The 72,089-nt window shown below is 39.4% G+C and overlaps 1 protein-coding gene across 1 annotated transcript; it reads right to left on the minus strand.

The window, feature by feature from the left end:
• Positions 1-5,919: 5,919 nt before the first annotated feature.
• Positions 5,920-56,877, minus strand: LOC6529128 (cytochrome P450 307a1). Its single transcript, XM_002090103.3, has 2 exons — positions 56,439-56,877; positions 5,920-7,252 (listed from the first exon to the last, which is right to left on the minus strand). The coding sequence occupies exons 1-2, from the start codon at positions 56,845-56,847 to the stop codon at positions 5,979-5,981; spliced, it is 1,683 nt and encodes a 560-aa protein (XP_002090139.2). The 5' UTR covers positions 56,848-56,877; the 3' UTR covers positions 5,920-5,978.
• Between the last annotated feature and the right edge of the window lie 15,212 nt (positions 56,878-72,089).

Genomic DNA, 72,089 nt, shown 5'->3' on the forward strand with positions numbered 1-72,089 from the left:
GGGAATAATCAGGGTCCCTCCTAGCTCCTAGCGGGGCTGGTCGAGGGGTAGCCGTATTTCTATTCTGGGATTCAGTCTCTAGATTAATGATTCTATTCGCAAAGTCTCTATTATCTTCCCGGTAAGTTGACATTTGGGCAATCATTGCATTAACAGTCTCCGTTAGTGTGGTCAGAGTTTCTTTGATTTCCTCCATTTTGTAGTTAATTTCTTACAATTGAGAGTAATAGATGGTAATGGGTGATGCACAATAAAAGGAACAAATTAGGAAAAATAATAGAAGAAATTTGTTTATCTTTTCGTAAATCGTATATATTAATATTTGATTTTGTTTAAAAAAGATTTTTATCAGAATACTTAACTTTTTTATTTTTGTGCAGAACAATATTGTTTTTTTTTTCAGTGCGTTTCACTCACCCTTGGCTGATTCTTCAGTATAATTTTTTGTGATTCATTTGGTTAAGGTAAGGGTTCTCCTTACAATAAAATCATTTAAATTAAGGGTTTAATCTGGGCAGCGCGTGTTGTATCTTGGGCATATTTTTAAACCCGTTACTCGTAGAATAAAAGAATATACCAGATTCGTTGAAAAGTATGTAACAGGCAAAAGGAAGCGTTTCCGACCATATAAAGTATATATATTCTTGATCGGGATCAATATCCGAGTGGATCTGGCCATGTCCGGCCAGATCTCAGGAACTATATGAGAATATTGAGATTAGGCTATAGCCTTCAGAAAAATAATCGCAGCGCAAGTTTGTTGACCCATTATCCCAGGCCCACTCTAACGCCCACAAACCGCCCAAAACTGCTACGCCCACATTTTTGAAAAATGTTTTTTTAATATATTTTAATTTTTTTCATTGGTATTGTAAATGTCTATCGATTTGCAGAAAAACTTTTTTCCACGCCCACCCTAACGCCCGAAAAACCGCCTAAAACTGTCAATGTGGAGTAGCGGGTATCATATAGATGGGAACTCGACTAAAGCGTTCTCTGTTGTTTTTATTTATTTATATTATTTTTATATTGAAATTTCCCCTTCGCACTTCCACTAGCTGATTCTCCGTAAGACAACTTGCGCTTGTTTATGCTGGATACTGTTAAGTATGACACAAAGCCTGCATCCTCGCAGTTCTAACAGTAATACATTATAACGGTAATACATTATAACGGTAATACACCAAAATTGATTGAAACCCAAATTTTTTACAAATTGTTAAATCGGTATTCCGCTAAATAGAGCTCTAAATCACAGACAGAATGGATATGTAGACTTGTTTTTGAAGAACCGGGGGTGCCTTATACTTCCCTCTCCCCCATGAAGGACGGTTCTTCGACTTGCCAAGCCACTTCTGGACTTCTGCCTTCCGCAGCATTCGCCATCGCCGTTTCCCTTGAGGTTTTCTTCTGTGCCCATGTAGGATCTGGTCCGTCGCCGGGTCCCTGACCGTTTCCAGTCTCCACCTTCTCCCTCCCTCTCGTCTCTCCGTTAAGATCGTGTGGGCCGGCGAATAGGAAACCCTATATCCTCCGACCACCCTCACTTCACGGCGGGCACTTCTGGACGTAGACAAAGAGCGGCCTCGACTGTTGTCTTGTAAAGCGTGTGCTCATATTGGTTGCTCTATCTCTCGCCTTTGCAGTCCGGGGTCTCTGCTAAGGTCTGTTTCTGTGTACATTTGGTTCCAGTCGTCTAACTGCACGGTATTGTTTCTTTACGCCTTACAGTCTATTCCTCTTCTTCGCGATATTTCTGGGTGGCAGACCATGTTCACTCTGGAGGTAGCTAGACGCAGAAACAATTGTATTGCTTCCTTTGCTTTTCCTTTAGCAGTATCTCCAATGAATGAATCTTTGTCGTGTTCGTGTTCTCGCTATTGTTGTCCACATGATCCTGTTGTTTTAGGTCGCTGATGTGAACCATGTGTTCTTTTCTGTCTTTCCGGTGGTGGATGTTACAGATAACTGGCGATACTAAATCTATAAACTGGTACGGTTCATCAAACCTCGGTGCCAGCTTTGCGGCAAATCCCTTTCGACAGCTTTCGACAAAGCTGGACAAACAACGTGTGGCTCAAAAGAACGTCACCGATCCTTGGCTTTCTCGCAGATTGTAATGTCAGGTTTGGCCTTGGAAAACTGTTTCCAGATTCTTTCTCACTATTTCAATAATTTCTTTAAATTGTTTGTCATTTCCTTCTGGAAATTCTGGCTGCCTATCAACATTTCCTCCGTCGCCTGATTCCGCTTAAACCTTGCGTAGTCTTCGCAGTTCCGCATGTATGTCCCTTTGCATTCCTGCCCAGTAGTACCGCACTGTTAGTCGTGCTTATCAAGAAGTCGTGATTCTCCCGGTTTCTCTTAGTTGGCGCGGAACGCATACCTTCCAGGACACTGCATTAATTACGATAGTATTATCCTGGTACACAAAGGCATGTGGTGGCATTTGAATTGCGGCCGGTGCCGATGTGGCATCATTTGTCGCTGGAATAGCCCTATTCTTAAAACCAAAAACAAGAGAGAACGCTATAGTCGAGTTCCCCGACTATCTGATACCCGTACTCAGCTAGTAGAAGTGCGAAGGAGAGTCTTCAACACTGACAGCTTCGGGCGGTTTGTGGGCGTTAGAGTGGGCGTGGCAAAAAGTTTTTTTGAAAATCGATAGAAATTTACAAGACTAATACAAAAATGAAAAAATATTAAAACATTTTTCAAAAGTGTGTGCGTGGAAGCTTTGGGCGGTTTGTGGGCGTTGGAGTGGGCGTAGCGAAAAGTTTTTTGGCAAATCGATAGAAATTTACAAGACTTATACAAAAATGAAAAAATATCAAAACATTTTTCAAAAGTGTGGGCGTGGAAGCTTTGGGCGGTTTGTGGGCGTTAGAGTGGGCGTGGCAACATGAATCGACAAACTTGCGCTGCGTCTATGTCTCTGCAGTCTGTATGCCTAATCTAAACTTTCTAGCTTTTGTAGTTCCTGAGATCTCAGCGTTCATACGGACGGACAGACAGACAGACGGACAGACAGACGGACGGACAGACGGACATGGCCAGATCGACTCGACTATTGATCCTGATCAAGAATATATATACTTTATATGGTCGGAAACTATTCCTTCTGCCTGTTACATACTTTTCAACGAATCTAGTATACCCTTTTACTCCACGAGTAACGGGTATAATGACGGTATCCACCCTTTACTGCTGGAAAGGCACACATCTCTTAGTTTGCCATTTCGCGTTTATCTGCCTGAAGTTCATATACACGTTTCTAATCCACCATGACTATGGGTGAGCTGTATTCAAAAGTTCGCCTGCCTTCGCATTTATCTTCCCTTAATATCTTACTTGGAGAGGTAGCACCTCGCGACCCCTACCCGTCCCGCCGGATCTGAGATCGCTGGTGTGGACGTACCTGGTACTGTTGATTGACGGCCCCGTTTTAGCTGTTCAGCCTGTCTCGACATCCTGGAAACAGTCGTCTTGGTATTCACCACAAATATATGTATACTAGTAAGATCTAAGAATTTGTTAAATACGTTAGTATTGATTTCTTGAGGAACAGCAGAGAGTCAGAACATAGGATAGAATCAGTTATCATAGGATAGAATCTATCAGAGTCAGAACATAATACTCTGTAGGGATCATGCAACTCATAGTTACATCTACCTTGATTTAAAATTAGGGGTACCTAATTTCCAGGGAATCTGCTTGGAACAGTGAAGTTTAGCCGACGAACCAAGTCGGGACTATCAGCCTCACCACGAATAAGGTTAAAATTATAGACTGTTCCAAGCATCGTTCTACGGTTAGCTAAGGAGGGTAAGTTAATTAACATTAGTCTACTGGAATAAGGAGGTAATCTAAGGTTTGCATCCCAATTAAGGCGCCGTAAGGCAAAAAGTAAGTACTTCTTTTGAACCGATTCAATGCGGTCCGAGTATACTTCGTATTGTGGACTCCAAACCCCTGGCCTTATTGACAATAGACGAAATGTAGGCTGAAAATTTAAGTTTATGGTCCAAAAGAACACCAAGATCATCAACATGTGTTATTCTGTCCAAAGAGCACCTACTTGGAGTGTAAGTCGCGTGTTTTGAGCTGGCACGACAAAAAGTCATAACCTTACACTTAGAGCCATTTATGTTTATGTTTATGCAGGCATAATTTTACATCATCAGCGTAAATAAGTACACGTGAATGCTTTTTTATTAAGGGAGGGTCGTTAATAAATAAGGTAAAAAGGAGCAGACCTAGGTGGCTTGTGGGACACCGGATGTGACTCGGAGAATACAAGAAAGAGAATTTTTAATAAGGACCCGTTGCGTCCGTCCATTCGGTTAACTTAGAATCCAATTTAGATCAACAGTGAAATCCTAATAAATCAAGTTTTTGTTAATAAAAGTGAATGATTAACAGAGTCAAATGCTTTACTAAAATCCGTATAGATGACATCTGTTTGAAGATCATTTTTGAAGCCCTGTACTACGAAGCAGGTTAGCTTCAGAAGGTTAGTAGTTGTTGATCTGCGTTTCATGAACCCATGAACACATGGTCCAAAGTCCAGCTTGGTACCGTTCCTTCCTTGAAATCGGCATGCACACATTCTCTGTTCTTCCGTATAGATGACATCTGTTTGAAGATCATTTTTGAAGCCCCGTACTACGAAGCAGGTTAGCTCCAGAAGGTTTGTAGTTGTTGATCTGCGTTTCATGAACCCATGAGCCCATGGTCCAAAGTCCAGCTTGGTACCGTTCCTTCCTTGAAATCGGCATGCACACATTCTCTGTTCTTCCGTATAGATGACATCTGTTTGAAGATCATTTTTGAAGCCCTGTACTACGAAGCAGGTAAGCTCCAGAAGGTTTGTAGTTGTTGATCTGCGTTTCATGAACCCATGAACCCATGGTCCAAAGTCCAGCTTGGTACCGTTCCTTCCTTGAAATCGGCATGCACACATTCTCTGCTCTTCTGTTGTCCTGCTCAAATTCGTGCAGCCTCACTGTCTCCTTCGTTCCCCAAATTCTTTTTTCCCAAACTCTGTTCCTCCAGACTCTCGTTTTCCAATTAATAGTCAGACTCTGTTCTCTCCAAACTCTCCTTCTCCAAACGTTCCTTCTCGGACTGCCCTTACTACTTACTAGTTTGTGCATAATTGGCCACTGGCAGGACAGTTCCCCCGCAGTTTACATCTGCATTAGTTCGGTGTTTTAACTCCTGACAATCTAAAATGTCTTATTTTTACTTACGTCTTTGAGACACAATAGGAGTTAGGTCATGCAAATCCCTTATATAATTGCACAGTATATATGTTTTCCCTCTACTTATTTCACTTCATCCGAGCTGCAGTTTTTTATGTGCTGCCCGTTAGGCAGAATTTAACAAAATGAGCGAACAGTTGAAAGGTGTAGGTGCGAGAATAACAAAAAAGATAGTGAGCGAAGACAGTGAGGGAAGAGCTAGATGCTCACGCCGCTGATCGATAACAAAGATAATGCTGTTGAACTGTGTCTCCAATGTTGGCATATCAACAAATAAGAAATATCGGAATTTCTGGCACCCCGCAAACATTCTATGTTATTGGTAAACATTCAGTAATCCTCACCCTCCTCTGCATGGGCAATTACTTACCTTTTTTATCATTCTTTTTGAAGTAACCGAATGATTTACTTATAACCGCCGCAATAGGTATTTGAGAAAAAATTTAAAAAGAATTTAATTATTTTGCTGGTTAATTATTGAAATTTCATAAATAAGGGTTGTTCTAAATTGTAGGTTAATAATTAAATTTAAATATTTTATATATTTTTATATTAATTATTGAAATTCTATAAATAAATATGCAGTATATATTAAATAATAATCTTTAAAAATCGTTAAATATTTATTTGGGTTACTTAAAACATGTTTTTTTATTAGTGCTAATTGGAAAAATGTATTTAACAGGAATAGTACTCTTTAAAATTAAACAAAAATTATGCTCTTGTCCGCAATGAAAGCTTAAAGCATTTTGTTGGCAGGGCCACGGTTGATCTTTCTATCTTAATTTTTGAAAAGTCAGCACTGTTAACGTTATAATTTTGTATGATGTTAGCAAGTAAAAGAAATCCAAATCCTCTAACCAGATTTTGTCCGATGCATGTACGTTTACCGACACTGAAAGGTAAGAAATGGGGAATACTCTTTTTGACCTGTCTAATATGCGAATTCTGTGGAGAATTGTTGTTTTTTAAGCTTCCATTCTTGTCCATTTCTTTATTGAACTCTAACCTGAAGTCTGACCCGTCTAAGGTCGTTTTATTGTAATCACAATTTGGACCATTTTCTTTGTTATTTGTATATTTATTCTCCAAAAACCGTCCAGGGTCAAATTGTTCAGGATGATTCCAATAGCTTTCGCTCATATTTAAAACATAATTATTTATAAAAACGATTGTACCCTTTGTAACGCCATATCCTTTTATTACTAAGTCTTCCATTGCTACATGAGGAACAATAGGAGACGAAGAGTATCGTAAAACCTCTAAAATAGTTGCCATCGTGTATGGCATTACATTCATATCATAAAGGCTGATTTTCCTTGTACCCTTTGTGGAAACTGCGTCTACCTCATTCCTGATGTGTTCCCCAATCGTTGGATTTTTGGCTATATATGCCAGTGCCAACATTACCAAATTTCCAACTGCTGAGTGTCCTCCAATAAAATCTTCTAGCATAAAAATGATTGTATTGCGTGAAACATTCTTGTCTTCCTTTAGACTTTTTAGCAAAGCATCAGTAAAATCTTGGTCAGGATGATTTAAATTGATGTTTGATTCTCGATGATTCACTATTCTCTCTAAAATAAATTTACGTATACTAGTTGACCAGTGCACAATTTGATTTATATGATTACAATAAAATGGTAATAGCCAAGGTATGTAATCAAAAGAATACCCTTGATTAATTTCCCAGAAGATTTCATCAAAGTATTCAACTACCTTTTTAAAACCCGTATCGGTGTAATTAAACCGAACTGAACACATATATTGACAAAACATATTGGCACTAGCTGCAAGTATTAAAGGTTTTATGTCACATGAATTTCCTGAAGAAATGTTAATAAACTGCTCCAATAAATGATTAACTTCAAGGTTTCCAATCTCGGACATCTTTGAAAAATAAGAGGATGATTCCCGAGGAGAGCAGTGTCGCCGAGCTAGATTTCTCCGCTTTTGTTGTAATTGAGACCAGTCGCAAAGAGCCAGTGCTATTTGAAAGGTATATACAAATTTGTTATTAAATTTGTGTTAGTTAAAAAAGTTCATTGTTTATTTTTTAAATTTGATTGACCTGGAAAATTAGTTTAATTTAAATACATTAACTTTAAATTAAATTTTTAGTTTAACATTATCTGTACACAATGCATCTTAAGTTTTTGAGTCGTATAGCGCTTGCCAAGAACAGAACATATAAACGTCCACAAGACTAACAGACCACTAAAAAAGGAATGCAAGGTACATATGTTATATTTACAAAATATGTTGGCACTAGCTGCAAGTGTTAAAGGTTTTAGGTCACATGGATTTTCTAAAGAAATGTTAATAATATAATCCAATAATTGATTATAAAAAAAATATTATTCAGAAGTGTAGCCGTGACAGTTTTGGGTGGTTTGTTGTTGATAGATTGGGCGTGTCGAAAGATTTTCTATAAAAATTTAGAAGACAAATAAAGCAAGACAGAATGTTATAGTCAAGTTCTATCCGACTATCTGATAGTGGAAGTGTGAAGAAGAAATTTCAACAATAACAGTTTTTGGCGGCTTGGCGTATAGAGTGGGTGGCAAAGAGAGTGGCAAAAAAAGATTTTTTCGCAAATCGAGAAAAAATTTACAAAACTAACAAAAATGTGAAAAAACTGCAACACCTTTCCAGCTTAGGTAAAGGTGCTTGAACGGACGGACAGACATGGCCAGTTCGACTCGGCTGTTAATCCTGATCAAGAAATTATATTTTTTATATGTATATCATATCATATTATCATGTTGCCACGCCCACTCTAACACCCACAAACCGCCAAAAATTGCCACGGCCACACTTTTAAAAATGTTTTGATGTTTTTTCATTTTTGTATTAGTCTTGTAAATTTTTATCCTACAACAAGGGAAAGTATGTATATATATATAATTGTGCACAAATTGAATTTTAATTAGTAAATAAATAAGTAGAGGAAATTTTTCAATACAAAATTATACGTTTTTAAATTTAACTTTATTCTTTAAGAGAACCTTAAAGAGTAAAACTATCAAACTAAAATGGATCCTAAACAAATGGAGGTCTTCTTGATGCATTTTTTTGTACAATTTTTTTTTAAATTTATATTTTTTTAAAAATGTTAATTATATGAAAGTAATTTTTTCTAAAATTTTGTAAGAAATTATGTTTCCTTATTACATCTAAAAAGACCGTACAGCATGCAATAATTACCACACGTACTAGAAAAATAACTTTGTAGTTATTGCTTATTATAAAAATATTTATAAACGCAAAATTTTAAATTTGTCACGTATTCCTTTTTTTTTAAATAGGAAGCAATCCAATGACTTCCGGGCTGATCTGAAGTATCGGTGTTTTAAATAATTAAAGCCTGATACTTTAAAATAGTTTTTGGCCCCACGGGAAACTCTTTTAAAAATTGTTTGTGTTTTCATACGTTTACAATATGCTTAGTAAATTTGTAAAGTATTTATTTTAGGGTCCATAGGCATAAGAAACATTCGAATAAAGTAACTCTAACTGAGCAGACGCTCTGACTCTAAAAATACTGAACCTTCTTTGGGATCCTTGCGAACTTTATATGGCAACCGTGACAGCACGTCAGGTCCTCAGGACGTCAGGACCTCAGGTTGTCAGGACATCAGGACATGAGACTAAGTCTCGCCTCCGCCTGACAACAAATGCCTTGCCACCTTGCCAACCAAATCACCGATAAAATTTGTGCAAAAATAATAACAATAACACGCAACAATTGATGGCAGAGGAGGCACAATTTTTGAACGCGCAGCCCACGATACAAAGGGACTTGCCAACGTTAGAAGAAGCTCTGCAGCAAAACCCTGCAGATGGACCACGCCCACTCACAATAGCTGAGTACCGGGCAAGGCAGGCAAGGAAGGAACCAATGAAGCACAAACGCTCCGGAAAAAGGGTAAAGCTACTACAACAACGCCGACTGGTCAAGAAATTGGCCCAGTTGGCCAGAAACGAGACATCCCGGTAACGCTACAAAGAGCGTCTGGAAAACATTGAAAACAAGCTTTCGCAAGGTGCGAAACAACGCAAACGGGCTGCATAAATAAATGCCAATGACCCAATTTGCCTTAGTTTTAATTTCTAAATCCAAGCCGATGCGGGAAACCGCTGCTTGAAAAACACTAATATCTGTTAGGCTTTTTACTAACAATGCGGTTGGACAATTTTTTTTATTATTGAAAACAAATATGTGAGCCAACCTAGTGAGGCAAAAGACAATACTGCCAAGATAGTTAATAACGTAAAAATTATAGATCAGACAGACGATATAAATGCGTTGTGGAACTTATTGCTGATCATTACAATAGTGCTAATTCTACAATTTCTGCTTACAATTTATGTTAAGCATAACAAAATCATCAAAAAACGTTATATGAATAGGGCAAATCGTTTAGACCAGATTTAAAAAATATATAGAGTAAAAGAAAGCTTCATAAAAACCTTTTTTTACGACAAGAATGGAATGGAGCGAAATGGCGATACAAATAGACGAATTTCGCTATAGGTTTGACAAGTCTTATAAGTGTATCAATAGAGATGCAGTAATAAAATCCGAAACTTTGAAAAATCATATAGGGATAGTTGTAGGAGAATATAATAATATAGTTACATTAGTAAATAAATATGCAAATAGACTCACATCTGAACATAATAACAAATGTTTGAGGGTTATAAAATCCCTAAACACAAGATTAAATAATATCAGAAAAAGAAGGCATATTCTAATAGATGTACCAGAAAGTCTAAGTCAATTGGTTGAATTCAACCCAGACCAGTTCAAAGATCTAAACGAATATGTACAATCAGGCGGCGCTGAGTCCGATAGGGAAATTGAAACACTAGAAACAAGCGACCGAATTGAATTAAAATCTGAAACAATAACAATTTCTGAAATGGCACAGAAATTGACAGACTTTATCAGCCGAGCCACATCTCTGATACCAGAGTTTGATGGTAAACCAAAAAATCTACAAAGTTTTTTGGATGTTCTCAGTCTACTAGACAGCTTAAAGAGCACACATGAAACGACTGCGATAAGCCTAATAAAAACTAAACTTAAAGGCCATGTAAGAAACCTTATAAGTAATGAGCAGACAATTGCTGCAATCATTACACAACTGTCAAGTGCAGTAAAAGGAGAATCGGTAGAAGTGGTATCTGCCAAGCTTCTCAATCTACAACAGAGAAATAAAACGGCTAGCCAATACACCCAAGAGATGGAGAAACTGACGAAGGCCTATATCAGTGAAGGTCTCAGCCAGTCTTTAGCGAATAAATACAGCACTACAACAGCTGTAAAAGCAATGACACAGAATTGCTCCGTTGATAAGGTAAAACTTATCATGCAAGCAGGCACATTCACAAAAAATTAATGATGCCATCTCCAAATTTGTAAACAGTTGCACAGAGATAACAGGTCAGAGTAACACTGTACTCTATTATCGACGAGGTGCAAATAATAATAATAGAGGAGGCCGAGGTTATAATCGCGGAAGAAATAACTACCACAACAATTGCAACCGAGGCAGCAATAACAACAACAATAATAACTTTAATAACCGTGGAGGTAGAAGAGGCCAAAACCAAGGGAGAGCCGGCGGAAACTACTACCAGGGTAATAATAATAATAACAGCAATGTGAGAATCACGCAAAATACGTCGGAAAACTCACAGAACCCTTTGGATACAACCAATAAATGTTAAAGTTCATTCCACCAATTATAGAATTAATATATTCGTAACTTTCCATAATCATTCAACTGAAAATAAACTAACATTTCTCGTTGATACTGGTGCAGATATCTCACTTCTGAAGGTAAATTCTGATAACTTCCAAATTCAAACAGAAAAAATAATAAACATCGAAGGCATAGGCCAAGGTGTGATGAAGTCTCGAGGAACAACCTCAATAGAACTCCAATCAACCAAATATATTATTCCACATGAAATTCACTTGGTAGACCCACATTTTGCAATACCATGTGATGGAATAATAGGCATTGATTTTATAAAGAAATTCAATTGTCAACTAGATTTCAAACCAAGTGAAGACTGATTTATAATTAGACCCCAAAATTTAAATTATCCAATATATGTTCCGATAATATATAGCGCTGGCAACAATACAGTTCTTCTGCCAGCCAGATCACAAGTTATTTGTGATTATTTGTGCCTAATCAGGAAATACACAATGGGATTTATGTTGCAAATACAATAGCAGCATCCAAACATTTATACATTCGACTTCTGAATACAACTAATTTCGATCAATTGGTCAAAGTAAACAAAATCCAATATGAAAATTTAAAAGATTATGACATTCATAATACCAACACTAAAAATAGAAGCGAACAAGTACTTCCAGTACTAAAGAAAAATTTTCCAGACCAATTCAAAAATCAATTAACTGAACTATGCACACAGTATAGTGATGTGTTCGGACTGGAAACCGAACCAATATCAACAAACAACTTTTATAAACAAACATTAAGACGTAAAGATGATGAACCCATATATATAAAAAACTACAGAAGCCCGCATAGCCATATTGTAGAAATTCAAAAACAAGTAGGGAAATTAATTGGGGACAAAATCGTCGAACCGTCTGTATCCGAGTATAACAGCCCACTCTTGTTAGTTCCGAAAAAATCATTACCAAATCCACAAGAGAAGAAATGGCTATTAGTAATTAACTATCGTCAAATAAATAAAAAACAAGAGAGAAGGATATAGTCAAGTTCCCCGACTATCTGATACCCGTTACTCAGCTAATGGAAGGGAAAAGGAAAGTCTTAAACACAGTTTTTGGCGGTTTGTAGGCGTTATAGTGGGCGTGGCAGAACGTTTCTTGGCAAATCGATAGAAATTCACAAGACCAATATAAAAATGAAAAAATATCAAAACATTTTTCAAAAGTGTGGGCGTATCAGCTTTGGGCGATTTGAGGGCGTTAGAGTGGGCGTGGCAAAAAGTTTTTGGTAAATCGATAGAAAATTACAAGACTAATACAAAAGTGAAAAAATTTCAAAACATTTTTCAAAAGTGTGGGCGTGGCAGTTTTGGGCGGTTTGTGGGCGTTAGAGTGGGCGTGGCAACATGAATCGACAAACTTGCGCTTCTTCTATGTCCCTGGAGTTTGTATGCTTAATCTCAACTTTCTAGCTTTAGTAGTTCCTGAGATCTCGACGTTCATACGGACGGACAGACGGACGGACAGACGGACATGGCCAGATCGACTCGGCTATTGATTCTGATCAAGAATATATATACTTTATATGGTCGGAAACGCTTCCTTCTGCCTGTTACATACTTTTCAACGAATCTAGTATAATCCCCTATTACTCTACGAGTAACGGGTATAACTACTTTCTGACAAATTTCCACTCCCTAGAATGGATGACATTTTAGATCAACTAGGTTGAGCTAAATACTTTTCATGCCTTGACTTGATGTCAGGTTTCCACCAAATAGAACTTTAGGAAAATTCAAGGAATATAACATCTTTTTCAACGAGCAATGGCTCATATCGCTTCACGCGATTACCATTTGGTCTTAAAATAGCACCAAATTCATTTCAGAGGATGATGACTATATGATTCTCGGGTTTAGAACCCTCTCAGGCTTTCCTTTATATGGATAACTTAATGGTGATAGGAAGTTTAGAAAAACACATGATTAAAAACTTAACTGACGTTTTTAATGTATGTAGGAAATATAACCTTAAGTTGCATCCAGAAAAATGTTCATTTTTCATGCACGAAGTGACATTCCTAGGCCACAAATGCACAGACAAAGAAGTATTGCCAGATGACAAGAAATATAACGTCATCAAAAATTATCCTGTCCCTCATGATGCGGGACCATTTGTGGGGCCTCGTGTTGTAGTGGATAGCGCAACTACCTGCTAACCACGGGGTCGTGGGCTCAAACCCCACCCATGACGAGAGCATGGCCACACAAAAAAACTTCCTCTCTGAAATGCTTTTCTAACTTTTAGAAAGTATTCTTCCACATAATAAATGACTATTACAACAATTGTCGGCAACTTTCACTTGCCCCAACGCCCCACCCCCTCCTCAATACATGGGAGAAAAAACGGGGGCACCCACATAGTACCAAGCGCACCCTGTGTTTTTCTGCGAACAGCAACAACACCCAGCAGGGCAAGCGCGTTACCAGACTGATCGCTTTTCTACGAATAACAACACAACACCGTAGACGCCAATCCCCGATGGCGACAGGTGGCAGCCCCACCACTGGGATAAGCCGCATCTGGCCAATCACCAGATCGGTCGAAAAACACAACGATTACTGAAACTAATACGAGACGTTTAAACATAAAACGGCTTTAGAAGGAAAGCTCTCGTAGAAGCCCTAAGTTCCCGAGAGGAATAAAAAAAAGGAATTAAAAAACAAGAGAGAACGCTATAGTCGAGTTCCCCGACTATCTGATACCCGTTACTCAGCTAGTGGAAGGGAGAAGGAGAGTCTTAAACACAGTTTTTGCCGGTTTGTAGGCGTTATAGTGGGCGTGGCAGAAAGTTTTTTGGCAAATCGATAGAAGTTTACAAGACCAATACAAAAATGAAAAAATATCAAAACATTTTTCAAAAGTGTGGGCGTAGCAGCTTTGGGCGGTTTGTGGGCGTTAGAGTGGGCGTGGCAAAAAGTTTGTTGGCAAATCGATAGAAATTTACAAGACCAATACAAAAATGAAAAAATATCAAAACATTTTTCAAAAGTGTGGGCGTGACAGCTTTGGGCGGTTTGTGGGCGTTAGAGTGGGCGTGGCAAAAAGTTTTTTTGCAAATCGATAGAAATTTACAAGACCAATACAAAAATGAAAAAATATTAAAACATTTTTCAAAAATGTGGGCGTGGCAGTTTTGGGCGGTTTGTGGGCGTTAGAGTGGGCGTGGCAACCTGAATCGACAAACTTGCGCTGCGTCTATGTCCCTGGAGTCTGTATACTTAATCTCAACTTTCTAGCTTTTGTAGTTCCTGAGATCTCGACGTTCATACGGACAGACGGACAGACGGACAGACGGACAGACGGACGGACAGACGGACATGGCCAGATCGACTCGGCTACTGATCCTGATCAAGAATATATATACTTTTTATGGTCGGAAACGCTTCCTTCTGCCTGTTACATACTTTTCAACGAATCTAGTATACCCTTTTACTCTACGAGTAACGGGTATAAAAATGATGCGGACAGCGCAAGACGATTTGTAGCATTCTGCAACTATTATCGTCGATTTATAAGGAACTTCGCCGACTATTCACGGCACATAACTAGATTATGTAAAAAGAATGTCCCTTTTGAATGGTTAAGCGAATGCCAGAACGCATTCGAATACCTTAAAGAAAATCTTATGCACCCCACATTATTACAATATCCCGATTTTCGCAAAGAATTTTGCATTATAACGGATGCTAGTAAACAAGCTTGCGGAGCAGTTCTAACTTATAACCGTAACGGGATTCAGCTCCCAATAGCTTATGCATCACGTTCATTTACAAAAGGAGAAAGCAATAAGAGTACAACGGAACAAGAACTAGCGGCAATTCATTGGGCAATTACCCATTTTAGACCATATATTTATGGCAAACATTTCACCATTAAAATTGACCTTTAACGTACCTATTTTCTGTGACTAATCCCAGTTCTAAATTAACTCGCATGCATGAAGAATACGACTTCACTGTAGAATACCTAAAGGGGAAAGATAATTTTGTAGCAGACGCACTCTCGCGTATAAATATAACAGAACTCAAAGACATGCAACATAAAGTCCTGAAAGTCACTACCAGGCAACAAGGTAGACAAGATAAAAACTGTACAGTAACAAATAAAGAACTATTGCCTAGGCAAAGTATCCAAAATGTATCTAAGCCCAACGTACACGAAGTCATAACAAATGAGGAAGTACGAAAAGTAGTGACCTTGCGAATAACTGAATCTATTTGTTTACTAAAACGAGGAAATAAAGTTATTGCAAGAATTGATGTTGACGATTCATATACCAATGGAATTTTTGATTTAGGTCAGTTCTTCCAAAGGCTTGAAATGCAAGCCGGTATACTAAAAATCAGCCAACTCAAATTGGCACCGAGTGAAAAAATCTTTGAAACCATTTCAATAGATAATTTCAAAAATACGGGCAATATAAAATTAAAACAAGAGAGAACGCTATAGTCGAGTTACCCGACTATCTGATACCCGTTACTCAGCTAGTGGAAGGGAGAAGGAGAGTCTTAAAGACAGTTTTTGGCGGTTTGTAGGCGTTAGAGTGGGCGTGGCAAAAAGTTTTTTTGCAAATCGATAGAAATTTACAAGACCAATACAAAAATGAAAAAATATCAAAACATTTTTCAAAAGTGTGGGCGTAGCAGCTTTGGGCGGTTTGTGGGCGTTAGAGTGGGCGTGGCAAAAAGTTTTTTGGCAAATCGATAGAAATTTACAAGACCAATACAAAAATGAAAAAATATCAAAACATTTTTCAAAAGTGTGGGCGTGGCAGTTTTGGGCGGTTTGTGGGCGTTAGAGTGGGCGTGGCAACATGAATCGACAAACTTGCGCTGCGTCTATGTCTATGGAGTCTGTATGCTTAATCTCAACTTTCTAGCTTTTGTAGTTCCTGAGATCTCGACGTTCATACGGACAGACGGACAGACGGACAGACGGACAGACGGACAGACAGACGGACGGACAGACGGACATGGCCAGATCGACTCGGCTACTGATCCTGATCAAGAATATATATACTTTATATGGTCGGAAACGCTTCCTTCTGCCTGTTACATACTTTTCAACGAATCTAGTATACCCTTTTACTCTACGAGTAACGGGTATAATCATTAAGAGTAGCGCTACTCCAGCCGGTGACCATTATAAAAACTGAAAAAGAGATACAATCAATACTGTCTACATATCATGACGATCCAATTCAAGGAGGTCATGCAGGCATTACAAGAACGCTAGCGAAAAACAAAAGGACACTATTATTGGAAAAATATGACTCGTCATATATAAGAGTACATACGTAGATATCATAAATGCCAAATGTCGAATACAACGACACATACAAAGACCCCAATGACTCACACAGAAACCCCAACAAATGCTTTTGATATAGTGATAGTGGACACAGTAGGTCCACTACCGAAATCAGAATATGGCAACGAATACATCGTCACACTTATATGTGATTTAACGAAGTATCTAGTAACCATACCGGTTGCAAACAAAAGCGCAAATACTGTCGCAAGAGCTATATTCGAAAATTGTATACTAAAGTACGTTCATTTCGGACATGGGTACCGAGTATAAAAATAAAGTAATTTTAGATATGTGCAAATACATGAAGATAGAAAACCTAACATCTACCGCATATCATCACCAAACTTTAGGGACAATAGAACGATGTCATAGAACATTCAATGAATACATTCGTTTATACATCTCTGCAGATAAAACTGATCGGGACGTTTGGATACAATATTTTACATATTGTTTCAACACAACACCATCAGTCATGCATGATTACTGTCCATATGAACTAGTCATTGGAAGATTACCAAGGCAGTCCGCAAATTTTAATAAAACAGATAGAATAGAACTACTGTATAATGTAGAAGATTACTCTAAGGAAATAAAATTTAGATTAGAAATAGCATATAAAAGAGCTAGACTTATGTTAGAAAAAGCGAAGTCTTATAGAAAACAACTTTTTGATAAGAAAACTTCAGATTTTCAATTAAAAATAGGAGATAAAGTTATACTAAGGAACGAAACGGGTCATAAGTTAGATCCAGTATATTTAGGTCCTTATACTGTAGAAACCATAGAAGACAGAGATAACATAGTAATTAGGTAGAGATACAAAGCTAAAGAAACAAAAAGTACATAAGGATAGACTAAAAATATATAATCAATGAAACGATTCATTTCACTTAAGAAAAGGTCTGATCAAAACAAAAAAAATCAAAAAAAAAAAGTCTTTTTCCTTCTTCAACATAAGTTTTTTTTATTATATTGTCATTACACAAAAATGCTTTGAGACAAAACATTGCTAATAATTAATAAGAAAAATCAATATCATTTTAAAAAAAAATGTTAAATAATTTTTAAAAATATTAATATGTATTACGTGTATAATATTACATGTACTACGTCATTTCTTTTAAAATGGAGGTGTAACATATCTACCCTATAAATATACTAAATTAATGGGTACAACTTATCTTCAAAACATTGTGACACTTTGTCATAATAAACATAACGTTTAAGTACCCAAAAGACCACCAACAATTACACAAGTGTTCCAGCGCTCAAGTAATATGATCTAACGCTTATACATAAGCCGATCGCGGAGCGTGGGAATGCTGAGCAGGCACTTTGCAGCTCAAGTGGTCAGACCATACATGACATATGCATGCCTTCTGCATACATATGTATATGTATATGGAACTATATGTATATAATAATAAGTACTATATATACGGGTCATCTCAGCCCAAGTTGAGCGCATAAGAAACATTCGAATAAAGTAACTCTAACTGAGCAGACGCCTTGACTCTAAAAATACTAAACCTTCTTTGGGATCCTTGCGAACATTATATAATTAGACGATCGCGTTATAGGATGGCTTAAATTAGATTGATTATAAATAAAGATACGTTTTGGTTAAAGCGTAATAAACTTTCGCCCGCATGGCCTTGTTCTGCAGGAAGTCACGCGGCTTCAATCCAAATAAAAGTTGCTTGGGGGTACATCATATAGTTATACCCTTTACTCGTAGAGTAAAAGGGTATATTAGATTCGTTGAAAAGTATGTAACAGGCAGAAGGAAGCGTTTCCGACCATATAAAGTGTATATATTCTTGATCAGGATCAATAGCCGAGTCGATCTGGCCATCTCCGTTTGTCCGTCCGTCCGTCTGTCTGTCTGTCCGTCCGTATGAACGCTGAGATCTCAGGAACTACAAAAGCTAGAAAGTTGAGATTAAGCACACAGACTAGACGCGGCGCTAGTTTGTCGATTCATTTTGCCACGCCCACTTCAACAAACCGCCCAAAATTACCACGCCCACACTTTTGTAAAATGTTTTTATTTTTTTTCAGTTTTGTATTGGTCTTGTAAATTTCTATCGATTTTCCATAAAACTTTTCGCCACGCCCACTCTAACGCCCACAAACCGCCCAAAGCTGGCACGCCCACACTTTTGAAAAATGTTTTGATATTTTTTGCATAAGCTCGTTCCGCTATATACATTTGCGCTGTTCGTGCCCACGTCTCCAGTTTTATCATGACATTAGTTAAGGATGTGAAATATGAGTTAACTTGACACAACCCACAAAAAAGCTTATCGCTGTATAGGATATAAACGTCCCCCTTCGATTACATAGTCGTCGATTTCCATCCTGCTTGCATAATGTTGATATCAAAGTCCTGGATGCGTAGCCACCACCAAGCTGTTCTTGCGATGAGTTCGAGTTTTTCCATCATTGTATGTAAATCGCTGCAATCTGTAATAACTGTGTAATGCCCGCCATATACATAATTTTAAAATTTTTCCAACGACTCGCTGACCGGCTTAGGTATGAAGTTCGTCTACATGATAACGATAACTTACGAGGATCGGCTTAAAGCTGAGTTTCTGTTTTAATTTATTGGCAGCGTCTTTCTCCTGCTGCTTCCATCCGAACATGACCTTTGCGGAGTAGTTTTCGTAGCGGTTCGGCGAAAAGCCAGGAACGAATTTTCGAAAATAGCCGCTAAAGCCAAGGAATTTGCGGACTTCGTCGATGTTCTCTGGGTTCGGAAATTTTACTATGGTGTTTGTGATTATTTCTCATGGTCTAAGGCCACTGGCGTGTAACTGTGTAAATGTGCTAGAAAATTGATGATGTCACTAAAAGTAATTTTTGCATTTATCGCTTATCACGCTTAACAACCTTGACCACGTGGCAATCATTTCATGGAATGGGTTGCTGCGAACGAGGATGTCTTCCATGTAGTGCAACATATCGCCTTTCTTCAGCTACTTTTGTATTTTAGCCATAAGTCTGTAGAATGCTGCTGGGGTATTTTTATTTCCAAGGGGCATTCTTTATAATTTGTGATGAATGCGGTGAATCTTCTGTTTTCCGGAGTTACTCCATTTTGATGCCCGCTACTTAGATCAAACGAAATATCAAAATTTTATTGCCTCGCTTGTCTTTACAGAGTCGATCGCTTTCGTTTTGCTTTTTGATCAGTAGTAGAAAACTGGCTTAATCAGATGTCGACTTTTGAATAATATCATGACCATTTCATTTACCGTTTCACGTTTTGGGTTGAGATTGAAAAAAAACTTGATTACCTTCAATTTCGATGCTAGTTTCAACGATGGCGCGGTTTATCTGTTCTCCACTTTAAGCAGGATGTACAGCAGGATGAACGATGACATCTTATCCCAATAAGATTTTATGTTGCATATGCTCGTCGTCCGCTATATACATTTGCGCTGTAAAAATTATTCCGTCAATCGGCAAACTTCGTATAGCTTGCGTTTCCCCCTGAGACATCATACTATGGTCATAATATGGTGTTGGGAACGATACGACTTAACCACTCTTGGTTCAATATATTCTATAACCGACATCCCATCTTTATCAAAATACATCATCCCTAGACCACACCCAAACTAACATCCAAGTCTTGTAAATTTCTATCGATTTGCCAAAAAACTTTTTGCCACGCCCACTCTAACGTCCACAAACCGCCCAAAGCTGTCATGCCCACACTTTTGAAAAATGTTTTGATATTTTTTTATTTTTGTATTAGTCTTTTAAATTTCTATCGATTTGCCAAAAAACTTTTTGCCACCCCCACTCTAACGCCCACAAACCGCCCAAGGCTGCCACGCTCACACTTTTGAAAAATGTTTTGAAATTTTTTATTTTTTGTTTTAGTCTTATAAATTTCTATCTATTTGCCAAAAAACTTTTTGCCACGCCCACTCTTACGCCCACAAACCGCCAAAAACTGTCAGTGTTGAAGACTCTCCTTCGCACTTCCACTAGCTGAGTAACGGGTATCAGATAGTCGGGGAACTCGACTATACCGTTTTCTCTTGTTTTGTTTTGCATTCAACAGTAATACGTTTTGCTCTCCCAACGTGACCGTTCGCTCGTGGCGCTCTGACTGCTTTTAGAACGTGCTTCATATTATTATCTCGATAGAATTCAAGGACTGCGTCAATAACGTGTGTTGTTATTGTTTAACTTCTATTGTATAACTGCTCCTAAATTTCGTAAAGCGTCATGTTTTTATGTAGCCGTTTAGATATTTGCGCTCTGACTGCTTTTAGAACGTGCTTCATATTATTATCTCGATAGAATTCAAGGACTGCGTCTATAACGTGTGTTGTTATTATTTAACTTCTATTGTTTAACTGCTCCTAAATTTCGTAAAGCGTAATGTTTTTATGTAGCCGTTTAGATATTTGCGCACGAGAGAAACCAGAACAAATTGGAAATGCGTTCAATCGTTTTGTTCGTGCCCACGTCTCCAGTTTTATCATGACATTAGTTAAGGATGTGAAATATAAGTTGACACAACACACAAAAATGCTTATCGTTGTATAGGATATAAACGTCCACCTTCGATTACATAGATTACATCGTAATGTCCGCCATATACATCATTTTAAAATTTTTCCAACGACTCGCTGACCGGCTTAAGTATGAAGTTCGTCTACATGATAACGATAACTTACGAGGATCGGCTTAAAGCTGAGTTTCTGTTTTAATTTATTGACAGCGTCTTTCCCCTGCTGCTTCCATCCGAACATGACCTTTGCGGAGTAGTTTTCGTAGCGGTTCGGCGAAAAGCCAGGGACGAATTTCGAAAATAGCCGCTAAAGCCAAGGAATTTTCGGACTTCGTCGATGTTCTCTGGGTTCGCAAATTTTACTATGGTGTTTCTGATTATTTCTAATGGTCGTAATCGTAAGATTTTTTCGATTTCGATTTGGGCCAAATCGTACCATTTTGTTTTTAGGTGCTCTGGTTTTCTCAAAATTTTTGCTTGAGTAAAATCTTGAGTTGCCACCTTTTTCAGTGTTTATTCCGATGTTCGCAATTTTTTTTTTACCGCACTTTGACCATTTAAGTAATTAAATTATATAGCATTATTTACAAAGAACACGTGTGGCCCTCCTTTTATTTAATTAATGAATTCTTTTATATTTTATAAGTACTTTTATCTGCCTGTCCACCAACAGTATGGCAACCTTCGGGATAGCTTTTGCGACGTACTTCGACCCGTTACCAAATCGTAAATTGTTGTTGCCGACGGCAACATTTTGTTTGTCAAATCTGAGGTGAGGTCAGAAATATATTTTTTATAAAATAACTAACAATTTGTGGTATCTTCCCAGATATCTATATCTAACGTTCAAGCGTTAATTTCTGGCGATCTGGCCATGTCCGTCTGTCCGTCTTTTCGTCCGTCTGTCCGTCCGTATGAACGTCGAGATCTCAGGAACTACAAAAGCTAGAAAGTTGAGATTAAGCATACAGACTCCAGAGACATAGAAGCAGCGCAAGTTTGTCGATTCATGTTGCCACGCCAACAAACCGCCCAAAACTGCCACGCCCACACATTTGAAAAATGTTTTGATATTTGTTCATTTTTGTATTAGTCTTGTAAATTTCTATCAATTTGCCAAAAAACTTTTTGCCACGCCCACTCTAACGCCCACAAACCACCAAAAACTGTCAGTGTTGAAATTTCTTCTTAGCACATCCACTAGCTGAGTAACGGGTATCAGATAGTCGGGGAACTCGACTATAGCGTTCTCTCTTCTTTTTTTTATAAACCTAGTTTTTAACACCTTTCACTTTTTAATACATTTTGTATCGTTTCCTTCCTTACCAACTAAGCAGGAGTTTGCCTTAGCCTTAAGACCTTAAAACGAAATCCTATCGAAGAATTCTAGATTTTATTTTATAAGTGGATAAAATTCTCCAGAGGATAAAAAAAAATGCTGCTGTATCCATGTATAAAATTTTCATAGAAAGACTTTTAGATAATACAAAATTAGAATAAAATTCGTACATAAACCACTTTGATTACTCGAAAACCGCTACTCCTATGTAAATTGGCTTATCATACGAAATTTCCGATTGTGTTGAGTCATTTGCAGCTAAATATTACCAGAAATGGCATTATTTATCAACTTAAGTTTTTTTCAATGTAATTTTCGGCAAACTTTCTCTAATTAGTACCTTAGTCCAAACAAATACTGAAGACAAGTACAGATAGCTCACGACGTATCTAAACGACAAAAAAAAGTTTTACGCACTCCAGCTTAAAAGCAGCAAGGGTTTAAAAGTTGTTTTGAAGGGCATTGAGCCCGCGGTGTCGCCCGAGGAAATTGCGGAGGCGCTACAGGAAAAGGGATGTTCTGCTAAATAAGTTTTTCACATTCTGAACAAACCAAGAAGCCGCACCCACTTTTTTAAGTTGAGCTTCAACCTAAAACCAAGCACCTAAAAAGATACGACATTCATCCAATCTACAAGCTACAGTTTCTTTTGCATCGTAAAATCACATTTAATGAGCCACATAGGCGAAAGACTCCTGTGCAATGTACGAACTTTCAAGAATACGACCACACCCGCACTGTATGCGTAATTTGTGGAGATCTCCACGCCTCTGCACATTGACCATCAAACAAGAACATACCCAGGGAGAAAAGGAGAGGAAACTTTGGGGCAATCACACAGCAAACTACACAGGCTGCCAATTTACAAGGAGGTGAAGAGTAGTTTCCAGCTACGAAACACTACATTAAGAACACAACAAGGAATGCCCACACTCGCCCCATCAAACACAAACTCAGAAATCTTCATACTCAAAGCTTTAAGAAATGCCTCCGGGTCCGTCCCCTTCAACACTGAAGTAACGTTTGCAAATGCCTTAAATGAGCACATTAATCCAAAGAAATTTCCCGGCTGTGACCTCATAACTCAAAAAAAAATAATTCAGCTGCCTTGCTGCGCCATTTGCTATATAACCCAGCTCAACGCCATAACTAGAGTTGGTTACTTCCCAGGCAGATAGAAAAAATCAATCACCATACATAATGATTCCTGAACCCGAAAAGGATCCGATATCTTCTTCGTCGTGCACACCCATAAGCTTACTTTCATGTCTCTCTAAGCTTGGATCTATAGAACAGGTTAACTGAAAAACAACAGAAATAAGAACCGCATTGAAGAACCGACAATACTGCACAGCAGTTTTTCCGGATGTATCCCAAGCATTCGACAGAGTTTAGCTAGACCGATTTATCCACAAGATCAAGCTAAAAAAAGACAGAATGCTATAGTCGAGTTCTCCGACTATTTACTATCCGTTACTAGCTAGTGAAAGCGCAAAGGACAAATGTGAAAAAATATCAAAACCTTTTTCAAAAGTGTTGGGTGGGGCTGCTTTGGGCGGCTTGTGCGCGTTAGGATGGCAAACCCGTTTTCTGCAAATCGATAGAAATTTACAAAACTAATACAAAAACAAGAGAGAACGCTATAGTCGAGTTCTTTGACTATCTGATACCCGTTACTCAGCTAGTGGAAGTGCGAAGGAAAGTGGTTTGTGGGCGTTAGAGGGATCGTGGCAAAAAGTTTTTTGGCTAATCGCTAGAAATTTACAAGACCAATACAAAAATGAAAAAATATCAAAACATTTTTCAAAAGTGTAGGCATGGCAGTTTTGTGCGGTTTGTTGGCGTAGCTTTTGTAGTTCCTCAGATCTCGACGTTCATACGGACGGACAGACGGACATGGCCAGATCGACTCGGCTATTGATACTGATTAAGAATATATATACTTTATATGGTCGGAAACGCTTCCTTCTGCCTGTTACATACTTTTCAACGAACCTTATATACCCTTTTACTTTACGAGTAACGGTTAACATGAACGATTTTTCAAAAATCACCCTTTATTGCAAAAAAATATTTCAGAAAATTAGGTCCTAGTTTAAAGTCACTAAAAGGAAAAAAGACCCTAGAATATAAAAACCCTCGCTCTATATTTAGAATTAATCACCATAGAATTAAGAACATTTTTTTTAATTCAAGAAAATTTGTTCTAAACTAAGCAAAACAAGAGAGAACGCTATATTCGAGTTCCCCGACTCTCTGATACTTGTTACTCAACTAGCGGAAGGGAGGAGAGTCTTAAACACAGTTTTTGGCGATTTGTAGGCGTTATAGTGGCCGTGGGAAATGGGCGTTTTTTGGCAAATCGATAGAAATTTACAAGACTAATAGAAAAAGAAACAAGAGAGAACGCTATAGTCGAGTTCCCCGACTATCTGATACCCGTTACTCAGCTAGTGTAAGTGCGAAGGACAGTTTTTGGCGGTTTGTGGGCGTTAGAGTGGGCGTGGCCAAAAGTTTTTTGGCAAATAGATAGAAATTTACAAGACTAATACAAAAATGAAAAAATATCAAAACAATTTTCAAAAGTGTGGGCGTGGCAGCTTTGGGCGGTTTGTGGGCGTTAGAGTGGGCGTGGCAAAAAGTTTTTTTGCAAATCGATAGAAATTTACAAGACTAATACAAAAATGAAAAAATATCAAAACAATTTTCAAAAGTGTGGGCGTGGCAGCTTTGGGCGGTTTGTGGGCGTTAGAGTGGGCGTGGCAAAAAGTTTTTTGGCAAATCGATAGAAATTTACAAGACCAATACAAAAATGAAAAAATTTCAAAACATTTTTCAAAAGTGTGGGCGTAGCAATTTTTATGCGGTTTGTGGGCGTTAGAGTGGGCGTGGCCAAAAGTTTTTTGGCAAATAGATAGAAATTTACAAGACCAATACAAAAATGAAAAAATATTAAAACATTTTTCAAAAATGTGGGCGGTGCAGTTTTGGGCGGTTTGTGGGCGTTAGAGTGGGCATGGCAACCTGAATCGACAAACTTGCGCTGCGTCTATGTCCCTGGAGTCTGTATACTTAATCTCAACTTTCTAGCTTTTGTAGTTCCTGAGATCTCGACGTTCATACGGACAGACGGACAGACAGACGGACGGACAGACGTCCTTCTGCCTGTTACATACTTTTCAACGAATCTAGTATACCCTTTTACTCTACGAGTAACGGGTATAAATATCAACGTATTTTTCAAAAGTGTGGGCGTGGCAATAGGTTGTATTGTATTATGTATTTTCTTTAGCCACCAAGAAATATAGAATATATAATATATTATTTTCAGTCCAGTTTCTGTTCGCCATCGTACTGGGTCTAACTAAAAAACTTTATTGCTACTTTTAAACTAAGTATCGGATTTGTTTATTAGAATAAATGTTTTCATTTATTTTTAGGCGTTCCAGCCATGGCAGGTAGCGCAATCATCGGGGGCGTACTCTTAGCTCTGATCGAAGGTGTTGGAATACTGTTTACAAGAATATCCGCTGACCAATTAAAAAATCCGATACCACCTGCAGAAGACCCTCTAGCCCTTGGAGACTCTGGAAGTCATTTTTCATTTGAATCCGCTTCGAAGCAAACGCAATATCAATAAACTAGTAACCATTGAAAACGAAAAATTAATTTTTTTTGCTGTGATGCAAAGTTGGAAAGGGGTGGAATATATTTAATGTACCCTCGTCTAACCTGTTCACTTTAATCATGTAATAATGTTTTCTCTCCGAGTTTTTCAATAATAAAAAAAAATTTTTTTATATTCTTTGAACTCAATATAGCGGACTCCAAAGGTGATCTATACTCAAGAATCGGATGTACTAGCGAAATTAATAATGCATTAGTCAATTAAGGATCATCAAATTCCTTATGCCACCTTTTTATAAAACCAAGCCCACCCCTGGCCTTATTGACTATAGAAAAAACAAGAGAGAACGCTATAGTCGAGTTCCCCGACTATCTGATACCCGTTACTCAGCTAGTGTAAGTGCGAAGGACAGTTTTTGGCGGTTTGTGGGCGTTAGAGTGGGCGTGGCAAAAAGTTTTTTCGCGAAAAGATAGAAATTTACAAGACTAATACAAAAATGAAAAAATATCAAAACATTTTTCAAAAGTGTGGTCGTGGCAGCTTTGGGCGGTTTGTGGGCGTAAGAGTGGGCGTGGCAAAAAGATTTTTTGCAAGTCGATAGAAATTTTCAAGACCAATACAAAAATGAAAAAATATTAAAACATTTTTCAAAAGTGTGGGCGTGGCAGTTTTGGGCGGTTTGTGGGCGTTAGAGTGGGCGTGGCAAAAAGTTTTTTTGCAAATCGATAGAAATTTACCATACCAATACAAAAATGAAAAAATATCAAAACATTTTTCAAAAGTGTGGGCGTCGCAGTTTTGGGCGGTTTGTGGGCGTTAGAGTGGGCGTGGCAACATGAATCGACAAACTTGCGCTGCGTCTATGTCTCTGGAGTCTGTGTGCTTAGTCTCAACTTTCTAGCTTTTGTAGTTCCTGAGATCTCGACGTTCATACGGACAGACAGACGGACAGACGGACAGACGGACAGACGGACAGACGGACGGACAGACGGACATGGCCAAATCGACTCGGCTATTGATCCTGATCAAGAATATATATACTTTATATGGTCGGAAACGCTTCCTTCTGCCTGTTACATACTTTTCAACGAATCTAGTATACCCTTTTACTCTACGAGTAACGGGTATAAAAATGGTATAAAAATTTAAGTTTACAGTGCAGAAGAGCACTAAGATCATCAACCCTTGTTATACTGTTCAAAGAGCACCCACTTATAGTGTAAGTCGCGGCGTGTCTTGTAGTGACACGAAAGAAGGTCATAGCTTTTCACTTCGAGCCATTTAAGTTTAGTTTCATTGCACCATATTTAAAAGCTTTTTAGATGGGATTGTAAGTCCAAATGAAAAGAAATGTCCTTATACCATATAACTTAACATTGTCTGCATACATAAGTACACGCGAATATTGTATTACTAAAGAAGGTCAGTAATAAATGTGGTAAAAAGGAGCGGGCCAATGTGGCTCAGCTCCCTCATTGGATATGACTCGGAGAATACAAGACAACAATGCTTAAAAAAAAACCTATGCGTCCCTTCTAAATCCTTAAAATCCAATTTAGAAGGTCAACAGGGAAATCTAATAAATCAAGTTTCCTTAATAGGTATGATTATTGAATGATTATGATTATAAAAAATAGGAAAAAATAGATGAAAAATTAAGAGAAAAAAAATATTTTTTATTTTTATATTTATTTATTTTTTCTTTTTAAGACATTAAATATGTACCATATTAGCATTTTCAGAGCAATGTTCCATCAAACTTTGAACGTACTGCCAACAGAGTACTTGGTGATCATCATGTACATTCTGCGAAATCCGCCGCCTACTGGAAGGTATGAAGCAATTAAGGCCAAAATTATTGCCGAACACATGCCTTCAACTCAGTCTCAGTTCGCACAGTTGTTTCGGTCGCTGGAGCTTGGAGACAACAAGCCTTCTGTATTGCTGCGCCGCATGCGCGAACTGCTTAGGGACGGCATTGGAGAAGACGCCCTGAAAGCCATGTGGCTTGAGCGGTTACCCGAGAGTTTGCGACTTGTAGTGGCGATGGCGCAAAGCGATCTTGACAATATCGTGTCAGCCATCAGACAGGACCTGGGAGTCAGCACGGCACGGATCTGTGGAGCAGCAATTGACGGAGTTGAGAGCCATGATAGCCGAGCTCGGAAGGCGGAACATCAAAGCCGTAGTCAAACCAGAAGCAACAAACCCGGCTCTCGTGGAAATAGCAGCAGTCGATCAAAGTCCCGTGACGATCGCTTTTGTTTCTACCACAATCGGTTCGGTGAAAAAGCGAGGAAATGCAGATCGCCTTGCAAGTGGCCAGCGGGAAACTAACCGCCACTTCGCAAGAGGCAGCATGCGAAGTGGACGCGATCCAGTCCAGACGTCTATTTATATTCGACAGAAATTCGAACACTGAATATTTGATAGACACTGGCGCGGACATATCAGTTCTGTCCGCCAACGCATTCCCTCAACTAAAACCATCGTCAACGCATCAATTATACGCAGCCAACGGCACACCAATTAGCACATACGGGACGAGAACCCTACCACTCACACTTGGACTCCAACGACGTTACAACTAGACGTTAATAGTGGCCAATGTGTCAAAAGCTATCATCGGCGCGGATTTCATCTCGCGCTACGGTCTTATCATCGACATCAAGGGACGCAAAATAATCGATGAAGCCACCTCACTGTTTACAGTCTGTAAACTTCGTCATGTCCAGTACTCACCCATCGGCGATTGGCGAGCTTTCGGTGACTATCGTCGGTTGAACGCGATCACGGTTCCTGACCGATATCCGCTCCCACACATTCGCGACATTAACCAGGTGTTGGCCGGCAAGTCCATATTCTCCACCATCGATCTGGTCAGTGCCTATTATCAGATCCCGCTCGCGCCGGAAGATCGGGAGAAGACCGCCATCATCACACCATTCGGACTCTTCGAGTCCTGCGGCAAGTCAACCTACATATTAACGTGGCTAAGAGTGTGTTCGGAAAGACTGACGTAACATTTCTGGGATACTCTATCACGGCATCCGGTATATCCCCAACGGTCGAACGAGTTAATGCGATCAACGAGTTCCCGAAGCCGACCAAGATATGCGAGTTGCTCCGGTTCATTGCCATGCTCAACTATTACCGTCGTTTCCTGCCGCAAGCAGCCGTTGTTCAAGGCATTCTCCAAGCTCTCATCCCGGGCAACAAGAAGAACGACCAGTCATTGATAGTTTGGTCCGAGGACCGAAATGGTATTTTTGCGCTGCAAAACCGACTTGCCCAGCGTAGCACGGTTGGCGCACCCAATAGCCAACGCACCCCTTGCTCTCCATGTTGACGCCAGCAATTACGCGGTCGGAGCAGCGCTTAACCAGGTCAACGACAAATAACTGCAGCCCCTGAGTTTCTACTTTAAGCTCATGACGGAAACACAAAACCGCTACATTACGTACGATCGGGAGCTATTAGCGATTTTCCAAGCCGTCAAGTTCAATCGTTTCATGATCGAGGGACGCAACTGCACTATTTACACCGACCACAAGCCATTAGTTTATGCGTTTCGACAGGATCACGTGAAAGCATCACCACGATAAACGAGACAGTTGTCGTTTATCGCCGAATTCTGCACGAAAGCATATTAGTGGTGCGTCCAATACTGTGGCAGACGCCCTATCACGCATTGCTGGAATCGAACAAATCGACATGGACGAGTGCGCACGCCTACAAGAGGCGGACGGCGAACTGCAGCAACTGTTAAGAGACATCGAGACGGGCAAATCTTCGTTGCAATTGCGTAAACTTCAGCTGCCGAGCTCCAACATCAGCGTATATTGTGATGTATCATCGTCCCGTATTCGTCGATACATTCTATCGTCGATAAGCAGAATCGTATTCGACGTGCTGCATGGTATGGCTCATTCCGGCAAACGCGCTACTGTCAAACTGGTCAACGAACGTTTTGTGTGGCCCAGCATCAACAAGGACACTGCCTCATGATCGTCGTCTTGTGTCGAGTGCCAGCAATTTTGATGTGCCTGATGTCCGTTTCCAGCACATCAACATAGACCTGATTGGTCCGTTACCACCATCCAATGGCTATCGCTACTGCTTGACGATAATCGATCGGTTCAGCAGATGGCCATCACCCGCCGAAATTTTGTATGGCACCACCATACGCCTGCCTGGTGATCTCTTTAAGTCTAGCCGGATTGAGGACTGCAACTCGCACTTTGTCAAGAGCCTGCGGAACATCATGACGCAGCTTCAGCCGACTCAGCCGAGTAATGTGGGGCCACCCACTAAACTTCCACACCGTGCCTGCATCCTTCGGTGATTGGCAAACAGCAAAGACCGCGAATGGCACTTTTCGATAGTTAGCTTTCTCGATAGTTTTTGGAGGAAGATCTCTCTCTTCCACCAGCAGCTGCCGCGTGCAGAACATACGCACTCTGATCTCAACTTTATAATTCAGCAAATAAAGGAATACTTGTTCATACTCCCACACATATTTTAATTTTTCTTTTCATTTATGCCTGCAAAATTTTATAAATTTATGCAATTTCTTAATATAAATGCATTAATGTTTACTATTTGCTTATATCCGCTTATATGTATATGTATTTGCTATATGTGCTATTTATTAAGTTGCTGAGTTCTCGAAAATATTTTATGTGATGTGTTTTTTGTGATTCCTAACCAAATCTGAATATAACTGCCCCTCAAAATAGTCTTTGAAAATAAAAACAATAGCGAACGCTATAGACAAGTTCCCCGACTATCTGATACCCGTTACTCAGCTATTGGAAGTGCGCAGGAGAGTCTTCAACACTAACAGTTTTTGGCGGTTTGTGGGCGTGACAAAAAGTTTTTTGGCAAATCGATAGAAATTTACAAGACTAATACAAAAATGAAAAAATATCAAAACATTTTTCAAAGGTGTGGACGTGGCAGTTTTGGGTGGTTTGTGGGCGTTAGAGTGGGCGTGGCAACATGAATCGACAAACTTGCGCTGCGTCTATGTCTCTGGAGTCTGTATGCTTAATCTCAACTTTGTAGCTTTTGTAGTTCCTGAGATCACAACGTTCATACGGACGGACAGACAGACGGACAGACGGGCATGGTCATATCGACTCGGCTATTGGTCCTGATCAAGAATATATATACTTTATATGGTCGGAAACGCTTCCTTCTGCCTGTTACATACTTTTCAACGAATCTAGTATACCCTTTTACTCTACGAGTAACGGGTATAAAAATATGAAAACATTTTTGAAAAGTGTGGGCGTGGCAGTTTTGGGCGGTTTGTGGGCGTTAGAGTGGGCGTGGCAAAAAGTTTTTTGGAAAATCGATAGAAATTTACAAGACCTATACAAAAATGAAAAAATATCAAAACATTTTTCAAAAGTGTGGGCGTAGCAGCTTTGGGCGGTTTGTGGGCGTTAGAGTGGGCGTGGCAAAAAGTTTTTTGGCAAATCGATAGAAATTTACGAGACCAATACAAAAATGAAAAAATATGAAAACATTTTTCAAAAGGTTTTCGGTTTTCAAAAGGTTGGGCGGTTGATTCGATAAACTTGCACTGCGTCTATGTCTCTGGAGTCTGTATACTTAATCTCAACTTTCTAGCTTTTGTAGTTCCTGAGATCACAGCGTTCATACGGACGGACAAACAGACGGACATGGTCATATCGACTCGGCTATTGGTCCTGATCAAGAATATATATACTTTATATGGTCGGAAACCCTTCCATCTGCCTGTTATATACTTTTCAGCAAATCTAGTATACCCTTTTACTCTACGAGTAACGGATATAACAATAGATGCAAAATTTGTGCGTGAAAGCACCACAAGTTTTATTATAAAATTGTACCATCACTGAGTCTCTAGCCCAGCAGGTTATAAATGGCAGTTACCCTTCTAACATACTTTTTGTAAATTAAGGTAAAGTAAATAATGTAAGGTAAATTGTTTTAAAACATTTTCGTATACATCATATTATTATTTTTATTTTAGGGTTTGTTGAAAATGTCTCATTTTCCAAAGCAACTAAAACGAAGCTGGCCCAAATTCCGTGGGAAAAGAAGACAAACAAGACTCCGCAATTTTATAGATAATTGTGTAAGGACTATGGCCGAGGGAGGGGCATCCGATGTTCAGTCACCAGGTTGCCAGGCTCGTCGATTTTGGGTCGTGGGATCTTGGTAAGCTCCTCACCTCTCCATCATAACAAGAATAAATATTAGAGGTGCCTGTAAAAGTTCGTTTGTCAGTCAGCAGTGCTCACTGCCCACAAGCTAAGCTAAACATTCGGGCAATGTTTCGTCCACATTTCCTCCCCTTCATGTGTCCGCATACCTGATGGATCCTCGCGGGCCGCGCAATATGATCCCCTTTTGTCAAGGTTGTCCGTCAAACGTTATGTCATTGTTTCTGACCTACTCCACTTCTCGCGTCAGCACCCCTTTTGAAAATGTTTACCTACTCATTTGGTTGTGGTTTAATTAATAGCATAGCTTTATTGATTAATATATTGTTGGCTAGTGCCATGTATAATAAAAAAATTTAAAGCTCGCATACAAAGAGGCATGAGATGTTGACTATCATTGTTTTTAGCGGGGAGTATCGAATTCATCACCGGACAACGGTGCGCACGTCAACAATTCACGACTACAAACGACGCTCTGACGGCTCCTGTGTTTGCAAATCAAAAACAAGGCTAATACTCGCCGCTGGAAAGTTATTTTTATTTAAACAAGATTGAAAATTGAACATTTAATGTCTATTAATGAAATATATTGCCTGGAAGAGGCTAACCATAAAATATCTTCTTTTATTCCGGACACCCTTCGGCTATTACTTTTACAAAAATAGACAGTAGAACAGTAACGTAATATACACAAACAAAAAAATGAGTATACACTAAGTGAAGGTCGTCTATCTAGATATATTTACATATATATGTACGTTTGTATTAATGTTTTCGGAGGCATGCTTCGGCCGCTACCCGATTCTCAGATTACTTGAATTGTGCACTTCTTTTCGAGTGTCGCGGCTAATACTTTGTCTTTGTTGATATCCACAAAAAAAAAAAATGCACCGGTTCACCTATTCTTTGTTTGCCCGGCTTTTATGTTATGTTCGGTAGTAGGCAAGTGACGGATTGTTTTGCCCGATACACTGCTCATATCTGTTTCTCGCGCTATGTACTATTGCAGTTGCGGAATACTGGATACGATCCTTTCCAGGGTATGGTAATGATCCCGACGCCGCTGCACTGATCGCTTGTAGATCCTTACTACTCGTATCTTCAATAGTGCCAGCAACACCAACATCGCGGCGATGAACTCAAGTGTATGTTACACACCTAACTTCTCATCTTTGTGGTCGATGACTTCCGCAGTGTTGATCACGTTGGTGGTTTTGTCGGATGTCTTGGACTCCTTGCCGCCCATCTTGAGACTTTTTTTCAATCCTTTTGGTCGGTACGATTGTTGTTTTTCTTCAAGAGTATTCCTGGTCCTGGATCCTTTCAGTCTAAGTCATGTTATCCTGGGGGTGGTGTAGGATTGAGTCCTCGCTCCTCTCGGCACTTTTTTTGGACCTTGGCGTTTAAGACAGTCTTCACTTGAGTATGAGTATGAGAAGGGAGTCTTGACAATTGAATCTCGAGTATTAAGTCCGGTCTACTGACTCTCGAGTATTGGCTTTCGAGAGCTGATTCTCGAGAACTGATTCCCGACCATTGACAACTTTATCGGTGGACCACGGTCTTTTTATACCTACTTAGAGCTTTTTCTGAGCTATTCCGGGCATCGGCCTTCTATGCCAAGTGTTCCCACCTGGGAGTCATATTTCTAGATGTCCCCTATTTTGGGAGTCTATACCCCCTCGGTGAACTGTGCCCGTAACTGGAGTAAATTTTTTCTGTGACCTATTGCGGCCGATGACTACTTATCGGACACACGTTTATTGTCGACTGGCATTTTTATTGCCGCGTTCCGTTTGACTCAACCCGATGGTATTACCCCTTTCCCTACTTTAGATTCTGGTTGTGAATCTTCAAAGTCTTATGATCTTACAAAAAGGGTTTACGCAACATAATTTATATATACGTATTATTGCTTACTTTTATATCCTATGCAAAATTTAAATAATAAGCAAAATTAAAAAAATTGTATTAATAAAATATTCGATAAAATAAGTTTGATGTTTAATTGTTGAAATGTAGAAATGTAGATGAAAGTAGGACAAGAAAAATCCCTAAAGAACTAATGAAATGTTAATGTAAATATGTTCTAAAAAATGTGGTGAATCTTTGATGAATAAAGCAGTGAAATTACACGTTGAATTGCGCATAAAAAATGGTGATTAAAATCAATGATTTTGCGCTCTTTTAGCGGTGTTTATGTGATATTTTTCATAGCGATGATTTCCTGGGACATGCCAATGGTGAAATCGTTGCTTGTTTTTCTTCAAATTGAGCGGTAATTAAGCGTTGGAAATTTTTATTGAGTAGTGACTCATCTGTGGAAAGTCAGTGGATAGAACTGCAGCGTTCTTACTGCATTAAGCAAGAAACTGTGTATGCGTGCGTTCTTGTGCTGGCAGAAATAAAAATAAGGTAGTGTATATGAAAGCATAGCCGGTATTAAATTCACAGCGTTTTTGAAATAAATCTAATAATAATTGATTTTTATTCCCGTTACTCGTAGAGTACAAGGGTATACTACATTCGTTGAAAAGTATGTAGCAGGCAGAAGGAAGCGTTTCCGACTATATAAAGTATATTTATTCTTGATCAGGATCAATAACCGAGTCGATCTGGCCATGTCCGTCTGTCCGTCTGTCTGTCTGTCCGTCTGTCTGTCCGTCTGTCTGTCCGTCTGTCCGTCCGTCCGTCTGTACGTCCGTCCGTCTGTCCGTTTGTACATCCGTCCGTCTGTCTCTCTGTCCGTATGAACGCTGAGAACTCTAGAACTACAAAAGCTAGAAAGTTGAGATTAAGCATACAGATTAGACGCGGCGCTAGTTTGTCGATTCATTTTGCCACGCCCACTCTAACGCCCACAAACCGCCAAAAAATATTAGTTTTGAAGAGCCTCCTTCGCACTTTCACTAGCTGAGTAACGGGTATCAGATAGTCGGGGAACTTAACTATAGCGTTCTCTCTTGGTATTTTTGAATTTTTTATTTACTTGTAGAGTAAAAGGGTATACTAGATTAGTTGAATCATGAATCGAGCCAACCGTTACCGGGCAGAATGAAGAGTTTCCGACCATATACAAATTTGTAAAATGTTTTGATATTTGTACTTTTTTTTTAGTTATGTAAATTTGTATCGATCTACAGAAAGGTTTTTCCACGCCCACCCTTTGCCAAAAATATTTTTTCCACGCGCACTCTAACGCCCACAAACCGCCAGAAACTGTTAGTATTGAAATTTTTCCTTCGCTCTTCCACAAGTTTGGTGAGTAAGAATAATTGCATTAACCATGTTCAATGGGCTGCCAGGAGATGGGCCAATATTTTTTAGTATGTTTATTGAGGCAACTTTTGTCTATAAATACTCCGATGAAGATTACGAAAGAGTTTAAGGGGTGCTGCCAAGGCTGGGGTGGCAGCAATGTTGATGAACCGACTAAATCTCGAATAGGGAAATGCTGCAACTTGTTCGTTGAGTCAGAGAAAAATAGACGAAAATTTAGTTCATTCCTTTGACAAGGGTCAAATTACCAGTCCAAAGGCCAGAGTGTTCCGGACCCCTCTATACGTGAAAAAACCTCAAGTGCGCTGGTGAACAAACAAGCTGTAATCATCTGAGAAAACAAGTTCAACGTTATAGCTCTAACCAGGGCCACATACACGAAACGAATGTCCATCCTCCGAATAAGACTACTCTTCAACGAAGTTTTTACTGCACCGGAGAATAACCGTCGCAGAGCAACACAAGCCGCCTGTGCAACGCACCAACTGCCAAGAATATGGCCAACCAAAGCGTACTGCACCCATTCATCTGCGTTGTTTGCACCATAGCTCACAATACCGTAACTATCCTAAGAGCAATTAAACTATACAGCAACGGTGGCGAAAAATACACAGCAAACTTTTGAAACTTTTACAAGGACCTTGCACCACATTTACAATTCACACAGTAATGCAAGCGATCTGCCGATTACCGAGTTGTTCCAAACTTTTCCTTTCTTGGTGCACTAAAATCCAGGATCCCAGCGTCGACACAGACAACGTTTAGCCGACAATTTATCACGAAAACATATGACAGCAGACAATCGGCATTTCAGCGATTTTGCTTTCGATAGAACCATTAATGTCATGCTACGCTCAGAGACTCACCTTCTCGAAAAGCTAACCCTAAGGAAAAGCAGCTCTATATTGCGATCATTAGGTAGCAACACAAGCTTAATCATGTTTCCACGGAAACTCCGACATACTGGCCAGCCTATTCTAGGAAACTTTTAGATTCAATTGCCATTACCAAAAGAATATCCCAATCAATAATCACAGCCGAGGCACTTCTAGAAGTAGAAGGCCACTGCCCGATGCTTTTTCATAATTTTAGCCGCAGCACAAGCACATCGTTTAAGCTTACAAGCAATAAGAGCAACTGGGAGAGTTACAAATAATATGTTTGTTTGCCATTTTTCTAGCCCCCTGGTAAACGAGAAATACTTAAATCAGTTCGCTGGAGTTCTATGATCAACACTTGTTGCAGCTGCAAAAGCGTCATGCACAACTATGATACAACGAGAAACCTGCGACCACTACCACAATGAACTGAATAAAAGAAATAACCAAAACTATTGTAACCCTGCGTAACCTATCCGAAAAGTGGTCTCGTAGTGACGCGGAAAGAGCAAAAAGCCTACGCTGATCATCTCAAAAACGAATACAGTCACGAATTCATTTACTCTCCCACCCCTATCCGCATTTGACCTAACACCACAAGACCACATAGAATTCCTGCTGAGCGAAATAAATTAAATTAAAGATTAGCCGAAGGCTGGAAAATCGCCTGACTTCGCCTTAATAAACCCGAAATGATTATCGAGCTCTCAAAATGTGCAGTTCTACACATCTGCTTGCTCTTTAACGCAATAATTAAAATTTGATTACTAATATTTGATAAGCCTGGTAGGAACAAAGCCATCATCCTCATACCAATATGCTTGCTTACTTGTCTTTCCAATTCGTTTGAAAAACTGCTGCTGCCTTGAATCAGTCCTTATCTCAAAATACATAGCACAACTACAATTGAGCAGGTCAACCGCATCAGAACAAATATCCGAACTGCTTATGAACATCGTGAATTTTGCCTAGCTTTATTTCTAGAAGTTGCACAAGCAATTGACCAAGTAGGTTTGGACTTCTGTTTAAAATAATCTGCCGCCTCAAAACACACATAAGCATCGAAAGACATACCTGTACAAAGGAATGTAAGATAAAGTTCAACCGATTTCACAATAGAAGCTAGACTAGCTTATAAACGTGTACTCTGCCCTAAGCATGGATTACACAGTCCTTTTGCGTAACGCCGATCTGAAAACCATTGGACCTATGGATTTGACCTATGGGTAATGCCTCGATAAAGTACAGCGAGCACAGTCTAGGAATTATCAGAGATATGCAAATATAACATGTTATCGAGAAAAATTTCAGAGAAAAGAGCAACATACAATAAACAAGAGAGAACGCTATAGTCGAGTTTCTAGACTATCTGATACCCGTTACACAGCTAGTGGAAGTGCGAAGGAGAGTCTTCAACACTGAAAGTTTTTAGCGTTAGAGCGGGCGTGGCAAAAAGTTTCTTTGCAAATCGATAGAAATTTAAAAGACCAATACAAAAATGAAAAAATATCAAAACATTTTTCAAAAGTGTGGGCGTGGCAGTTTTGGGCGATTTATGGGCGTTAGAGTGGGCGTGGCAACTTCGATCGACAAACTTGTGCTGCTTCTATGTCTCTGTAGTCTGTATGCTTATTCTCAACTTTCTAGCTTTTGTAGTTCCTGAGATCTCGACGTTCATACGAACGGACAGACGGACGGACAGACGGACAGACGGACGGACGGACGGACAGACGGACATGGCCAGATCGACTCGGCTACTGATCCTGATCAAGAATATATATACTTTATATGGTCGGAAACGCTTCCTTCTGCCTGTTACATACTTTTCAACGAATCTAGTATACCCTTTTACTCTACGAGTAACGGGTATAAATACAGAAGTTTGCAAACAAGAATAAGCAAGCAAAAAACAAAACAATAATGAAGGCGAACCTATACTTTGCAGTACACAAAATTAGAAAATCTGATATCGGTACAGCGTGGGTTCTGAATTGCAAGATATAAGCACTCCGACATTCTAGCCAGCACGGTCCGCATTGTCTAGGACGACGCAGGCGGACGATATAAGACCGAAGAGGAAAAGACGTCGGCAAGGGGCCGACGGAGTCCACATCGGGAGTATACCTTTAGTAAAGTCGACCTAAATCTGTCAATCGATAGTACCTCCACGTTCGCCCCATTTAGGTGGGCTTTGGGAACAGGCGGTGATAACGGCCAAACACAATTTTCATCGTGCTGTGGGTTCTATAGTCCTGGCATTCGATGAACTAGGGCTCTTGTATGCTATATCTCAGCCGTGATTAATTCTGGACCTTTAGTCCCACTGTCGGAGATCCCCGCTCATCTGGATTTTTTTACCCTACATAGCACATTTCTTGAACGGCTGTCCTCCTGATTTCTTCGATGAGCCTGACGTGACAAGTCTCAACTACAACTACTTGGATGAATGACAGTCGTATCCTATTTGCAAAAAATCATAAGTCAGCCAGATAATAATCCGGCTAGTATTCTCACTGTAAGGAGCAGTATGTATGCTGTTGTGTAAGATACCGACAATAGACGGAACAAAAAGATCCATCAAGGTATTTCTTTTCCTAGTCGAAGAATACTCGCCATTATTGGAAATTGTAAGAAATTAGTCACAATTGAAAACAACACAAAATGGCTACCTTTAGCAGGTAACGCGGTTCCCAATTTTTAGGTAGCCTTTGCAATCCTTAAGTTTTGAATCCCTCAAAATCAAGTATTTTTATTGGGATAGAAAACGATCATCTAACCGGACTGCGATTCGTAGTTTCAGCGTAGAAAACAGCTTGATCGCAGTTAAAAGAGTCTTTTGCAAGCTATCATATGAATTAACTTAATGGTACCGAGAAACATGGGTTTAATTGTATACACTCACTCTGACATGGAATTGTATGAGTATAATAATAAAAACAAGAGAGAACGCTATAGTCGAGTTCCCCGACTATCTGATACCCGTTACTCAGCTAGTGGAAGGAAGAAGGAGAGTCTTAAACACAGTTTTTGCCGGTTTGTAGGCGTTATAGTGGGCGTGGCAGAAAGTTTTTTGGCAAATCGATAGAAGTTTACAAGACCAATACAAAAATGAAAAAATATCAAAACATTTTTCAAAAGTGTGGGCGTAGCAGCTTTGGGCGGTTTGTGGGCGTTAGAGTGGGCGTGGCAAAAAGTTTGTTGGCAAATCGATAGAAATTTACAAGACCAATACAAAAATGAAAAAATATCAAAACATTTTTCAAAAGTGTGGGCGTGACAGCTTTGGGCGGTTTGTGGGCGTTAGAGTGGGCGTGGCAAAAAGTTTTTTTGCAAATCGATAGAAATTTACAAGACCAATACAAAAATGAAAAAATATTAAAACATTTTTCAAAAATGTGGGCGTGGCAGTTTTGGGCGGTTTGTGGGCGTTAGAGTGGGCGTGGCAACCTGAATCGACAAACTTGCGCTGCGTCTATGTCCCTGGAGTCTGTATACTTAATCTCAACTTTCTAGCTTTTGTAGTTCCTGAGATCTCGACGTTCATACGGACAGACGGACAGACGGACAGACGGACAGACAGACGGACGGACAGACGGACATGGCCAGATCGACTCGGCTACTGATCCTGATCAAGAATATATATACTTTATATGGTCGGAAACGCTTCCTTCTGCCTGTTACATACTTTTCAACGAATCTAGTATACCCTTTTACTCTACGAGTAACGGGTATAATAACAATGTGAGTAATTTAATGGCGTAATATTTCAATATTGAAATCCTTGTTGTGAAGCCTTCAAATACACCGATAGAATTTAACGAGATAGTTCGGGCTTGCAATATATTATTTACTTATTTACGGTTTAAAAAAGTACGAGTTGTCATTTTGCCTGCCCCTTATCCTTGCAGTACAAGACTCTTATATGCTGGAATTTTGCACAGGATTGGATCTTAGCTCCTCTCTGGCTTCTCTGAACTTGTTGACGATAAAATTTCGGCCCTTCACTTTGGACCGAAATCTTTGGCTCTTAAGACGGTCTTCATCCAAGAATGACACCTCACGAGAATTTAACTCCTGAGAATTAAACTCCCGAGAATTAACCTCCCGAGAGTGTAAACTCCCGAGAATGGCTTTCCGAGAATGGCTTTGAATTCCCGAGAATGACACCTGCCGAGAATGGCTTCCCGAGAATTGAACACTTTATCGAGTGGGTTGAGGTGGGCTGTTATTGAAGTAGAATTTCCATGTGAACGATTGCGGCCACTGGACTGCTCATAGAATACTCGTTTATTGTCGAACTGCGTTTTGTTTGTTGCATTCCGTCTGACTCAACGAGATTTTTGTACCCATTCCCTGCTTTAGGTTTCCTAAACCGTGCCCGTCTGTATGAATCTATAAAATGTAAAAATTTTATTTTAGGCATGCAGGTTCTACCCACTTTTGGAAATGATGTTGTCAATTTTTACAAAATGTTGAAATATTTTGATAGCAGTATATCTGATTTTTGATAGTCAAGGATCTATAGCTTTCTCTTTTGTGAATTTATTCAGTAAGTGCATGTTACGTCGGCATATTAGTGTGTTTAAACCATTTTACCTTTTATTCTCTATCTTACATTGCTCCACGTTCAGCAGGGATTTTGCTCTTCTTCCCTACCTTGCTCTCATATATGTAGAAGGAAGGCTCTCTTCCATTCCCTTTGTTCTTCCTTTATTTTCAAAATCGATTACACTGAGAAACTTATTATTGATAAATAAATCTAGTAATACAAACATTTATCCGACATATATAAGTTAACTAAGTTAACCGGACGACGGCATAACCGATCATCCGATGACCAGCACCGGCCAAATTGCTGACACAGCGTCTGGTCGGAAGCTCGTGCATAGCCGGCAAACTCTGCATATTGGCAGAGGCCGCTATGAAGCTCTCTTTTGTTAGCTTTTAAGTTCAGTTTCATTTTGTCTACAGAATAAAGAGCAACTGCTCATTAATGTCACTCCGGCGAAAAGCCGTCATACTTGTTATTAATTGGTTAGTGAGCCTCAAGGGCCACTAATAACGGAGTTAGTTTCTCCCAACCTATTACCAATAAGACAGAGCGACGGCGCACAGCCTCCTCACCCCTGGTTAACAGCTACATCGGCCACCCGGCCAGCCCACCAGTGACCGCAGCGAGGGACACTCTCCGGCGACCCCTCAGATAACTAATCAGTTGGCCAGACGCGGTCAATTTCATCATTAACTACATTGACCACCCGGCCATCACTTTAGTGACTGCAGCGAGGGATTATTTCTGCAGCACATCATACTTATTTAATTGGCACCCAACTTAAACCGGATTCACAGCACAAAAAAAAAATTTAAGTGAGCAACTTCACCTAAATAACTTTCCAAAAAGAGCTGCATATTAAAATATTTAAATATTCTTGTGGTTCGCAAAAATAAATAAAGAACCCTACACTGCAAGAATAGATTCTATATTTCCATAATAATGCATTTAAAAACATAGATATGTTTCGTGATTTATACTGACAATCTTATTTTATTATTATAAATTATATATTATTATATTATAAAATCTAAACGTCGCAGCCGATGCGCTGAAGAAACATCAACTTTAAAAATTCTGATTGACATTGTGGTTTACGTTAACAATTTGGTTTCTTAATTATAAAATTTAAATATCCCGGCCGACACGCCGAAGAAATTTCAACTTTCAAATTTTGCTTAGCTTTGCGATTTATGTTGAATTGTGTGCATTTGACTTCGCCCCACTCCCCTTTGCTAACCGATACAACGGAACAAGCATTGCTGCGACAGCTTTTTTGTTTTTGTCTTTTATATATCCGTGGCCATTTTTGTCTTTTGCATTTGTGTGTCTAAGCGGAGACCCGTCCCCCGCGAACCCCTCTCCTTATCGTTGCTCGGCAAGGCAGCGGCTCTGTTCAACAAGCCCTCAGCCAATGCCCTAAAATCGGTGACTCGGCCCCGGCGTCCCCTTCGCCATACTAGATGCCCCATGGGCAGAACGGCTTAATTATTAAGAAACACAGCTCCCCATGAGCCACTCATTTCAACAGTATAGGAATTCTAAACAATACGCTAGCGACTCAGAGTCGGGTAGGGAAGATTCAGCAAAAAATTTTACACTGAAAAAAATTGGTGCTACCGCATTCACAACAAATAAAATGTCTTTCGACGCGGAACAAGTTAAAGCTGTCATAGTGGCACTACAAGAACAAGCTGTAGAAAGCCAACGCAGGGAAAATGAATTGCATCAAACAATTCAGGGACTAGCCAAACAAATCGAGGCTTTAAAGGTTGCCCCCGCGAAGGCAGAAATTCCTCAGATCCGCGTACCGCGTTGCCGCGTACTACATGTTCAGAAATTACGAGAATAGTTCACGCCATTACCAGGCGGTCGTCATTATCAGGAGCAAAATTAGAGGCCCTGCCGATGCCGTCCTATCCTCTTTCGGAACCGTACTGAATTTCAATGCGATCATAAATCGACTCGATTTCACATACAGTGACAAACGCCCGATACACGTTATCGAACAAGAACTAGGCACCCTTAGACAGGGAAGCCTAACGTTCCCACAATATTATGATGAGGTCGAGAAAAATCTTACCTTACTTACCAACAAGGCCACCATGTCATACGAAGCAAATGTCCTGTGCGAGAAATTCCGAGATGACGCCTTGCGCATTTTCATCTCGGGGCTTAGGCTTAACCTCACAGATGTGTTATTCGCGGCAAAGCCGAAAGACATGCCGTCGGCGCTCGCCTTGGCACAAGAAGTGGAGTCCGACCACGAGCGGTACTCCTTCGCAACTTCGTTTGCAAAAAGCCAGGAGGATAGGGATCGTAAACAATACCCCAAAGTGCAGGAACGCCAATAAAACCCTCCACAAGCTAACTCACAGGGAAACATTGGGAAAAACCCGTATTTTACTAGGCAACACAAGGCGCAGGTACACTTTGCCCCAAGAAGCAACAGGATGGCTCAAGGAAACACACCGGAGCCCATGGACGTCGACCTGTCGTTGTCAAAAATGTTGCAACCATCCCGCGCTCCGGCTTACCAGAACACGACGCCGGCCGCGTCTGGCCGCTCGGCCCCGTACAAGAGGCAAAGAGTCAACCACGTTGCTCAGGCCCTGGATAGTTCTGACACGGCTTATGCCACCGCGGCCTCCAGTGCCGCAGATAAGGTCGATGACGATGGCATTCTAGAGTATGATTCTGACGCTATTAATTTTTTAAAGGGAAGTCCCTGCTGCCCGTCATCAGACGAAGAGTAGCAGGGATCGACATAAAATTCCTGGTCCACACGGGCGCGGCAAAAAATTTCATCCGACCATTTAAGGGGTTGAAAGGCATCCGCCCGGTTGAGTCCCCATTTGCAATCCATTCGATTCATGGTGTGACTACAATCACAAAAAAATGTTTTGTGTCCATTTTTAACCTTAAAGCCACCTTTTTTATACTACCAGACTTGACTTCCTTTGACGCGATCGTTGGACTAGGCCTGTTAAAACAGGCCAGCGTATCGCTTTGCCTAGCTTCCGGCCAGCTCAAATGGGGCTCCGAAGTAGAGCAAATTGATTTTCACACTTGCCCCGATGTCAATTTTACCAACGTAGATTGCTCGGACGCACCACCCTTAGTCAAGGGTGCTTTTCTAAAAATGCTCGGGAATAGGAGAAAAGCCTTTGCTGATCCTAATAAAGCTCTTCCATACAATACGTCTGTAGTAGCCACCATCCGAACGATTGACGAAGAGCCCATTTATGCCAAATTGTACCCATACCCCATGGGAGCAGCTGACTTCGTCAACGGCGAAATTCAGGCACTGCTTAAAAACGCCATTATTCAAAAATCAAAGTCCCCCTACAATAACCCAATATGGGTCGAAGATAAAAAGGGCACAGAAAAAAATTCGTCTGGTTCTGGACTTTTGCAAACTCAACGAAAGGACGGTACCCGACAGATACCCCATGCCAAATATCTCAATGATACCCCATGCCAAATATCTCAATCTCGCTGAACGCGACCGTGAAAAGACATCGTTCTCAGTGAACGGAGGGAAATATGAATTCCGAAGACTTCCATTCGGACTCAGGAACGCTGCAAGCATCTTCCAGAGAACAATTGACAATATTCTGCGAGAGCAGATCGCCAAGTTCTTGTACGTTTACGTCGACGACGTAATCATCTTTTCAGAAGATGAAAATGCCCATGTGAAGCACGTAGATTGGGTTCTGAAGAGCCTATATGATGCAAACATAAGGATATCAGCAGAAAAGTCACGTTTTTTTAAGAAAAGCGTGAGCTTCCTAGGGTTTATCGTCACTAATAATGGTGCAGCAACTGACCCAGAAAAGGTCAAGGCCATAAAGGAATTTCCAGAGCCCAAAAACGTATTTGAGGTAAGGTCATTCCTGGGCTTGGCCAGCTACTATAGGTGCTTCATTAAAGACTTTGCATCTATTGCGAGGCCCATTTCAGACATACTGAAGGGCGAGAATGGGAGTGTCAGTAGACACAGATCCAGGAATATTCAAGTAAAATTTTCTGAAGCGCAACAACGTGCCTTCGAGAAATTACGTAATATCCTGGCATCTGAGGATGTCATCCTCAGATACCCAGACTACAAAAAAGCGTTTGATCTAACGACAGACGCTTCTGCCTACGGTATTGGTGCGGTGCTCTCCCAGGAAGGACGTCCAGTTACAATGATCTCTAGGACATTGAGTGACAGAGAGGTTAACTATGCTACCAACGAAAGGGAGCTGTTAGCCATAGTTTGGGCGCTAGCCAAGTTACGGCACTACATGTACGCGGTCAAGGAAATTAACATCTTTACAGATCACCAACCTTTGGCATTTGCAGTATCGGAATCCAATCCCAACGCCAAAATAAAGAGATGGAAAGCACGCATCGATGAGTCCGGCGCGCGAATTTTTTACAAGCCCGGCAAAGATAACCTCGTTGCAGATGCCCTCTCCAGACAACAACTCAACGCTGTTGGAGACCAGGAACCAGAGTCGTGCGCAGCCACGGTACACAGCGAACTTTCGCTCACTCACACGAGAGACAAACCCTTGAACTGCTTCCAAAACCAAATTATTTTGGAAGAGGCGCGCTCCCCTTATAAACGCACGTTTATACTGTTCGGGAATAAAAGGCGCCACCTAATCAATTTCGCATGCAAACAGTCTTTGCTAGAGGAACTTGCCAACATCATTATTCCTAATGGTGTGAATGCCTTCACACGCTGGCACAAATACAGGACGAGATGGTTCGGAGATTTCCAGCCACAAAGTTTTGGTATTGTAAAAAAAGGGTCACCGACATTTTCGCGGTCGAGGAGAGAAAAGAAATCCTCACCGCCGAGCACAACAGAGCTCACAGGTCGGCCCAAGAGAACATAAAGCAAGTACTCTCCGAATACTACTTCCCAAAAATGTCAAAATCGGCGAGCGAGATCGCCGCTAATTGCAAAACATGCGCCAAGGCAAAATATGACAGACATCCGAAAAACAGGAGCTCGGCGAGACACCAATCCCGGCCCATGTAGGGGAAATATAGCATGTCGATATTTTTTCAACGGACAAAAAGTACTTCGTTACATGCATAGACAAGTTTTCAAAATTCGACATGGTGCAGCCAATTCCGTCTAGAACAATAGAGGACCTGAAACCACCCCTGCTACAACTGATGAATGTTTTCCCCAAAGCCAAGGTCATCTACGATGACGAACCATCATTAAAATCGCATACGATAGTAGCCATGCTGGAAAACCAATTTGGCGTCAACATCTCCAATGCACCGCCCCTTCACAGTGTTTCCAACGGACAAGTGGAACGCTTCCATAGCACACTGGTCGAACTAGCTAGATGCCTAAAAATTGATAAGGGCATAAGTGACACGGTGGAATTGATTTTGCTGGCCACCGCCAGATATAACAAATCGATCCACTCGGTCATTAACCAGAAACCGGCCGAAGTCATGCGAACAAACCCGGATAATCCACAACGAGACATCCAAGAAAAAATAAAAAACGCTCAAGACGTGACCAGAAACCGGGAAAACGCTGCTCGGCAAAACAGAGTGTTCCAGGTCGGCGATAAAGTCCTAGTAAAGTCAAACAGACGACTGGGCAACAAACTCACTCCCTTATGAGAGGAAAAGACCATCAAAGCAGACTTGGGGACCACAGTCCTAATTAAAGGGAGGGTGGTCCACAAAGACAACCTCAAGTAACTCGAACAAAGCCCAGTTGCGGTTCCCTCAGAGCTTATTACCTTTTTATCATTTACTTGGCATAAGTTCCATTATTATACCCGTTACTCGTAGAGTAAAAGGGTATACTAAATTCGTTGAAAAGTATGTAACAGGCAGAAGGAAGGGTTTCCGACCATATAAAGTATATATATTCTTGATCAGGACCAATAGCCGAGTCGATATGACCATGTCCGTCTGTCCGTCTGTCCGTCTGTCTGTCCGTCCGTATGAACGCTGTGATCTCAGGAACTACAAAAGCTAGAAAGTTGAGATTAAGCATACAGACTCCAGAGACATAGACGCAGTGCAAGTTTGTCGATTCATATTGCCACGCCCACTCTAACGCCCACAAACCGCCCAAAACTGCCACGCCCACACTTTTGAAAAATAATTTGATATTTTTTCATTTTTGTATTGGTCTTGTAAATTTCTATCGATTTGTCAAAAAACTTTTTGCCACGCCCACTCTAACGCCCACAAACCGCATAAAAATTGCTACGCCCACACTTTTGAAAAATGTTTTGAAATTTTTTCATTTTTGTATTGGTCTTGTAAATTTCTATCGATTTGCAAAAAAACTTTTTGCCACGCCCACTCTAACGCCCACAAACCGCCCAAAGCTGCTACTCCCACACTTTTGAAAAATGTTTTGATATGTTTTCATTTTTGTATTAGTCTTGTAAAATTCTATCGATTTGCCAAAAAACTTTCTGCCACGCCCACTATAACGCCCACAAACCGCCAAAAACTGTCAGTGTTGAAATTTCTTCTTCGTACATCCACTAGCTGAGTAACGGGTATCAGACAGTCGGGGAACTCGACTAGCGTTCTCTCTTGTTTTTTCATTATTTTTTAGCCACTTGGCATACGTTTTATTTTAGTACATTTCTTAGTATTATGACCATGCAGATTTGGAAAGTGTTTGGATCGAGGTGCCCACAGATACCCCCATAAGGGATATTTTGTCCGTTGCGTCCGTGAAAGTTTTACAATCCCCCAACATGTTGCACTTTGTAATTAAATTCCCTAGAGTCAAAATAGCCTGCAATAAAATCACCATCCTTCCTGTGGCACACAACGATACGGTGTTAAGTTTAGAAGATAATGTAGTAGCGGAATGTGATGGAGAAGTCCGCACCGTCAAGAACTGCGTGAACGCAATCTGGAGCAAATCAGGAAATTCGAAGGAGACGTCGACAGCTATCGAGTAAGTCAGATGGCGCTAATTGCGGAAGCAATTTGCTGCGCTTTCATCTGCGTCGGTCTAACCTACCAACGAGCCACAAGGGCCAGAAGATCTGCGGCCCAGCTGAAGGAAGTAATAGCCCAAATAGGGTCGGCCGAGGGAGGAGTAGTTAACTAAGTTAACCGGACGACGGCAATGACCGATCATCCGATGACCAGCACCGGCCAAATTGCTGACACAGCGTCTGGTCGGAAGCTCGTGCATAGCCGTCAAACTCTGCATATTGGCAGAGGCCGCTATGAAGCTCTCTTTTGTTAGCTTTTAAGTTCAGTTTCATTTTGTCTACAGAATAAAGAGCAACTGCTCATTAATGTCACTCCGGCGAAAAGCCGTCATACTTGTTATTAATTGGTTAGTGAGCCTCAAGGGCCACTAATAACGGAGTTAGTTTCTCCCAACCTTTTACCAATAGGACAGAGCGACGGCGCACAGCCGCCTCACCCCTGGTTAACAGCTACATCGGCCACCCGGCCAGCCCACCAGTGACCGCAGCGAGGGACACTCCTCGGCGACCCCTCAGATAACTAATCAGTTGGCCAGACGCGGCCAATTTCATCATTAACTACATTGACCACCCGGCCATCACTTTAGTGACTGCAGCGAGGGATTATTTCTGCAGCACATCATACTTATTTAATTTATATATCCCATTCTAATCGTGGGCTATGAGATCTTGATATTGTGTGCGTTAGATTGGACGTGGCGACATGAATCAACAAACTTGAGTTGCATCAATGCCTCTGAAAACTGTATCCTTATCTTAACTCTCTAGCTTCTATAGTTTCTGAGATCGACGTATTTTTCGCTTTCTGTTTTCTTTTCTTCGTTCCGATGGCTGTCTATTTTCTGCTGTAATTATTTAAGTTTAATTTGCTGATTTATATTGTTACTGCAATGTATGTGGTTTATTAAGCGGACTCCAGCTTTTTAGGTCTGCTTTCACGTTATAGACTTTTCGCGGATGTGGAATCCTGCGTAAGATCTTTTTCGACGTGTGGTGATCGTCACAACGCAGCTGCACTGTAGTGTAGTCTTTACCAGTTTCAGCATCTCGAGAAACACGAACGCCTCCTGCCTTGGATCTTTTACTGCCATAGGATTAATTACTTTGGCGGTGTTGTCGAAGGCTTTTGAGATTGTCTCTTGCGACTTTATTCTCTTTTAGTGCGCTTAGATCTCTATTACCGGACTAGAGCTTGTTTTTTGTCTACTCCCGTAATTGGTTCTATGATCTCAGTGTTTCCCCTAATTTGCGAGTCAATCACCTACTACCGAACTTTGCCAATCACAGAAGTAGAATTTCCATGTAAACTATTGTGGCCGCTGGACTAGGTATATGACACTCACTTATTGTCTAACTGAATTTTCTTTGATGCATTCGGTGTAGTTGTACCCCTGCAACGTCGTAGTTGTACCCCTTTTTCGACTTTAACCAAGTCTCAGCAAACACAGTGATGACTAGATGTTAGTTTTTTGAAGAAGAGTTTTTAGTGCAGCGGTCTGGCCGCTTAAGGGAAGTTTAATTCTCACGGGCACCTTTTTCTTATTTTTATACCCGTTACTCGTAGAGGAAAAGGGTCCATCTGTCCGTCCGTCCGTTCGTCTGTTCGTCTGTTCGTCTGTCCGTCCGTCCGTCCGTATGAACGTCGAGATCTCAGTTAAGACTAACCATACAGACTCCAGAGACATAGACGCAGCGCAAGGTTGTCGATTCATGGTGCCACGCCCACTCTAACGCCCACAAACCGCCAAAGATGCCACGCCCACACATTTGAATAATAATTTGATATTTTTACATTTTTGTATTAGTATTGTAAATTTCTATCGACCTGAAAAAAAACTTGTTGCCACGCCCACCCTTACGCTTACAAAGCGACCAAAACTGCCACGCCCACACTTTTGAGAAATGTTTCGATATATTTTCACATTTTTGTTAGTCTTGTAAATTTCTCTCGATTTGCCAAAATTTTTTTTGCCACGCCCATTATAACGCCCACAAACCGGCAAAAACGGTCAGTGTTGAAATTTTTCTTCACACTTCCAGTAGCTGAGTAACGGGTATCAGATAGTCAGACTATAGCGTTCTCCCTTGTTAAGATTCAGACCACTGTGCTATAAAACAACTTTAAAATTTGTAAGCGAGCTGGTAAATGTACCGCAAGCACACTTAGAACTTTGAATTTTGTGTGAGAAAGCGATAGAGTGAAAAAACAACACCAAACAGCACTGCGAGCAAACGCACGAAAGAGAGAGTAAGAGGGATTCACTCGCAAAGCAAACGGAGTTGTAATAATTAAGTTTACAAAATAGAATTATAAAAAACAAATTTTAAAAAACTGCCGCTGGTTTTGAAAAGCACAAATAAAAAAATTAAATTTTCGGTTTTTATTAATATTATTATTGAGAAATTAACGCATAATTAAAATTATGCGGAATTTTGGATTAGCTATAGCAGCTGAGGGCCTTAAGCTAAGTTACATACATTTTTTCGGGTTTGATTATATTATATGTACAAGTATGGTTCTTATTTTACGGTTAATAGATTTTTAAAGCTAATTTATTTATGTGTAGCGTTGATATTTATGGATATGATTTTTATTTTTAATTTTTGCTTATATTGTTTGGAGGATTTTTCTGGTACAGGTATTTCCCGGAGGAATTCCTAAGGAATACTACAGGAATTCCCTGGGAACTCGTCTAGTATTCATCGAGAAATCGCTTGCTTTATTTTCAATATTCCCCATGAATTCCTCTGGAATTTCGAATTCTTCGCCACGAACGCCTGTTGTATGGAAATTCCTCGCAGATTTGTATAGAAAATTCTCTGGTATTCCTCGAGGATTCCTGGGGACTCCGTAGGGATTCCAGTCCTTAAGGACTGGTACTAAAGGGTAAGTACAAAACCACAGACACTATTTTCCTAGCTCCTGGTACCAATATTGAAGCTTTCAAGGATTACCTGTCTGAACTAATCGACTTAAACATGGAAATTCAAGGGACAGAAGGTATAGACAACGCCATTAACGTATTTATGGATAACCTGAAAGAAGCAGCAGCACATGCGGCACCGAGTATTCCATGCAATGCCCAAGCCTTTATCCAGCCGCCCCTGCCTTCTGTAATAGTTGACCTCCTACGCCTTAAACGAAAAGTCAGAAAGGAATTTGCCAGAACAGGAGATGCTCGTACCCAACAGATCTACAGAAGGCTTTCGAATCGGTTTCATAAAATCCTGACCCACAGAAAACAGCACCAGATAGACAACCTTTTGGACAACATGGGTACCGACTCCTCTTCAAAATTCTCTCTGTGGAGAATCACGAAAAGGTTTAAGTATCATGAGTATCTTAAGGTACATGAGAACCAGAGATATCGAACGCGATCTGAAGGTGCCAAAAATCGGAGACAGGATCCAGGAGTTAGTGAGGATAGGCTAGAAGCTCATCCAAAGAGCCTAGCGTGGCGACTAAGCATCGCAGCCTAAAGTCATCGGACAAGAAGAAGACTAAAACGCCACCACCCTCAAGACCTGATTAACCGGGACTTGACTTAATCGTTCAACATGTGAATCCTCTCAATTCTTATTTTTATTATTAATATCCATTTCCTTTAAAAACTACCCAATGTAAACTTTGTAAACAACTTAGATATTAAGGGAAATTCGCTTAATGTATTTCAGGTTAGATTAAGTTGTCCAATAAGGGTAATAGTACGCTCGTCCAAATAAAAAAAGAAATAAAAATAAAAAGCACACTATTATAATAACTCACACACAAAGTGTAATCAAAGATCGAGAGCCCTTCGATTAAGCTTAGCTGTTATTTACGCACAGCATCATATTCCCCTAAACATTAGATCACCCACGCAATCGTCTTAGGATTTTCCAATTACTCCTATTTTTCGGCAGCTTCTCTCTCCACGAGAGAATAGACGTTTACTTAATTCTCTTAAACTTCGCTCCTAAGCTATCCCAATCTGCCTATATAAATTCAAACATGCCTCCATGCGTTGGTTTCATTGTCCAACTCAGTGATAAATTAAAGGCTCTAATTCTCTTTTCTATTTTATCTATCTATTATAATATCTATATATTTCTCTAATCTATTTTATCCGCAAAAGAACTACGTATAATCGGTGGTTGACACACAATAGTCAAACATACTGCATACGATCAGTAAAAGTGTAAAAACAAAAAAACCCAAAAACGCAAAAGAACTACGTATAATCGGTGGTGACACATAATAGTCAAACCTAATGTATACGATTAATAAAAGTGTAAAAACAAAAATCCCAAAAACTCTGCTGAAACAACAAAATCTACCATGGCAACCGAAAAAGTCCAAGTCTTATCGGAGCCCCATCTAAATCAAGCCCTAACTCAAATTAGGCAAATACCAACATTCAAGGGTAACACCCAAGAGCTAAGTGCTCTTATCCGAAGGATCGAATTCATACTTCAACTTTACCCAACAACCGACAAACGACAAAGTCATATATTCTTCAGCGCAATTAAGATGCAACTTGCAGAAGATGCCCAACGAGTTTCCCAGTTATCCAGAGCAACAACCTGGCCAACCCTAATAAACGCCCTCATCAGCGAATACAAAACCCAAACACCATGTGAGGAACTACTCCGTCGTCTCTACAACACACCGTTCAGCGGAAGTATCTGTAAGTTCGTCGAAGAGTTAGAAATTAAATAATTCACAATATCGAATAAATTTATGTTAGAAAATAACATCAATAATACCGTATTATACACAAATGCATAAAATAATACAATTAAAGTAATCATGAGAAAATTGCCCAGTAGATTAATTGTGACTCTTGCTGGATATGACATTAGGACAGTATCTAAACTCAAACAAATAGCACAACAAGAAGGTGGATACGAAAAAACTTTTAATGGGCGAACAAAATCCCATAATCACTATAACCCTAACACATCCCAACCCCAAACTTCTAAGAATAAATACAAATAAATAAAATCCAAACACTAATTCAAGATCCGCTAAAATAAACACGAGGTTAGCAAGTGAACTCACACAAAAACTAAATACAAGTAGAATCCAGAATCATTTAAATTTTAAACAACGAAGTAATAGTGCACCAAACACTCCCGTAAAACGACAGAGAAAAAGTGCTGCTAATGCCCAATACTGAATGGGGACACAGGATGCGAAAATTTTCTTCAACCTTCTTCAGCCTCGGAATCAGAAAGCGATTCAGAGGAGGAGGTCACACATTCTTAAAAATTAAAATAAATAATATAATGAAAAAAAATTTCTTTAATTTTTCAATAAAACCTTCTATAATAAATGTCCACACCATAATATTGAACCAAAGTGTTTCATTGCATTGAAGCAAACTTTGTCCCATTAAACAAACATTCTATACTCACAACTTTTCAGAAAAATATTTAGGTAGAAACTATTTAGAGCCAACCAACACTCAAATTAATTATTTAACACAAACAGTCAATATAAATGGCTAGTCATTCAAAATGTGGTACGATCACATCCAAACACCCAAACCAATGAGTGCCCTAGGTCATCTTATCCAGAGGAAACCCCTCTACATACACCGAAAAACGAAAAAACCCTCCGGAAACTTAAGCGGAAACCCCACTTAAAATCTGACGAGTCAAAGGTTTACAATGAGTGCCCCAGATTATCTATCCCAGAGGAAACCCCTCTACGTACCCCAAAAAAGGAGAAAACCTTCCGGAAAATTAAGCGGAATCCACACTTAAAACCAAATGAGTCAAAGGTTACTAACGAGTACTCCAAAGCAAGTACGCTATAAGTAATTTCCAAAAAATTTAGTCATTCGTAATTAAATACAAGTCGCGGCAACTGAATTAATTTGTCGCCTCATGCGTCTGTCGCCTTGTGCTGCTCGGCAGCAAAAATCAGAAATAGCAAAAAGTCGAAAGCACCGACTTACGCTGCTGCGACTGTTGATCAGCATCAATAGCAACGAAAATCAAAAGCAGCAAACAGTCGAAGGCGCCGACCTATGCTGCTGCGACTTCCGAAAGTCGTCGGTAGCTGCAGCAGCGACTTACGTCTAAGATCAAAAGCAACAGAAAAGCAGAAAGAGAAAAAACGAAAAACGGCGACTGCTGCTGATTTTTGATATTCGTCGCTGCGTGATTTTTACTTATGCTTTGACTGCGACTTCTGATTTTTCAGAAGCAGAAGCAAAATCATGTGAAATGAAACTTACGGCAGTTTTTTAAACGCTGCCTATGAGTGTCCTAATTCTTCTAAATCTGGGGAAAAACGTCTTATTGCCCCTTACAAAGAAGAAACCCTTCTAGTAACATCCTTTTTTTTTACCTTTAGACGACGAGAAGAGAATCTAACGTATTCAGATTAGAACATCTAAATACAGAAGAAAGGGAACAGCTTTCCCTCCATTTGCTTGAATACAATGACATTCAGTACAATGAAGGTGAAAATTTGATTTTCACAAGTACGATTAAACATTCTATTCATACAAAACACGAAGACCCTATCTATAAAAACCATATAAATCCCTCCGAGCGTTTGATCAAGAAGTCAACAAGCAAATTAACGAGATAATAGAACAAAAAATAATGGGGAAATCTTAATCCCCCTATTGTTCTCCAATTTGGATTGTCCCAAAGAAAAGCGATGCTTCTGGTAAAGTAATAGACTATCGTAGTCTCAACAAGATAATTATTGACGACAAATACCCTATTTCCGTAATGGATAAAATATTAGACAAGCTTGGACGCTGTCAATATTTCACAACCATTGATCTAGCGAAAGGTTTCCATCAAATTCAAATGGACCAACAATCAATACCCAAAACAGCATTCTCAACGAAACTTTATAGATATAGAAGACTTAATTTATAAAGATTGTTTAGTTTATTTAGATGATATTATCATTTATTCCACTTTATTGGAGGAACACATAATGTCATTAAAAAGGGTATTTAATAAATTGCGATCAGCTAATCTAAAATTGCAACTTGATAAATGTGAATTTCAGAAGAAAGAAACATAATTTCTCGGTCACATTATCACGACAGACAAAAAACCAAACCCTAACAAAATAAATGCAATTATTAATTATCTTATTCCTAAAACCACAAAAGGAATAAAATCTTTCCTTGCACTCTGCGGAATCTACCGTAAGTTCATTCTCAATTTTGCACAAATAGCAAAACCTATGACCCTCAAATTAAAAAAACGAGCAGTAATTAACACGAAAGATAATGAAATATACATATAAAACTATACCCCAAAAGTTAATTGTAAAATTAAAAAATCAAACCCACAAAACGAATATTTTATACGTCCCGAAACAGATAATATTGTACCCCCAATACCCCTGTATTGTACTCAATCTAAATGGCTGAGGACAGGCTTTTTTCTTAAGTATGGGGAACTAACATATCCATTTTTTACCTCCTCAAACACACACACTATTGTAACAACTCACACACACACATTAATGTCTAAGTACAAAATGTAATCAAAGATCGAGAGCCCCTTGATTAAGCTTAGCTGTTATTTACGCACAGCATCATTCCAAAGTCTGACCATGTGGCGAGCCACCGTCCCCTTAACATTCGATCACTTGGCGAGCCAACTGAAGTAAGAAAAACTTCCGCCCACGCAATTGTCTCAGGATTCTCCATTTACTCCTATTTTTTTGTACGTCTACTTCTCTTAAGCTTCGCTCTTAAGCTTTCCCAATCTGCCTATATAAATGCAAACATATCTCCATGAGTTAGTTCAGTACTGAGTACGCTATCAATTGCGATAGCCCTGCTAAGCCCACATCAACTTCGACGTCCGTTATCCAACCTAGTGATAATCCAAAGACTCTAGTTCTTTCTTTATTAGAATTAATAAAAACCGTTTAATAATACATAAAAAACTAACTGTGTTCTTTTTTTTTTTATACCTAACCACTTAAGGCTGCAAACATAGTGCGCGCTGAGACGAAGACGAAGATGAAGACGAAACGCAAGCAATCAGCTTCAAACGCTGCTGTACTGATTTTGAAGACGAATCGCTTGCTATTTTACTATTTAAACTAAATATATTTAAAATAATTTCTTACCTTAACGTCACAATTAGCCTTTCAGCAGGCATAATTGGGGTTTTATTAAAATTCGTCCAATTTTTAATGATTAATGGTTCAAATTTTTTTTAAATATAATCAAACGTGCTCATTTTCATTCTGGTGTACTCCACAAATTTTTTCTCATCTTGGCGCAGCTCATCAAACAAATGATGAAATTCGCCAAATGCTTTTCTTCCCAAATTAATGGGATGCATTTTTTCATTTGCTTTTTTAAATTTTAATTTAAAAAATAAACTCTGCTCAATTAGCAGATCATCATCCGATGAGAAATCCATTGCGACTAACACAACAAAAGCGCATCCAATTCATCTTGCACTATGCAACTATGCTTACTCGCAACGCAAGCAATTCGTCTTCAGCTTCGTCTTCGTCTCAGCGCGCACTATGTTTGCAGCCTTAGGCTGATAGTCTTTGGACTATTATTTTATCATTGGCCAGATGAAATACAATTCTTTATATTGCTTTAATCGCAATATACTTGCCTTATGCCAAAAATATAAGCTAAAATTTGTGTATATTTTATAAACTTACAGTTGTTTCGATCACCGCCAAAAAGCTTGTGATATCGAAAGAAATCTGGACGTCCGCCAAAGTATTTTCCATTTTTGTTTAAGACTTCTTTTATTAAATCAACATTATTTACCACTAAACACCGAGTGTGTCCAAGTGTTATGGAGTAAATGTCGCCATACCTTTTGGTCAATGTGCCAAAACCATAAAATGGATTATTTTGAAATCGACCAAGTAAATTTATGTTTCCGATTATTGGCCAAGGATGTGGCCCCGGTGCCTGATTAAAACATCGCTGTTTTTTTTCTTCGTATAAATGTTCAATTGCCACACATGCTTTTTGCTTGCATTTTAAGAGTAAGAAAACGTATGAAATTAATATAATGCCAATAGAAATAGCAAATATCACATAATACACGGAAATCAACATTTTCTAACTTAGTTCTATAATTAGGACAGAAGAAAATAGGCTACTGAATGAACCAAGAAAATTGTCCTCAGCCTACTCTTATATACAAGAACCCACTGCATGGAAAATAAAATATAAAAGCTTATACGTATATTTAAAATAAATGAATACCATAGAAAACGTATATTAATTTTAAAGTGGTCTTAACACTTTAAGATGGTGCCTAAATAATAAAGCTTACAAATATACGAAACAAGGTAAATATATTGGTAACTTATAAACGTTAGATTAAAATAACTGACAATATTCGTTGAAAAGTATGTAACAGACAGAAGTAAGCGTTTTCGAACATATAAAGTATATATATTCTTGATCAGGATCAATAGTCGAGTCGATCTGGCCGTGTCCGTCTGTCCGTCCGTATGAACGCTGAGATCCCAGGAACTACAAAAGCTAGAAAGTTGAGATTAAGCATACAGACTCCAGAGAAATAGACGCAGCGCAAGCTCGATTCATGTTGCCACGCCCACTCTAACGCCCACAAACCGCTCAAAGCTGCCACGCCCAAACTTTTAAAAAATGTTTCGATATTTTTTCATTTTTGTATTAGTCTTGTAAATTTCTATCGATTTGCCAAACAACTTTTTGCCACGCCCACTGTAACGAACAAAAACCACCAAAAACTGTCAGTGTTAAAGACTCTCCTTCCCACTTCTACTGAGTAACGGGTATCAAATAGTCGGGGAACTCGACTATAGCGTTCTCTCTTGTTTTATTCTAATGGGTATTATTTGTATTATTATTTTGTATTATGTATTTTTTTGTACATTAATTCGGCTATTATTATTTCTGTGCTGTATTCCAATAATTGTTGTGTTAAGGCAAAACTAGAATTTTTACGTATTGGCAATTTTTTAATATAGATTCGAAATGAAACATTAAGAACTTGTAAAAAGAAGGGCATATTTTGTCAAATTTACAATGCATGAGCATACATACCACGATGGGGCGAACGACCACATTTTGTGGAATTAATTAATAACTCGAGAACGAAGCAACATATTTAAGTTCTGTTTTTTGATTTACGTTCATTGTAAAAATAGTAATATATTTGAGGAAAAATGGGCGTGGTCTTGCCTTCAAACAAAAAAAAACAACCCAAATTTTTTTCAGTGTACAAAAAAAAATTTTTTTATCGAAAAAATTTAAAATATAATCATAAATTAAACCAATAAAGTAAGAAATGGGGGTCGCTTACCTTGTTTTTAAAAAATATCGAAGTTTTACTTCTTGCTTCACAGCTTTTATTCTTAAAAAGAGCATAAATATGTTTAATAACTAATGTTTCCCAAAAAACATAAAATTCAAGGAACTAGAATTTTATTGTAATAAATATATTTATGTTTCACACCTATTGTTAATCGTCATACACGAATTAAAGCTTTAAAACCATTAAAAATGGCGTTATTTTTTGCATTACTCGTCGTCTCTGTTATCCACTTCTCGAACAAATTGCTGTTTTTCACTTTGAGGTTAGACCCTTAAAAGTTAAATTTTGGAGAAAGTGTGCAAAAGTGTGCATTTATACTAATAGCATATACTAAGAATTGATAACTCTACAACATATAACAGGTTTTAGAGACGGAGTGAGCCGTACTCACTTTGTAGCTCTATTTAAAAATTAGAATACACTACAAAAGTTGTGTTTTATTAGGGTTAGAACTTACTGAATATTATTGGGACACCACAGTTAATTTTAACATTCGAAGATCACAAACACATATTAAAAACCACAAGGATTCGACTGCATGTTATAAGTAACACTTTAGATAATTGTTTATGCCCTTTTTGTCACTTCAAACTTGTAAGATTTTTCAGCGATTAACAAAAATTATCGGTGTGCCAGCGCAAACGAAACAGCTGACTAAACCTGCTGTACACTGAACAGTGGCGCCCTCTTTCAAAATTGCAAGTACGTAACATGATAGATTGATGTTTTTTGAATACATTTCAATTAAAAAAAAAATTTTTTAACGACTTTTAAAAAATGGGTTTTTTCCACATAAGGTGGTCGTTCGCCCCATAGTGCATACGTGTGCACAAATACGGTGGTCGACTGTTACTGTATACGTACTAGAGAGCTCCTGGCTTTAGAGCTCTCCGCTCTCTGGCTTTTCAACAAAAATTCGAGAGAGCCAAAAAATCGTATGGCGTTACGCATCCTGTATTCCTAATATCGTTGGCGAATCCGTATCCCAATACACGGCTGAAATAGAAAAATTAAATCAATGAAAAATGAAATGATACATATACATATACACTACTGCACAGAAATTACCGGCAAGTCGAATATCGTCTTTTTTCAGAACAATTAAAGAAACTATTGTGAAACTAATAACTATTAAGACAACGTCCGAAATATTTAGCCGGAAACCAAAAGGGCCTCTTGAGAATCACCAGTAAGGCTATTTAAAATCAATTGGCAATTCAATACCTCAATATATCTCACTGCTCAAAAGCAGAAAAAAAAATTAAATAACTTTAATTCGCGGAATATAACTAATATATTAATACAGTCCGTAGGTACTGTCCAAGTAGATACGTGCGTTGCAAATGCAGCAATACCCCATGAATTCCATATCGTACCAAACGATTTAAATATACCTGATGGTATAATTGGTTTGGATTTTAAGATATAAAATTGTATTTTAGAATTCCATGACCAGGAAGATTGGTTTATCTAAGACCAAATAATTTCGGGAATATAAACATTCCTATAATACATTCACTAGAAAATTCTTATATAGATGGTTATATATAGTTTTTCCTGCAAGATCTGAAGTCATATGAAAGATCACTATTTTTTTAAAAAACAAGCATGCCTTCATTCCTAGTCAGGAATTGCAACCTGAAATCATAATTACAAGAGCCATTGTAAATACTTTGAATGTAATGATTCAAATGTAAATAAAAATCCACAACAAATTTCAGAAGTGTTAAGACTTCTTAAATTTTTATTTAAATCATTTTTTAAGACGAACACAGAGTTATCCACCGAATAAAGCTATATTTTTTGTCTCGAAACAAAAACCATATCGGCTAACTGTATACATCAATAACTACAGAATGCCAAAAAGTAGAAAGCCAGAAATTTAAAGGCATTTTGAGAAATTTATAAAAGACGGCACTATAGAGCCATCTATATAAGAATACAGCAGCCCACTTCTCTTGGTACCCAAAAAATCACTGCCTAATTCGGCGGAAAAGCTATGGAGACAACTAGTTGACTCATTTTATATACATTTTTTTTGCTTTCTATTAATTTTTGAATCTTTCCCTTGTTTTAAGAGACTAACAATAAGTATTCAAATCTTAATATAGCTTAGTTAACTTTCACTTAGTAATAACGTTTGTGATTAATGTCCTAAAAAGTTTAATGCTGGGAGGTCGTTGCGGTACAGCCGGCTTTGACTGCATACTCGGATTAGTTTTCTTGTGAGAGGATTTGGATGGGTGGTCAGCTTTTTTTGGTATTTCATTTTCTTATCAGTTATTACTTCGATTACTAATTTGATTTTTAGGTTTTCGTTCTAAAGGTACCATGTCACTCCAGTGATAGTTGGACCCAGAACACTGCCTTGTGGCACTCCAGCTTCGATTGCGCAATCGCGTGAGGTGCTTGTATTGCATCTTATTGTAAACACTCTGTTGTATAGGTACGACATCTGAAGCATTTGTGTGTTTTCGGAACAACAGCTATAATTCTTAAAATGTTTCGATGTTCAAAAGCAGTATGAATTTCTGACGTGATTCGATTGACTTGTTCGATGGTTCTATGTTTTTTTCTGAAGCCAAACTGATGTGTTAGAAGTGTGTGGTTTATTTTAAGATGAGGGTTAATTCGCAGGAGTAGAATTTTTCCAAACAACTTTGAGAGACAAGTTAGTAAGCTTATCGGTCTATATGATGATGGCTGCGTTTTATCTTTTCCTGGCTTTGGAATCATTACTATGGTTGACTTTTTCCATTTTTGGGGGAAGTATCCAAGCTTGGCGATTGCGTTGAGCAACAAGCAGATGTGCAAAATAGCACACTTTGGGAGTTCAATGAGCATTTTTGCAGTTACTAAGTCCTTTGCTAATTCACATGGGCGGAGATCAATGAGCTCTTGAGGTCCTATATTTTCTGGTATTAAACGAGAGACAATAAAGCGGGATTTGGTTGGAATAAATTTAGTAAATGGTCACCGAAGGCACTGGCTCTTTCCTTATTACTGCGAAACCTGGTGCCAGAGGGACTTAGTAGTCGCATAATTGACGCTATTGGAGTCTTTAGTCTGAGCTCTCCACAAAGGGTGCCTAGTGCTGGTGTGAGAGAGTTCCTCGATATTTAAACGTTGGCTGTTTTTTTCCTCTTGTTTAAGAGCTTTGGTAAGCCTGCGTGTGGCTCCTTTAAGCATGTGTAGTTGGTGATCTATTGGACTGCCACTCCCTTCGTAAGCGTCTTATATCTAATACCAGCCGCTCGATTTCTCGGTTAGTCCTGGTTTGGTTTTGCATACGTCACTGGCGGGGTTAAAGCCTTTGCAGCCGAAACTAAAATATTTTGGGCAGTTTGTTCTAAAATATGTGAGTCTATAGGGTGGGTCGACTATATGGGAGCGATTAGTATATTTAGAAGAACAGGTGAGTAATCTGATGAAAAATCTGCTAGTGCTTCGTCGGTCACCATGTTGTGTTTAGTTGTGTTGTGTTTAGTAATTGCAAAGTTGATCAGGTCTGGGATTTTCCAGGGGATACATAGTCTAGCTTGTTTTTCGGCTTCGTAAGCGCATTGTACAACTGATTAACCTTTGGCGTCACAAGTCGAAATTCCCAATGGGTATGCTTGGCGTTATAGTAACCGGCTGCTATGAATCTGCCATTATTAGTTGACTAATACTGACTAAAAATATGCACTTCCAAGAATAAAAGATATTGTTGATGAAGTAGGACGAGCAAAATATTTCTCCAACCTGATGTATGGATATCATAAAATCGAACTAGATCAAAGTTTCAGAAATATAACATAATTCTAAACTTCAACTTCAATGTAACATTTCTCAACTTCAACGCTACACGCGACTACAATTTGGTTTAAAAATCACAGGCTTACCCTTCGCAAGACTTCCTGTATATGGATGATTTAGTAGTAATAGGATACTTCTTTAAATTATGTAGAGTATAATCTAAAACAAGAGAGAACGCTATAGTCGAGTTCCCCGACTATCTGATACCCGTTACTCAGATAGTGGATGTGCGAAGAAGAAATTTCAACACTGACAGTTTTTGGCGGTTTGTGGGCGTTAGAGTGGGCGTGGCAAAAAATTTTTTGGCAAATCGATAAAAATTTACAAGACTAATACAAAAATGAAAAAATATCAAAATATTTTTCAAAAGTGTGGGCGTGGCAGTTTTGGGCGGTTTGTGGGCGTTAGAGTGGGCCTGGCAACATGAATCGACAAACTTGCGCTGCTTCTATGTCTCTGGAGTCTGTATGCTTAATCTCAACTTTCTAGCTTTTGTAGTTCCTAAGATCTTAGCGTTCATTCGACGGTCTGTCCGGACGGACAGATGGACATGGACATACTCTACGAGTAACGGGTATAATAATATCAAAACCTTTTTCAAAAATGTGGGCACAGCAGTTTTGGGCGGTTTGTGGGCGTTAGAGTGGGCGTGGCACACAAATTTCTGGGATACCTATAGAAATGGGCAAAACAAATAGAGAAATGAAAAAATATCACAACATTTTTCAAAACTGTGGGCGTGGCAGCTTTGGGCGGTTTGTGGGCGTTAGAGGGGGCGTGGCAAATACATTTTTGGCACACCGATAGAAATTTACAAGACTAATACAAAAATGAAAAAATATCAAAACATTTTTCACAAGTGTGGGCGTGGCAGTTTTGGGCGGTTTGTGTGCGTTAGAGTGGGCGTGGCAACATGAATCGACAACTTTCGAAATCGACTCAACTTTCTAGCTTTTGTAGTTCCTGAGATCTTGACGTCCAAACGGACAGACGGATAGACAGACGGATAGACAGACGGATAGACAGACGGACGGACAGACGGACATGGCCAGATCGACTCGGCTACTGATCCTCATCAAGAATATATATACTTTATATGGTCGGAAACGCTTCCTTCTGCCTGTTTCATACTTTTCAACGAATCTAGTATATATATTCTCCCAACACTTCAACAAATTAATGGAAATGGATTTGCCCCATGATGAGAAACTGCGACCGAGAGCATATTCATCAAAAAGCAAAAAGGAAAAATATGAAGCTCTGCTGACGTAATTTTAGCAGAAATTCTGCTGCGGCCTTAAGCAAGGCCAAGACACACTATTTTAGTGAAAAACAAAGCTGGAGGTTACAACGAGTTGAGGGCGCTTATTGACGGTGGATTCCAGAAGACGCTGATTTCAGAGGAAGCAGCACAAATATTAGGGATTCCCAGATTCTGTTTGTTTATTGTCTTTTAATTAATGTCCCACCATGGGACAAGTTTGGTTTTTCGTTGTTGTTGGTATTGTGGGATTGCTTGGTTGCCCCATGGACTAAGATCTTTGTGATATTGACAGCTTCTTTGTTAGTGTTATTGCTTGGTGGTCTATTGGATGAGTGTGTCTCTGTTATCTCTTTAAAAAGGGGCCAGTTGGCTTTGTTGAGGTTGAATTTTTGACATGTTTTCGGAGAAATAAAGTTAGTGTCGTCGAATAGGCTTATGTGAATTGGATCGTGATCGCTTCCTGAGAGAGAGTTGTTTTTGCTCCATTTACAGTGTAACAATATAGAGGGTGAAGCTAGAGAGAGGTCAATATTTGTGAATGTGTGGTGGGTGCTAAAGTGAGTTGGGGAGCCATCGTTGGGGGTTGTGAGAGAGGATTGATTAATGAATTTAAATAGTGTAATACCTCTGTAGTTATTGTTTTGTGATCCCCAAGATCTGTGCCAGCTATTGAAGTTCCCTGTTATTAAAACAGGTGGTAGAAGATTATTGTATGTGTCTTTTAGGTTTTTTAGGTTGAATGTCCTATTGGGAGTTATGTACGAAAAAATTATAGTAAATATGATTTTTGAGTGAACTTGTACTTTTGACAGTTTATAGGAGTGTTTTGTTGCTGTATTGAGTTGTGTATTAGGAGGGCAACACCTGCCTGATTTTGCGTTGTATAATGTGAAATTGATTGGGATTGGTATATTTGTTGTGAGGAGTAGGTGAGTTTCTTGCAAGGAGATTATTTTTGGATTATGAGATTTTATAAGGATTTGCAACTGATCATAGTGGTTTAAATATCCATTAATATTCCATTGGAGTATTTTTAACATTAATTATATATAATAAAGAGAGTTTATATAGGTTTTTTTAAATTAAGATACTAATAAGAGATTTTCAGTTGCATTATGGGTGGATTTTTATGTGTCCTCTATCTTGTGATATAATATCATTAGATAGGAGACACTTGTCTGAGTGTTTGGTGCCCCTGGTGCACCGCGGCCATCAAGGGCACCAGTATGCAGGTTAGCGGGTGTTATATGCTTTCGATATCACCGTTTAGGGTGGGGTTTTTGTTTTTGTTATTTTTTTTTTGGCTTAGATTCATTTTTATCTTTACATTTTAGGGGTTTGGTGAGATTAGCTTGTTTGCTACCATATAATCTAAGCTTGAGTTCTTCAGATAGTCCTTCTTTGGTTGATGATATAGTTATACCCGTTACTCGTAGAGTAAAAGGGTATACTAGATTCGTTGAAAAGTATGTAACAGGCAGAAGGAAGCGTTTCCGACCATATAAAGTATATATATTCTTGATCAGGATCAATAGCCGAGTCGATTTGGCCATGTCCGTCTGTCCGTCCGTCTGTCCGTCTGTCCGTCTGTCCGTCTGTCCGTCCGTCTGTCTGTCCGTATGAACGTCGAGATCTCAGGAACTACAAAAGCTAGAAAGTTGAGACTAAGCACACAGACTCCAGAGACATAGACGCAGCGCAAGTTTGTCGATTCATGTTGCCACGCCCACTCTAACGCCCACAAACCGCCCAAAGCTGCGACGCCCACACTTTTGAAAAATGTTTTAATATTTTTTCATTTTTGTATTGGTCTTGTAAACTTCTATCGATTTGCAAAAAAACTTTTTGCCACGCCCACTCTAACGCCCACAAACCGCCCAAAACTGCCACGCCCACACTTTTGAAAAATGTTTTAATATTTTTTCATTTTTGTATGGTCTTGAAAATTTCTATCGATTTGCAAAAATCTTTTTGCCACGCCCACTCTAACGCCCACAAACCGCCCAAAACTGCCACGCCACACTTTTGAAAAATGTTTTTATATTTTTTCATTTTTGTATTGGTCTTGAAAATTTCTATCGATTTGCAAAAAATCTTTTGCCACGCCCACTCTAACGCCCACAAACCGCCAAAAACTGTCCTTCGCACTTACACTAGCTGAGTAACGGGTATCAGATAGTCGGGGAACTCGACTATAGCGTTCTCTCTTGTTTTAGATGTTGTTGGGAAATCCAATGTGTCCATTTCAGTTTCTAGATCTTGGTATGTTATTATTGTTCTTTGTTGTTGATTGGTGTTCGATGTGCTGCTGCTGAGGGTTGTTTGTTTGTTGGTTTGTAAGTTGGGGCTGTTTGATGACTTGGTTGGGCCGCTGCTATTGTGAAGAATTTGGAGTCCTGGTGTAAGTGCCGTGAGAAATATATACTGGTTGCTGTTTTATGATTTACTTTTGCTAAGATATTAATGTTATCTCTTTTTGCTTTATGAAAGCTGAGCATGACTTGTCTGTAGGGCTTTGATTGATTTGCTTGTTGATATCATATTTGCAGTTGATGCAAAATTTGTCCTTAATGCAAGGTTCATTTTCAATGGTATGTTGTTCGGCAGAGCAGTTGTTGCATAATTTGTTGGACTTGCAAGTGCGACATCTTAGTGGTAGTGGGATGTACGGTCGGATATTTACGCGTTCGTAGCCAAACATTAGTGTCTCTGGTAGGTTTACTGATGCAAATGTTAAGATAATTAGACAGGTTTCTTTGAGGTTGTTGTTTTCCATTTTCATAATTTTTTTTATTTCAGTGACCTTTTGGGAATTTAGCTCGTTTAAGATGATTGCGTCCTCGATGTTGCGCAGTTCGTTCTAGTAGATAACTCCTTAAGTGAAATGTTAAATGTTTTGTGTTCACTTGCAGTTATAGGGAAGTCGGCAGAGGTGGTAAGTTTTCAGAGTTTTAGGGCTCGTGTAGTGTTTTTCGTTTTAATTAGCAGAGCACCGGCTCTTGTTTTTTTGCATGATTCGACTTCTCCGTTACAAGTATAGTCTATTACTTTTTTAATAATGAATGGTGAAACATTTTCAAACGTTTTGTTGTCTGTTCTATTCACAGTTATAAACTTAGGTTTAATTGCAGTTGCTTTGAACAGTCTGTTTATGTCAGGTGGCATTGTTGTCGTTGGGCTATTGCCCGACTGCACTTGTTCACTGTTGATGTTTTACGAATTGTTATTTGTGTCTTTTCCAGTTCCAGCCTGATGAACAGTTGTGTTGGATGTTGTTGTTAAACAGTCACACGTCTTTACTTCTCGAAGCTTGGAGTGAACCTGATTTGAAGAATAGTTAATCATTATACATTCAATTAAAATCATTACAAAGTCAGGGATTGAAGAACAAGCCGCCAATACAGGAAAAAATGTATGCCCGCCATACAATTTCGGACTGCGCAGAAACTGCGCTTGTAGCAGAACTTGCACTAGGCTGCGCGTTTTTTTTGCTGAGTTGAAAGTATCTTTTGCCTGGGAAATTCGGGGTGGGACGTGGGGGGTACCCAATCTCTTTTGATTCTGATAAAGATCATATTCAAGAACAACACCTCATACTACTACCCCAGAAAATGGTTGGGAATCGATTTAAATGCTCCATCGAAGTTGAAAAATATGTGAAAATTAGTACTTCGGTAAAACAGGTATTCCTGCACTTGCAAAGAATATTATACATTTATTCTACCTTTGTTTTACCGAGATTTGATGACCCTTTCCATAGAGACCATACGGCCAGTAGTTGGGTCTCATTTATGCGTTGCCTCCGGATATAAATGACCATTATTATGATAATCGCTGTCAACGCTAGAGCCGAGTGTCCGCTTGCCGTGTGGAAAATTCAGAGTCATTCAGAATTTTCAGAGTCTTGATGCGCGTTTGAAGATTTTGCAGTTCATTAGTGTTGTTGACAATCAAGTGCTTCAGCGGGACCACGTTCCATGTCTCCTTGTCATCTGTAATTCGTAAACTGGGGAAGATATACATTTTAGACGCTGTCGAAATTCTTTTTTGAGGAGTAATTTATGTTGTATCCCCTAATATTGCTGTGCATCCTGCAGGTATTTGTATAATGCCTTGATTGGGCAGTCTTATAACTTGATGCTGTTCGTTGCATCTTATATTAGCTGTTGTATTCCGAAACAGTCTAAATAGCCAACGGTTGGATCCACTTATCTCTTTGATGAACGAATTGCCTTGGAATTCCATCATTTCGCATGAGTGTGCCTTGCTTGGTTTCAATGGAGATATTTCGCAAGAGTTATCATCCGCGTTTTTCCATGCCCAATTATTTTCGCAAAGCCATGTTGTCGAATCCTCTTGTCTGCATTGGTTAATTTCCATTTCAGACATTAGGTGATATGCGTTTATGTCTGTATTGAACGAAAAATATTTAGAATTCAATTTCGGAATAAGCTTTGTTCCGTTTGTCCACAGTGGTATTGGGATTACTTTAAAGATATCCGTTTCCTGATTGTTGTATATCGGCAATTTTTCTTCAATGAAGTAGCATTTGTTTTCGTCCTAATTTTTGCTTAACTTTTTCGAGCTCCTCCAGCATTTTGTTAGTCGCAATTAGTGTAGGATGAATTCTTCCTTCACTAATGTCCGTTACCATTGAGATCGCTGTTGCTTGTAGGCTTTCTGCCCCTTCAATCCAGTTTCGTACTTGATTTGATAACATAAGGAATTTAATTGACTCCTTATATACCATAAAGTGCTCCTTCATCGTTTCTGCAATAATATTGACATGTTGGGTCAGTTTTCCCAAATTCCGGTTTGCTTCTATCGTAGTTGCTCTTACTAATTCTTCCGTGGCATTGATGACCGAGGTCTGATTGTCAACATATTCCATTATATGTTTTTCGTTTTTTATGATCGTTTGCATATTTTCCTTTGTTCGATTTGCATTTCCGATATCAAAAAACAATATAAACCTTTTCTTTCGGTTGGTACGGTGCCGTAGTATTTTGTCTTTTTCTTTTATGTTGTCAATTTTTTTCCGTATTGTCGTGCCGAAGAAATCGCAGAAGTCTTTGAAGTCTCCCATTTTTTTGCAAACCAGGCGGGCTTTTTCCAGAAATAGGCTTATATGTCATAATAAAACAATAATTGCCAACTGGATGTAGCGACTACAATTTTCCCAATTTTGTTCACCATAACTGCAGCTTTTGCGTCGATGTCGTAAATTATCCCAAAGTTCTTTGGGAATTTATTCCGGATTTTTTTTCGCAGTTGTAGCTTGCAACATCAATAAACAGCATAGCACAGTAGCTATGCTTCCAGTGCCATTCCTTTTGCCTTTTGGAATTCGCTGCCTAAGCTTCTTGTCCTTGCGTAGCTGCATTGACTCCGTTATAGATGGCGTTGCAGCTCCAGCTGGTTTTGCTTCGCTAACAGGAAGTTGACAGATCTTGTTTAGCGGTCTTTTTACTTCCCCATCGCTTGTTTTAACCGTGACTACCCGGATTTTATCATCTTGTCCTTTAGTCGTACTAATGATTCTTCCCATTGGCCATCTTGCAGGGTGATTGTTCTCATGTTTTATAAGAACCAGCTGTCCCTCCTTCAGATTGGGCTTTGCCTGGCGCCATTTTGTTCGCTGTTGCAATTACACCAGATACTCCTCTTTCCATTTCTTCCAAAAATCACCTCCGATGCGTTGAATAAGCTTCCATCTATCCAAAGAGCTGATTGTCTTACTTTTTTCAAAATGTTCAGGAGCTCCAATTAGGGGTCTTCCCACTAGAAAATGACCCGGCGTTAATATGTCCTCTCCATCGTTTTCGCTCCTTACAGTGACTAATGGGTGGGAGTTTACCACTGATTCGATTTGACATAGCAGCGATGCAAATTCTTCATATGTAAAGCTGTTTTCACCAATAACTCGTTTAAGGTGATGCTTCACTGATTTTACACCGGCTTCCCATAAACCTCCCATGTGAGGGCTTCCCGGGGGAATAAAGTGCCACTTGATGCCTTCGTTTTCTAGTGTAGGTGCTAACTCATTATTGTTTATAATGGAAGCTACAAATTCTTTGTCCAATACTCTTGAAGCTCCTACGAAGTTTGTTCCATTATCTGAGTATATGTTCTCACTCTTGCCTCGTCTTGCAAAGAACCGTCGAAGAGCCTCCAGAAATTTGTCTGACGAATGGTCCCTAACAGCTTCCAGATGTATCGCTTTTGTTGCCATACAAACAAATACACAAATGTATCCTGTATACGTTTTTTGACCTCTTCCCTTTGAGCAGCGAATCTGGAACGGTCCGCCGTAGTCGATTCCAGTATTTTGAAACGAGTAGGCAGCCGTTACTCGATAAACTGATAAATTTCCCATCAGTTGACTGGACATCTCTTGCTTGTATCGTATGCATACAATACATTCCCTTAAATATTTCTTTAGGGAACTTTGTATGCCAAATATCCAGAACTCACTCTGAATATAAGTTCTCATAATGTTAATTCCGCCATGCAGAGTTTCTTTATGAGAATCTTTTACAATTAACCAAGTCAAATGTGACTTATCCAGTATAATTGGATGTTTTACATTATACGTTATCATTGCGTTTTGTAGTCGTCCACCAACTCGAAGTACGCCATCACTATCCAAAAACGGATTTAGCGCCTGTAACTTACTCTTTGGGTCTAATGGTCTTTTGTTTTTGAGTAGTCTGACTTCATGTCCAAAATCTAGCTGTTGTTGTATCTTTACCACCGCAATCTTCGCTAGCTTTAATTCCACCACCGTATGATGTGACGGCTGTTGCGATTTTCCTGTCAGCTTTGTTATGAAGCGTAATACATACGCCATTACTCTAAGAAGTTTGTCGATCGATGAATACTTCGATAAAAGATGGTTTTGCAGATATTCGGATTTTATGGATGTTGTGCATCTATAGAAAGCCAATTCGGCCCTCTCCACCAAATTTCACAGATTTAGAGAGCTTGCGGTGATATCCCTCTTGAAGCCACGTCTGCTGGATTTTCTTCCGATTTAACGTAATTCCAGTTGACATTGGGAATTAGTTAATTGATATCTTCCACTCTAGTTATGACGAACTTATCTTTGCTGCGCTTGTTCTGTATCCAAGCAATAGTAATTTGCGAATCACTCCATGCATGCGTTGTAATCTTGTTGCTCCTGCACTTTCGCTAATAACTTTGCTAGTAAATGCGCAGCACATAATTCCAACTTTGGAATTGTTTTCCTGTTTTTTATAGGATTTACTTTGCTTTTTGCTGCTAGCAAAGTAACTCTGCCGCCTACTTTTGTATACACAGCCGCTGCATATGCTTTCTCTGATGCATCGCAGAATCCATGTAGCTCCATAATACCTTTGGAGCATTCAGTTCAGCGTGAAATGTTAATTTCTTCTAAATCTGATAGACTTTTAGCATATTCCATCCACCAGTTAGCTAAGTTGGATTCCAATTCAACGTCCCAAGTCATCGGATACTTCCACAGTTCCTGAATGAAACATTTGCCTTGGATCGTTACAGGTGCCAACCATCCTAGTGGGTCGAAAATTCTGGACAACTGTGATAACACTAACAGCTTTGTTATGCGTGTTAGCATTGGGTTTTCTGCCGAAAACGTAAATGTATCCTTCTTCGGATCCCAATGAAGTCCTAAGGTTTTGATCGATTCATTCTCCTCAATGCAGATTTTCTCCGCAGCACCGTCGTCCTGAATGTCGGCTAAAATACGTTCGTCATTTGCAACCCATTTTCGCAGATGCATGACGGTCTTCTCCATCACTTGTCTCAATTTCCTTTGAAGTTCATATCACTCGTTGACTGTGTCTTCACCAGTTATGAGGTCATCCATATAAAAGTCGTCTCTTATTGTTTCTGCTAAGACGCTATCCTCTTGGCAAAACCGATCTGCCAGCTCTCGTAGACATCGGACTGCTAAGAAAGGTGCTGCCGAGGTGCCATAAGTTACGGTTGTTAACTTAAACTCACTGATCGGCAATTTTGGATCATCTCTCCATAGGATATATTGGTATTCTTGATCTTTCTCAGCAACCTTTATTTGGCGATACATTTTTTCAATGTCAGCTACCATAACATATTGCCACTTGCGCCATTTAATTAGAATATCGAATATATCCTTTTGAATCTTAGGACCAGCTATAATAACGTCATTTAGGATTAGTCCATTTGTCGTCTTTGCGGATGCGTCAAAAAGTACTCGTAGCTTCGTAGTTAAGCTTCCAGGCCTGATGATTGCTTGATGGGGTAAATAGTATTTAGCTTGACCCATTGTCTTTACAGATTCCATATGTCCCATCTTAAGGTATTCTTTCATGAATTCGTTGTATGCAGTCCAGTTCTTTGGGTTTCTTTGAAACTTCTTTTCCATTTGCATAAGCCTTGCCTGTTTGCGAGAGTCCCCCAGCTTTGCCTCTTGGTGGAATGGAATTGAAACCACAAATCTGCCTTCCTCGTTGATGACAGTTGTTTCTTGGAATTTTCTTTCGCATTCTGCATTGTCTGTAATCGTCTCATCGGCTTCATGTTCCAATTCCCAAAAGCGATCCAGGCCCTTAGATTTATTGTTGTAGTGGCACTTATAATTTTTTGCTTTGCTGCTCGAGTTATATTTCCGGACAACATCCATCCAAATTTGGTTTTTTGTCCCAAGATTCCATTTACGGTTTTTATTTTCTCCATCATAATCAGAGGAAATAGATCCACACCTATCACCATGTCAATTCTGCTTGGCTCGTTGAATCGTGGATCTGCTAGCCTGTAGCCCTTCCACTCTTTGTTGATATCAATATCAAACTTTTTGCTGGGAAGGGCTCTATGGAGTGTTGGTAAAACCAATGCTTCCGTTGATGCTTTAAAGCTGCTTGGAATTTTTGGTTTGATCGTCAGGTGGACACT

Source organism: Drosophila yakuba, unplaced genomic scaffold (assembly GCF_016746365.2).
Source record: "Drosophila yakuba strain Tai18E2 unplaced genomic scaffold, Prin_Dyak_Tai18E2_2.1 Segkk4_quiver_pilon_scaf, whole genome shotgun sequence".
Lineage (NCBI taxonomy): Eukaryota > Metazoa > Arthropoda > Insecta > Diptera > Drosophilidae > Drosophila > Drosophila yakuba.

Excerpts from the sequence above, each read along its gene's own strand:
- LOC6529128 (XM_002090103.3), bottom strand. The coding sequence starts at position 56,847 with ATGTTGATTTCCGTGTATTATGTGATATTTGCTATTTCTATTGGCATT. Across the intron at positions 7,253-56,438 it reads TGGCGGTGATCGAAACAACT|CACTGGCTCTTTGCGACTGG; the intron begins GTAAGTTTATAA and ends CCTTTCAAATAG.